Source organism: Oreochromis aureus, linkage group 7 (assembly GCF_013358895.1).
Source record: "Oreochromis aureus strain Israel breed Guangdong linkage group 7, ZZ_aureus, whole genome shotgun sequence".
NCBI lineage: Eukaryota > Metazoa > Chordata > Actinopteri > Cichliformes > Cichlidae > Oreochromis > Oreochromis aureus.
The window spans coordinates 14,770,793-14,842,057 of NC_052948.1; the positions used below are offsets into that span (position 1 = coordinate 14,770,793).

The window sequence follows — 71,265 nt, forward strand, 5'->3', positions numbered from 1 at the left end:
AATAGAAAACACGCATATACAAATTGTTACATGTGAAATTCTCTTTGAAATGAATCAGAAGTGAGATAGTTTGAATCTAAAGCTCAGTGAAAAGATGCATAAATTAAATATGAATATATAGGATGCAATGAAGATGCAGCTTACACTTAATTAAGATGATCACATGGCATATGACACGCAATGAAGAAAGCAGCTTACACTCAATTAACCTGAAATGTAACGAGGAAGAAAACGCTTACATTCATATTCATGACACAAACATGACATAACTGATATTTGTGACAGGAAAGAGACAGAAGGGGGTCGTTTAAGCACTCGTGATAATAATGAAAATCTTTTAGTTTTGTTATTTGCAGGAGCAAGCAGACTTGGACCAGTTCTCCACGGCCGCAGTCGGGAGAAAATTATAGGTTAACATGAATGGATATGTTAAGGCAAGTTTCTGGTTGAATTGTTCACAGAATGATGTGTCCAGGAACCTGAAAAGCAAGCCCTAACTCCTGGCTGAAGACCAGGAGTGCTTTTATTTAAGGTGGGAAATCAAAAGTTTGGGCTAGTAATTCGGGGAAAGAAAAAACTGACTGCTTAACTGGAGAATTGGGAAGGAGTCTGGGAGACTGCGAAGCCATAGATGCAAAATACCACACACAAACAGAAAATGCATTAACCTTACAAAGACAAGCTCATGAAGCTTGTCTAATCAAAGCTTAATGCATAGAGACATTGATTGAAAACCTGGCTAAGAACACAAGCATATGCAATGAAGATCAGCTTGCTGCTTGTATGAGTGAGAGAATGGTGTGAATGTTTAATATAATAGATGGAAAAACAAAAGAAAAGTGATTAAAGTAGTGTTTAAAAGAGTGACTTAGGAGTGCTCTCGTACTGAGTGATTAAGACCAGTGATTAGTATAGAAAGAAAATGAAAATAATTCAATAATGTGATAAGGTTTAAACATGTATTTCTCTTGACAAGTTGGCTGTTGAGCTGTGAGTCACTATGCAAATTAGCTGGAGTGAGTGAGCGACAAAGACACTTCCTGTGTCTGTGTCTCGGAGTTTTTGTGGGCGATTTGATTACGGTGGTCGGGTCTGTTCAGAGGTGCAGATTTGGACAAGAAATTTATGATTTAGTGTTGACACATTGTTATAACGTGTTTGTATTTTAGGCTGAATCTAACTATGGTGAAGTGTCAAAGGGGACATGGTTGTGTGTAAAACGGTGCAGCTTTGACGAGGTGTTCAGGCGTTGAATGGGTGAAATTTAAGATTGTTTAAGATTTTCTGGGGCTGTTGTTTTCATTTTAATAGAGGGAGTTTTGATAAACATGGACATGTCTAAAAGGGCCCATAGTTTTTGTAACAGTGCACTTAAAGAACCTGTCAGGTGATTTTGTTTTGTACTTTGATGAGCTAATAATCAGCTCTCTTTCTTTCTCATTTTTGTTCTAAGCAGGCCTGGAAGAGAGTGAACTGACGGCGCTGACAAATTACCAAGTACGAAATTAGGTGGGCTTTACAGATTATAAATTGGCTCTGTCTACAAGGATTGCAGCAGAGTCAATCCAGTCAAAAGTATAGAGAACTATTTTCCTAAAAAGGAAAACGAAATAAAACAAATGATTGAGCTCATTTTGCTGATGTGGAGCATCTGATGACGTGCGCAGAAGGCTGCAGTATCAGCAAAAAATATCATCATGTGAATGCATGGGAGTGAATGCAGTGATCGGACCAAGAGGGGAAATAAATAAAAGGTTGACAAACAGGAGGAGTGGAAGACTTAATTCTGGGGATGTTGATGTTTGTTTTGAGAAAATTATTTACTGGGGTTGGATTATGTTATTACATTATAGAATGCCAAATGCTAAAAGGAAACATTGTTTGAGGTAACTCAAGTTACCATTAACTGAGGTAACACATGATTAATAACTGTTCTGTTTAAGTTTATTTTGTGTTATAACACAGGTTGGATCATAAGTGGGGAAATTGAGTATGAAATGTGAAGTTCTGGTTAACACACAGGTTTTTGTTTCTAGGACGTTCCAAGGATGCAGGCTGTGGATGGAGCCAAGAAAAGATTTGACATGATGATTAATTTGATTTCATTCCTTAAAAACAGGTTTGAAGGTCCGGAGCATGTAGACTTAATATGATATGACTAACCTTTTCTTTTAATGCCATAACCTGAGTGAAGGATTTTGAGTTTGTAACACATGAGATGTGTCACAAAAAGGGGGGAGTTACAGGATTTAAGGTTTAATTTGAAAGGGGTTTTAGGATTACTTGATGATGTTTGGGTTTTTTGATAATTTAGGTATGGTAAAACTGAGGCAGAAAGTGTTATTTTCAGGTTATTTTTGATTTCTAGAATAAGAGGTTATAATTTAGGCGTGCACATACAGATATGTCAAAGGAAAATTGTATATATGTGATTAGCTACATGAAATGTGCTGTTTTAGGGTTACTAAGCAAATGTCTACGTGACTTTTACCTAATAACTTATGTGATGATAATGTTGACCGACTAGCAGCTTGCTCTCTTCTAGAACATACAGACTTAGAAAAGGGGAACTTCAGCTCTGAGTTCTGAGAATAACGCTGGTATTTTTGTAAGTAGACAGGAAACACGTCGAGACCGCCGTATAGGGCAAATGTGTTAGAGCTTGTAATTAAATGTGGGCTTGAAAAGAGGAAGCAAATTTGGTACAGGATGTGCTTGAGATGATCAGATGAGAGAAGGGGAAGGTCAGGAATAGTTTAAACTAAGATTGAGAAATTAAATTGGGTGAAAGGGGGGTGTAGCAAGTAGATTCAGGGCAGCTCACAGCCTGGCGTAAACGCAAGGTGCCATCACACAGCTTAAGTTATTTGTTTGATTTATTTTTATGACAAAATAATAAGGAAACATTGAAAACATACAACCCGTTGAGGAGACAGATAGGGTTGGGGAATTGAAAGGTTTGGTTTGTTTAGCATAATGCACTACAAAGTATACAAAGTTTATATAACATGATGCAAACACGAATCAGAGACACGTAATGAGAAAACTGATTGGAATGTTCCTTACAACTACATGTTTATTGTATGCAATGATATTAACTATGGCTGTGTTGTTTATTGTCTATATTTTGCAGGGCACTCCGAACCACTTGTCTGAACACGGAGGCCAGTCCAGCCCAGCACTTCCTGAGACTGTAGTTGCTAAAACAGGATCGGTAAAAAAGACAAAAGCGCGAGGTGTCAGGTAAAGGTGATGAGTGTCTCAGCAGGAATAAGGGCATAGGGTTGAATTATGGTAAAGGGTCTACCAGCTCATTCACATTTGATTTGTGTGATGTCATTAAGTGTACAGGAGCTAGTAGTAGTTGGAGAGCGTATGATCTACGGGTCTGCAATCACCCCATGATATGCTTAGGGTAAATTTAGTTGATGCAAAGTCTAAGCCGCTCGCAGAAAGCTTAATTACCACTCTGACTGATCAGATGGTAACTTCGGGAACAGTAGCTCAAAAGGAACAGGAACCAAAAGGGAGAGTACTTCTGACAACAGATTACTTTAGACTGAAGCTTAAAGAGTTGATAAAGCGCGCCACGGGTTTCAAGGGCAGTAACCTCTGGCTTGATTGGGTGGCTCAAAATGCTAGAGAACAACATGTATCTGACTGTGTTGCCTGTGCTTAAGCTAGGTCACGGTTGTTTACGGAGCCCGCACCATTGCATTAGAGGATGAGTGGGGCTATGATTGTATGTTACAGTTAACTAGAAGTGCAGTGAATACTGGCAACTGTATTTTGTTGTCCAGACTTTTCCCTCCCATTTCAAAGCAGACAGCAGTGGGACCATTCATGCTAAAATAAGATAATTATATGTTTCAAGTTTTCTACAGATAATGAAAAGGACAAGGTGGGAGAGATCGACCCAACTTGGTGTGCTGTCACACTCACGGGACGAATCACCAACAATGTAAGCAACCCTAGCACGGTAATTGGAACATGGGCAAGAAGTGGGCTCTATTATTACTGTGGGGAAAATATTCGTGTTCCTATGGGAAGCGTAGGGACATGTGCGATGGTGCGATTGGGAGCTCCCCTCATGCTTATTGGAAATCAGGTAAAGGCTATTTCACAACATAACATGCGAACTTTAGCTGCCATACGTAAGAGATACATTTTGGCCAAAAGAGGGACCCAGGGTACCCATGCATATGATCCTCGTTTGAACTCGCCGACCTGGATAGACTCCATAGGAGTGCACAGGGGAGTTCCTAATGAGTACAAGCTGGTAGCTGTAGGATTGGAGAGTATATTTTTTTGGGTAACGCCTAATAAAAATGTTGGCCGCATTATGTACAACCTGCTGAGACTCTCTAACCAAACCAGGGACGCCATGATGGGGTTCGCAGAACAATTGGGTCCGAGTTCACTGACGGGAGAGCAAAATCGAATTGTCTAAAACTATGCATGAGCACTCAGGTATCGAAAATCTGCTGGCGTCCTGGATGACATCTGTGTTTGGACAATGGAAAGGTGTGGCTATGTCAGTGAGGCTTTCTTTGACTGTATTTTTGGGAATACTGGTCATGGCTAGTTGTTCTATCATTCCTTGTGTCAGAGGATTGTTGGTAAAGATAATGGCAAGGGTTGCGAACCCTGGCTGGGTTGAGGGCATCTATTAGATGAACTTAGAACCCATAGAGTGGGGCAGGGAGTGATACAACATAAGGTGTGGTGACATTCCTTGTTGGAATGTCAGAAGAAATGTGGGGATTCAGAAATTCTTTTATTCTTACTATATAATCTGCATTATTATGATTGCATTAAGAACATGTTTTACAGCATTGTTTATCGGTAATATTGTTTACAGGGTTCATATTGCATTGAATACGTTTGTCATCGCATTCATTCTATTCACAGGTTTAGTTCATTTTATACACATTGCATATCTGTGCTTGTTTAGAGTTGATGTTCTATCCAAGAGGGTTTTAAGCTTCACTGGTGAGAGTGTCCAGGTGATACATGTTGAGGGAAGATGAGAACATAGCAGGTTAATTGCATGCATGCTTACAATACTCATAAATCTAGTAGCAGGCCTGAGCGAGGGCCCAAGTGTCTTGTGCTTCTTATTTGAGACCTGCGCCAATTCAGTTTACTTAGTGATTGATGACGAGGGTCCATTCCACTAGATTTCCACTAGAGAGGGACCCAGGAAAGGAGCAGAGACCACTTAAGCATGAAGTGTTTTCAAGTGGGAGCTGGCGTTTTATTACTGGACCACCTAGATGACGTGAGGTTATTGTCTGGTTTGCTGAGTCAGGGGACGGCTAGAGAGGGTCAGAGCAAAGGCAGTGGACCTGGGAATGGATGGATGCCATTAATGGATCCAGAGCTGACAGAGTGGGTCGAAGAGTGACACAAGAAAATGGTGTAGTGACGTCTCTGGAAGAGACGTCAAGAGAGGGAATTGTGGAATTACAGGGATTATTTTACATAACCATCATCTTTATCATTGCATTAATTATCATTTCATCCAAGCATTTATTGAAGTTGCTGGCATTATGTTATAATTTGTATTACAGGGGTTATCATAATCAAATATTAACATGTTTATTACAGGTGCAGTTATAACCACTTTAAATTGTTGAGTTAAATCTATAATCTTAAAAGCTTATATGCTGAGTATATTGCTACAGTAAAATAGTAGCTGAGCAAAGGCCTGAATGTATTCAGCTTCTTGTTGCATTTGAGTTTGCCTAGCAACAGGTGACGCAAAGAGGAGGACAAGTCCATGGGGACCTCAAAGGCCTGAGATCATCACCATATTTGGATGGATGCCAGAAAGGGGAACTTCTGTGTCTGCATTTATCTCTTAGAATAGATCAGTGTCTGTAGAAGAGGCAAATAATGTTCTTAAGATGCAAATTATGTGCTTGTAAACGCAAGAGGGGGGGTTATAATACCCTGACAATATAAAAACAATCTGAAGTGTATTTTTGGGTGGGGATTTACAACTGATGGTTTCCAGTGTACGTCTCCCCACGCTGCGTGTATTCATTAAAAATCAATTGTTTGATCGACCTCTTTTGGACCATCATTATTTTACTCTCATCCTCAATTTCGGACCCGTAACACTAGTCAGATAGTTTAATCAACGTGTGTTTGGGTGATCAGAAACATTTGACACCAAGTTAATACTGCAAATATACACAATCTAAGTTATTACAATTATCAAGGATAGTTAAGTTGTTTTAATAGGGAGAGAAGGAAACACTAAGCATTTAGGAGGGTAAGCCTGTAGGGGTCAATAACCATAACACTGAACTATGTTCCTGTTCGGCTCTTCCATGAAGATGATGTTACATTTTTAATTTTCGTTCTTTCTTCGTAGATTAAGCTTCTGGATTCATCGCCGGTGGTACTGACACATAGCCAGTGCTCCTGTGTGGCAGGCGCTGTTATGTGCAATCACACAGTGGCATTGCTCTTCCAAACAGCACACTACTCACAACTCAGAGTGCCGGTTGTCCCCCCTGTGCATAGCTGCATGGAATCTGAACAGCAATGGCACAAGCCACGGACAGTGGTAATTTAAATGAGGTTAAAGTTTTTGAATTAGTCCATGTTTACATATGAACAGCAACACCATCCATAGTAAATGTGTCTTCTGTTAGGGTGTGAAGCCAGGACCCATCAACTCCATGATCTTCACTAAGCCAGTACCAAATAGGATGGCCCAGACTGGAGTATGGTAATTAGATTTGTAAAATTTGGTTTCCTGTGTTACAAATGCATGTAAGTAAAATAGTAAGTAAAATTTATTTATATAGCGCTTTTCACAGATAAAAATCACAAAGTGCTTTACAACACAGGAAATGGGAATATAAAAACAATATAACAGTAAATAAAACAATGTAAAACAATAAAACTATAAAAACAGCATAAGAGGAAATTAATCAAATGCTTTTCTAAATAAAAATGTCTTCAGCTGTTTCTTAAAAGAATCAATGGAGTCCGTGCAGCGAAGAGACAGTGGGAGAGAATTCCACAACCGTGGTGCCACAGTCTGAAAGGCCCGATCACCACGAGTTTTAAAACGAGTGCACGGTACCACCAGCAGTCTCTGATCTAATGACCTTAAAGCCCGAGAAGATGTATGTGGTTTCAGCAGGTCAGATAAATATTGGGGAGCCTGACCATGTAGGGCCCTAAAGGTTAGAACTAAAATTTTAAAATGAAACCTAAAATTTACAGGCAACCAGTGAAGGGAGGCCAAGATTGGAGTGATATGCGACCTTCTCTTGGTGCCTGTTAAGAGACGTGCTGCAGCATTCTGCACAGTCTGAAGACGATTTAAGGCTGATTTGTTAAAACAAGTAAAAAGGCCATTACAATAGTCTAAACGAGAAGAAATAAAAGCATGAATAATCATCTCAAGTTCAAGCTTTGATACCATTAGTCTGAGTTTAGAAATATTCCGTAAATGATAAAAACAGTTTCGGACCAGCTGCTTAGAATGTTGCTCAAGCGACATCGAGCTGTCAAATATGACACCGAGGTTTCTAAGGCTTGATTTTACATAAGGGTCTAAGAAGCTGATATGCTGTCTAATTTCTGGGACCATGTGGTCTGGAGCAATAATAAATAGCAATGTTGCTATTTGTTCATACATACATGTGTCAGAATAGGTATTAATTTACATACAACATTACACTTTCTGAAGACGGCTAACTCAGTCATGTACATATACATCCCAGTCTCTAACTTATGCACCACTGTTTTACACCTTTTAGTTTTTAGTTTAGTTGTTGTTCAGTATAATAACCTTCGTCCTTGCATTATTGTCATTGATGTTTTCTTTAGGAGTGGTTTCTACAGAGGCATGGTGGGTCCGTTACCAGATCCCTGCTTGTTCAGAATAACGGAGGCATATGCAAAATTTAATATTGAGGACAGGCCACTTGTGATGAACATGAGACCTGACAAGCCCCTTGTGGAAAGTGCTTTTGGGCTGGTGCAGGAGGGCAGTGTTCTGTCATATCAGCAGCCAGTTTTGACAACCCGGTACATCACACTACACCGTGATGCACCACCAACACCGCACTTGCCTCTGGAGGGGTATGACACCTTGCCATCAGATTGTGTTTTTGTGTGCTCAGAAGAAGAGCTTCTGCATCTGAAAAGCTTGTCTGTAACTCTGGAAATGGCTCACAAAATAGAGGAAGCTACACGTGAGCAAAGCTCTTCATCTGAGTGGCATCAGCTCCGCAGGCCCAGAGTGACTGCCTCTAGGTTTCGGGAGGTGTGTCACGTCAGAGGCCAGAGCTCGGCAGTCACTAGCAGAGCGTATATTGAAGGGAACAAGGCAGACAGCAGACATGAGGAGAGGAACTGAGATGGAGCCTGCAATAGCAGCAGAGTATAGTAGGCTAATGAATGTTAACTACTCACCCTGTGGTCTGGTCATTCACCCCATTGCCCCTGGCTTGCTGCATCTCCTGATGGTGTTGTTTTTGACCCCAATGAATACCCCCAGTTTGGCCTTGTCGAATTCAAATGTCCCAATGTACAAAACTTTATTGACTGCAAATATGTGCAAATGGAATGTGGTACCCCTAAACTAAAACAGAGCCACGCATATTACTGGCAAGTGCAAGGACAACTGCTCATCAGTGGGATGCACTGGTGTGACTTTGTTGTGTGGGCACAAGAGGACTACCTAGTACAAAGAATATACATGGACACAGATGTGCACAATGCAATCAGAGAAAAGGCTGACTACTTCTTTTTCTACATATATATGCCAAAATACCTGTGTTTGGAAAAATGAACAGTGAAAACATAGCAAAAAGGAAAACAGATCCTTCAGGCTGGCTGGAACAAAATAACTGATGTTTTATTTGCAAAGTATTTCATGAATTTTTTTGTTGTTACATGTTACTTTTATGTGAAATCAATAAACTGTTATTTAAGCAATGGCATCAATTACATTTTTTAAAAACACACATTAAAACATTGAATTTGTGCAGAACTTATTTACATGGTAAGTATTTAAAAATCCATGCCTAGCATACTGACATACATTTAGACAATAGCACAACTGAATGAAGAAAATGACAAATGGTATTTTGGATGTTACAAAAGCACAATGTCACTTATGATTTTAAAACGATTTAGTGATTTACTTTATAATTTTGATAAACAATTTTGTTGAATATGAATAGTAATATAGTAGTATAATTAAACAGTATTATTAACATTCAACATTTGCAATGAATTAGAATTATCAATAACTGGAACTCAACTATCAGCACTCAAGTAACAGTTCTGTAATCAAGTTTTGTCAAGGAAGAAATGCAACTGTAGTGGCCTCAGCTGCAGGTCATTTTCCATAAGTTGTACTGGCACTGGTGTCTTGGGAAAAGTCCATCTTGTCTCACTTAACCCATTTTTTAACTAATGCTGTGTTCTGGTAATTTGACAGCATACATGCTACTGCAAACATTTGGTTGATATTGTAAACATGTGACATGGTAATGACGCTATCAAAAAGTTTGTTCTGTTTTATCCTCCTAATGACTCGCTCCACATGTACCCTGAGTCTGGCTATGGCCTGCGTCTCCTTAACCTGGTATGCTGGCATCTGCTTCTGCTTAGATAGAAAAGGTGGGCAGTACACTTTGCATTTACAACAATCGGTGATTAGGAAGCCTTTATCTACCATCACTGCCATGTCTTCAGTCAACTTCTCAGCAATGCCTGATTGTTTGAATAGTTCCTTATCACTAACCGAACCAGCATACAGATTAGAGATGAATGTCACTGGACCATGTGGAGCTATGCCAACCAGGGCTTTCATCGTACAGTGGGATTTGTACGAAGAGTACATTTCACTTTGGAGAAGTGGTGAGGATGGTGTCTGACACCTCAGCTCTGTACAGTCAAGGATCATCTGGGTGTCTGAGAAATCTTTGAATTCCTCAGGGAGGTAAGCTTGCACTTCTTCACGTGTAAGCCAGATGCATTGAGACCCCAGTGCAGTGGCAAGAAAATTTGTCCATGTTGCAATAATGCGGCTCACTGTGGACTGGTGTATGTTAAACCGGTGTGCCAGGTCCCTCTCCTTCAAACCAACTGACAGGAAAACCAGGAAAAGAAAGAACTCGTCAATTGGCTGTAGCAGCTGCCTCTGGAAGGTGAAAACAAAAGGGAAAATGTTACTCCTTAAGCTATGAAATAGTAAAATTATGCTTTTCTTGGCTAAATGTTTTGTAATGGTTATGCATACCATACTGTACCATGGGGTAAACAATGAGGTGCTGTAGTACACAGGTGTATGTATGTAAAGGATGCTGAGTCATTTAGCATATATACACCTGTGTATGTATGCTATTGTACATAATGTAATGTAATTGTACATAAATACATTAACATTACACCTTTAGTTCTAACTACCAACAAACCCATAACCTACCGTTGATGTGCGTGCAGGTGTCAACACTTCTTCGTTCCTATTGGCAGCTGACTTGGCTCTTGAAACCCGGATCATTTTATAGATGCAAGGCTCAATCAAAAACCAAAATGCCATCAAATGATCATAGCTTGGAAATCTATTCACGAGAGAGACATACATCATGTCAATCATTAATTAACATTACACACTGACATAAAAATAATGTAAACTGTGACAAATATGCTAATGGTATGCTGTATAACAGTCTGATTAAGAGTCTATTTGGTGTTGTATTTTACCTGTAGCATATTGTTTAAATACTAAAGCATCTACATGAAACATACAATCAGCAGAGAAAAAGTAAATATCTATTTTGTTTTCATTAAGACTGGAAACACTTTCGAAATTTAACTGATGGTGACTTTGGTATATTTTAAACAGTTAGCTTGAATAGAGCTTAGGTGTACCTGGTATAGAATCGGATGTCAGTGTCGGAGCCAGCAAAACGCTGTAACCCAAATTCTCGCTGGACACGTAACTCCTGTATTTCCTTCCTCAGAGTCTCCACGTCTTTGGACAGGTCTTCTGCAGCTGATGCAGATATGTCTAATGCAGACGGCTCAGGGACTGAGCAGTAGTCATGATCTCTTGTAAGACTGTGCTCTTCTTGATCGTCAGCAGGAACTAGTTCAGGGCGTCGCTCCGTTCCCAAACACTACGCCGCGGTGGTTCACCTTTAAAGCCATTCCACTCAAAAAGTGTTGGTACAGCACCTTTAATAAGCCGCCTTCGACCATCAAGGGTTGTTGGCTCTATGAGTTGATCACTGGCAAAGTGTCTGCTACAGACCCTGGTGTGAGAGGTAATCGTGAAATGATCCCGGCGTATGTTTACCAGCCATTGTCTTCTCAAGTCGGAATGGGTCGGAAAGCCATGAAAACTTAGTATGCCGTTAAATTTGGCTGAAGCCGAACAAAGTGGGACACAGCAATGCTCGGAGTATTTCTTCTCCTGTTTTTGAAAATGTTCTGTTTTAAATACTTTCCTTTTTATACTCATTCTGAAGTGACATTAGCATAGCTACCGATAGATAAACAAACACACCGGAAACGTCCAAGCTGTAGTATTTGGAAACGGAAATACGTCACATGCCCTAGTGCAAATAGTCCATAGGCAGAATGCTACAGGCATAGTTCTAAAGAATGTAGCCTCATGGGCAGTGTAGTCCGTGTTGCAGGGAGAATGGACTGCCATATACGTTATGTGTCTGTGAGCAAGAGGAGGGAGAAAAAGGATAGTGGAAAAGTACGAGCTGTCATCGAGCAAAAACGGGAGCTGGAAGCATGTAAATATAATAATAACCACTGCAGCCAAGAAGAGTGCCTGACGAGCCCAGTTGTAAGTACGCTATTAAGACTCGACTGTACACTGTGTTCGTGTTTTCCTCCGAAACAATAAGTTCCGTTGGAGCAGCCTTTCAATGCCTCTCTCTGTCTCTCGCAAGCAAAGTTGACCCACACAACAAAGTAAAGCTATTTTTCGGCTACGAGCCCGACACAGAACCCGACGTATTAGTCAGAGGTCCCTTTACTAAGGTTTGGAGCCGCGGACCTTCAGTAATAGTAATAAATCACACAGCAATAGTACATTCACGTAGTTGTAAAAAGCATGATAATATATTAAGTAATCCAAAATATTCAGAATACGTTACTCTCACTGAGTAACGTAACGGAATACGTTACAGAATACATTTTTGGGGCATGTATTCTGTAATCTGTAACGGAATACATTTTAAAAGTAACCTTCCCAATACTGCTTATGCTGCTTTTCATTTAAAAGCCAAGCATTAAGACAGCCAGATATATCTGACTTTCAGGGAAGCAAGAGGATATTTGTAAGTTTCTGCTCAAAGAGTAGTAATGTCTTTATTTGAATGGAAGGCATTCCTTTCAATTTGAAAAGAATAAAAAGAAAACTTCATTTGACTTCACATGTGCCAAATTTCTGGACTTGATACTTTGAATGTTTTTAAGGCAATTTAATGTATCAAAGAAAATATACAAATCTATAACTTGCAATGTTGAAACATTACACAAATCAGACACAAATCTGCATTTGTAATACTTTCATATAATACATTTAATTAGATATATATAAACATATGCTGCATGAATATTTTCCATAGAAAAAATTTAGTCTTCAGTTAAACTTTGACTTACACTGTGCTGTGGTTCCAGATGGATGTGAAGATTTGTTTTGTGATCCCATACAAATATCAGACCAATGTTAAATTGGATGAACAGATGGAAACCAAACTTTCTTTTGGTGTACCAGATCTCATTATCATTTTGAAAACTTTCATCCTCTTCATATTTATCCTTTGATAGTGTGATTTCCTTTCTCTATAAAGGAAATGAAAGGGGGGATTTCTTTTAATGAAATTCAAAAATCCTTTACAAAGGACTTACAGTCTTTAAAGAAACCTTTACAAATTACTACTACTATTACCACTACTGACCAATAATTACTAATCCATTCCCTTTTTGATGTGCATGTTTATTCAATTGTTTTTTTAAAATTGAATTCTTCTGGCCTTACCCCCAGCTGGATCTTGATCTTTCGGGAACATATGGTGTTTGAAGATTCACACATCTCATTTTCTATGATAATTCTAAAGTTCTCTTCAGCTGTTTTATTGTCACAGTTATTCTTCAAAGAGACAAAGAGAGATTTCATTAAATAAATATTCAGCTTGGCCTGAGATTCCCTGAATTTTATAATTAAATATTGCTAAATAGCTTGCTTATTTAAAATTGTGAGAAAATATATTTAAAAATATTGTGACAGCTTTTGAATTTTAATGTTAATTATGATTCTTATGATAAGAATGTTTAATATTTTATCCCAGAAAACCTAGGTGAGCAAAACAAAATAAGCATACAAATATTTGGGATAAAGTAGGCATGCATTACCATGACAGCAACATAGGGACACAGTCCTTGAAACTCATATGCTTTCTGATCACATGTAATGTAGTGTCTACTTCCAGTAATAATGCAAGTTCCTGGGACAGAGACAGCCAGATTTACACTCAGTGGCATCCTGGGAGGATAGAAAGATCACAGTGAGAGAAACAACACACACAAAAAAAAAAGAAAACAGACGAGTTGGTAAAACCAACTTAAAACTGATAAGCGTAAAGAACTAAACACACAATATGTATCTACATCTTGAAAGTAGGTAGTAGACCGAACATAATGGGACTTGATCTGCAAAAACAGCTTACACATTCATTGTCAAGATTTAAACAAGTTCGAGCACACTGCAGTCCAACATCTCCTACATCTGCAATGGAGCAGTTGAAGTATTTTTTTGGAGAAGGGCATGCTGTAACAGAAGCAGGAACTACTTTAGTATTCTTTAAATTAACTACAATTAATTTTATAGCAGAAAAAGGATAAAAAACTGACTTAAAGAGCCAGCTGCCCGAGGATCGCAATGAAGAACTCCATCAGTGCACACGCTAGAAAGACAACAAAAAATGTAATGAAATACAAAAGGACTTTAAAATGTAGTTTCTATCAATCTGACATATTGCTTACATTACAGTCATGCTTAATCCTTAGTTTAGGATATTTCATTTGGAGTCCTGAAGTGACTCACCAATGGTCATCTCTGATGCTGATGGTCTTCTCTGGTTCAGTGGTTTCTTCATTATGATAACAGGGACACTTTGGGAACACACATGTTGTTGTCATGTAGGTAATGATCCTCAGCACAGGAACAGCCATCCGCGGGCAAGAAGTTAGAGGTGCAGCTCTGCTCCTTTGAGCTCAGTGATCTGCAAGTCAGCTGGCATCTCTGATGTATGTAAGAGAAGGTCTGAGATGCTGGGCAGTTCTTAGTGTGTTTGTCTGTTTTATGAAAAATATGACAGTGATTACCTCATAGTTTAGCACCAACCAATAAAAAGAGAACATGCTATTCAAACTTCATTACCATTTCACAACATAGTGAAAGATGAACTTACTGCACGCATCCTTTCTCCAGTCTGTCAAGAACACTCCCTTTGATGCACAAGCTCTTGCATAGGAGGAGAAGACAGCACACAGGCAGTCCTCGGTCTTCTCACAGTTACAGCTAGCATGAATACATCGCTGCAAACGACAGCAAACACTTCTATTATATTACAGTCCCACCGAATTAAGGACAAACAGAGAGGTTTATTTATACCTTGTAGTAAATCTCAGGATCCATCACAGAATGGCACCGAGCAAAGGTACTATTTGACTGTCGTAGCAAGGCGCCCCAGTGCTTGGCATACTTTTCTATAAGAAGATGAACAGTTTTGAAGATTTTTGCACTTATTATATTTCTCTTGTGATCAAATACATATATCACAGAAAATCTGTTTTAAGCAAAGAAAAAATGAAAAGACATATTGATTGATGATAATATGCTTGATGATAATAGTTACAGTTTACCATTTTCCATGCTAAGAGAGCAAGGGTCATCAAGTCGTCCTTGTCCATCTTTGCATGTATAGTCAGTTTTCCAAGAATTACTAGAAGTTGCTTCTTTTCCCTCCACCATCCCCTTCATGTCATCAGATAGCATCATGTTGTAATTCCCACATAAACCTAAGAATTGAAAGAAATCCAGTAAGTACAAAGGCTCTAAAAACAATTGACTCAATAACAGTTTTGAGCATTTTTTTTCTTTTTCTTCTGTTTTTGATTAGATTTTTTATTACAGTGTGATGACTTTGTGGGGAAAACAAACAACACAGAAATGATAATAATTACTGTTACCTTCCCGCTGAGATAAACTCCATCCTTCAAGACCCATAGTATATTGATATTTTAATATATACATATTAACTGAAAGTTGTACTTCTGATCATGGTTAATGGCTAATATGAAACCTACCACGTGTCTTTTCTCTGTAGCTCTGCTCCAGACTGACATAGACTTGCATCAGAGGCACATGCTGGATCTGAATTTGTAAACCAAAACTTGTCTGGAGCATGATGTGAAAGGACGAAGCATGGAATATACTGATGTCTCCTGTGAGTCAAGAGAAAAATAACAATCAGAAAATCATATTTAACATAAAACACTGAACTACATCTTAGTTTCTGACATACCTGAGTCATAAGGCAAAATGTCCTCCTGTCCATTCTTCATCTTCACTCTGCCTTCAGAGGTGAAAATGATGGCCTAAATGAAAAAATAAATTGCTATCAGAGTGTGGCTCATTGTAAATTATTACAAGTACTATAGTTTTACACTCACATTGTTTTTGTCACTGTTCAGCTGAATTTTCAAGGTCTTGAGACAAGTGTCGTATTCTTGATTTGCACATTGTGTCAAATGGACCAGAATGGTAAAATTTGGACTCACATAATCCTGAAATATAGATAGAACACTATAAGCATGCCTATATAAAATGCTACCTTAATATCAGAAGACTGTATATCTTTAACAGTTGGAGGCGTTGACTCATTCACCTTGCTTTCCACTTTAGCCAGAGTGTAGAAACAGTCCCCATGGAAGTTGAAGTCTTTCCCATCAAAGGTGGTATGTATGAACCAGGGTTTTAATAGTTTTGCAATTTTCAATAGTTTTTATTTTTATTTAGTTTTGACTTCAGATTTTCAATTTTATTTTAGTTTTAATTAGTTTTTACCAATTGTTTGCTAGTTTAGTTTAGTTTTTATTTTTTTGAAAATCCTTAGTTTCAGTTTAGTTTTGATTAGTTTCAGTTATAGTTTTAGTTGTGTTTGCAATAATTAAGTGTAACAAAATCCCAGTTTCATCATATCAGTCATTCTCTTATGCTTATCCTTGGGTATGTTGCTATTCCAGCTACCATACCCTGCACAGGTCGCCTGTCTGTCGCAGGGTTAACATGCAGAGACAGACAACTCACATTCCCACCTATGGGTTCTTTAAATAAATAAATAAATAAATAAATTAGGGCAGATGAACAACCGTTGATACCAGGCAACTATAAAATGTATATCTTGGCCCCAATGAGACTATTAACTCTTGCAGCACCGGGTGTTAAGGCAGTTGACTCACACAGTTATGTAGATATCCCTGTCCTGTTGTCTCGGGATGCATCACGCTGCCTTGCCTGGGGTTAGCTTCTGTTTCTGGGGATGAGGGTTGGGCGTGCTCCCTTACCTTCTCCAGGTAAGCTAGGTTAGGCTTCTTGTGTGAGCTTTTCAAGTGCACTTTAAGGTTTGTGGGATTTTTTTCCCTTTAGAAATGTCCCTCATAATTTGTGTCGTTCCACTACAAGACACTTGCTTTATCCAAAACACAATCATATTCAAAGTAATCCCAAATTGGAAGCTGAGGCTTTCTCCAGACTTTTCCTGACATGATTCTGCGCGTGGACGGAGCAGCGACACAGACGACTTGACTAACGTACTGCCACCTGCTGGCATAATGAGACACAGCAAGAAAAAAACCTGGAAACTAAACTTCTTTTTTACCCTTGACTATTGTATGACGCACACATCAACGAAAACTAAACACATTTTTGCTATAAATTCCGTTAATTTTAGTTAGTTTTGTGAACACTTATTACAGTTTTAGTTAGTTTTCCTTTTTTCGCTTTTATTTTTATTTCCGTTAACGAAAATGTTTTTTCACTTCTAGTTTTCGTTATTTCGTTAGTTTTAGTTAACGATAATAACCTTGGTATGAACCCTCTTCAACTGAACATGTAGCATGCATTTGAAGACTCTCACAAGACCATTTACCTGCAAAGCATGTACTGAACAAACAGATTTAAGGTAAAAGCACACACTAATGAATCACAAATAATACTTTCTGAGTAACATGAGTAATGTGAAACATACCAGTTTTTTCCCTCCTCTTGGTAAATCTCATTGGACTCATAGATTTTGTCACGTTTGCACGGACATTCAGAAAGAGGAATACACCCCCTCATGGAAACATCATTAAACACAGTTCCTGATGAAGACATGACATGAAAATGTTTTTAGACTGCATATGTTACTGGTAGTTAAACATTCAGGCATGATGAGTACAAAGAAACAGCACCAACCAGGAGGACAGAAGCAGCCGTCTATGTTTTGATCTTCACAAAGTAAACTTGTGTCTGGGAATCTGCAGGTATCGATGCAAGGAGACCCATACTCATCATATACCATGGTGGGCGGACAGTGTTTAGCTGTGAATATATATACTACAATTAAAATATGGTGAATACGTGGATGGGATTTATTATTATCTATTGTACCACTAAATCAATAATCCTTTTCCATCTTTATTCACTTTACATTTAAGGAATTATTTGAAGGAAAAGTGTGTTTTTAAGTTAGGACATCAAACCATATAAACAACACTGGTGAACATTACCAACAATTTTCTCATAAGTTCTATGAACTCATCTTGTCCTGCTAGATATTTGTAGTGCAACTGACACTAATAAAGAGTGCAGTATGTCTGCATTACTAAAGGAATGCCCAATGTTTTATTATCAGCTAGATTCCTGTTTCTTAAGGTTTCAATCACTCTTCTGTGCATAAAATACCCCGTATTGTCACAGAAACTTTCTATCTATATTTTCATTGTTAAATTCAGTAGTAAGAAAACAAATTGCTCTCAAAATGCAAGATCGTGGCGCCTAGAATTTCAAAAGCTGAAAAATAGTTAGCGTCTTTAGTTATCAGGTTGTTAATCTGTTTATCTTCCAGGAAGATTTTGCAGGAGAAAATGTAATTCTTTAAATGCATGTGTCAACGTCTTGAGAAAGGAGTAAAAATGACAACATAAAACCTTACCACACAACTCGGGAGTCCTCCAGTTGGGAGGTTTTCCCCCAGCATGGGAGCACTGTCGAGAGAACTCAGAGTATGTGCTGCAGACACAGGAGTCATTTGTATTGCTACAGCGGCACATATCCTGCATACAGGCTTTAATGTAAGGCTCAGGGTCAATCTGATCGGTGCAGGAGCTCCAGGATTTATCTTCAAAGAAGTCTTTGCAGATGTTTTCCTTAAAGGTACAGAAGAGACAGGTAATAGAGGCATAGTTAATCTGTGCAGAAGGTTTTACGCAAATACATATCACAACATAGCTATTGTTAAAGCTAGCTGGATAATAAAACTCACAAACTCCTCGCACTCCTCTGTCACATTCTCAGTCTCCAGTGATGTATCTGCCTCTTCATTGGGGTCCTCACAGTTATCATTTGGACGAGGGGTTCTCCATTTCTTGCCAAACTTCATGGGGCTGATTTGTTGACCTGTATATGATGACATTAATGGTTACATTCTACCGCCTTCATATTACAGGTAAAACAAATTAATATGAAATTAATATACACCTTCATCACTGAAGTCATTGTAGTTTGAATTGCCATTGAAATTTCCACAAAGTGCACAAGTGCGATTAATGTATTCATCACCAATTTCCACCTGAAAAACAAAGGAAACACGGGAAAAGGTTCATATTATTTATTGTTGTTTATTAAGCAATGAGATGACTGAACCACTGATTAATCAAAGGCAAAAAAGTATTGTCTCTTCTTCTTGTTCTTTTTTATTCTTCTTCAGAAAATGTTGATGTTTAACTGTTTCAATCTCGTGTCTTGATTCTCTGTAAATGTCAACAGTGTAGAAAAAAAAGAAGTCTGAATTATTACCATGACTGCATTGTTGTACCACATGACAGTGATGCCAACCTTTGTGTGGAGCTTGATGTGAAAGTCATTTTTTTCCAGTTGTATTCCAGCCTGGTAGTATGGCATTTTGACACTGTGAAAAAGAAAAAGAAACAAACAAAAAAAGAGAGAAAGTACAGGAAATTTGGCTTCATCTGTTAATTTTGGGGACAGGGCCGTGCAGAGACGTTTATAGGGGCGGGTGCTCAAAGCTAAAAAGGGGCACATTGAACCAGGGTGAATAACAACAACACACATTCATCAAGAATCTAATATGGGATCGCATCATACTATATCACTGTTGTGAGGCAAAGCAAACGTAGCCTATGTTTTACCTGATGGGTACAATGTTGCTGTTGAGGGGTTGCTGCTGCTCCTGCTGCTGATAGTGTTGGAGGGCAGGGCTGTGCTGATCTGAGACTGTAGACATTAAAAAGTCCATAGGAGAGATGGTAGCTGATTAAACAAGTGTCATGAGATAATAACAAAATGCAAAGATTGGTGACAGCGCTTGGAACCATAAGGCAACAAAAAACTGAGAAATAAACTAGACCCTGCCTGTGAATCACTCTTTGCCTCTCTTCCTCCTTCCATCCACTCATTTCATCTATCACTCTCCACTTGCTGTCCATCTGAGAACAAGGCACAACTTGCTATTGCAATAAACTATTATTTAATTTTCCACACTTAATGATAACAGAAAAATGTTATAGAAGCAAAACATTTCAGTTGTGCTTATTATTATTTTTATACTGGAATACCTCTACAACAACTGGTACATGTGTTAATGTTACCTGTGCTCTTTGTAATCCAGCTGCTGAGGGATCCACTGCCTTTAGTAGCCTCACACAGCTCCTACTGTTTCCTCCTCATGTCCTTACCAGCCATGTCTGGACAATGTTATATTATGAGTAATAATTCAAAATCCATATACATAAACACACACATGCATGCACACACAGTGACATTTTAGACCTTCTTCAGAATACTGTATATACTGTGGGCACAAGTTTCCATCATGGTGCTGATCCAGAATCCTTCCCTTATTATTTATTACTAGAGCTACAATAATAAAGCAATGAGGGAAAAAAAATAATAAATTTATAATAATGTATTTATGATGATTCCATTTGTTTCACTATCCACTCTGTGCAGGAAGAAAGCTTATTACATTTTTAAACTGTAGAGATACAATAATTTTGCTGCTGTAAAATCAGCATTTTGTCTTATTTAAAATATAAATCTAATATAATCTGTTTCTTAATGTATGTTCTTTAAAATACAGTGTGTTTTTTAAAATATTATAATTATAATAATCCATAATTATTTGGACATGCATATTAGATCGTTTTAAGTGAAATATAAGCTCTCCAGAAAGGCAGGAAAAGCCCTGTAACTTACTTTAAAACTAAATATGTTCCCTAAAACGGCGGACAGAGCTACAGACCCATGACAGCCTTACCCAGTGAGCCAGCAGCTATGACCAGCACTACTTGTGCAGTTAATAAAAGGACAGGTAAAGTTTGTCGCGCTGTTGCACACACAGCACGCTCATTTGTTTCAGTTCGTCAGTTGCCACAAGACAGCTTACCAACGTGTACGTAACAAGCTAATACTCCTGTGTGCTTTAGACTACAGTGTACGCTGTACACCTACTTACTGGTTTTGTCGCATCAGTCTGTGTCTCTGAGTTAATTTGTGTTTCTCCTACAGCTCCGGACCGCAAAAAATGCGCGTGCTCTTTGTGAGCTCGTTCCCGGCTCGTAACCAGCGCGTTCTGCCGTCAAGGGCGATCATTGGTTAATGGTGATCATGTGACTGATGCAAGCCAGATCCTTTTATTTAGCAAAAATGTGATTAATAGTTAAATATTATTGTTGAGGGGCACAGACAGGACTCCACACGCACACACACATTTAAAAAAAAAATTTAAAATTAAAAAAAAAATTGCCTTAACAAAAGGGCACTTTGGGCACCCAGACGTGCCCAAAGCAGGCGTTGGATGAGGGAAAGTTGGAGGCCTAAATAAAGAGAATTACAGTAGTCCAATCTTGAAGTTATGAAAGCATGAATGAGCTTTTCAAGGTCATTGTGTCGTAGGTAGGGCATTGCTTTAGAAATTTGGCGCAGTTGGTAGAAGCTGGTTTTCACCACTGCAGCCACTTGCTTATCTAATTTGAGGGAACTATCCAACACTACTCCAAGGTTCCTGACAGTAGACGATAGATGACTGGCATAGGATCCTAAGGTCTCCGATAGCTGTTTCAAGGGCATGTGACTGTCAAAGATGATAATTTCTGTTTTGTTTTCATTAAGGGTGAGGGAGTTGTGCAGTAGCCAGTCTCTAACATCACACAAGCAGTTGAGTAACGGCAATAGCGGGGACTGGAGATCCAAATCCAGTGGGAAGTAGATTTGGATATCATCCGCATAACAATGGAAAGAAATATTATGATTTCTGAAAATTTGTCCCAGGGGTAGCAAATATAAAGAGAACAGCGTAGGACTTAACACAGACCCCTGGGGCACACCACAACGGAGGGGTGCGGAGGGGGAGGAATGATTCCCCATAGAGACAGAGAAAGACCTCTCAGTTAAGTATGATTTAAACCATGAAAGTACTTTGCCTTTAAGACCAACTACATGTTCAAGCCTTGAAAGGAGGATGTCGTGATCAACTGTATCGAAGGCAGAGGACAGGTCTAAAAGAACTAAAACCACAGAGCGCCCCGTAGTTTAATTACACACTGGCAGCTTAACACTAAATGCACATTCTAACTTGTGTAAGTTAACCTGGATCATTTATGCTTATGCAAACACCATCACTGGAAAGTACAGGACTGGGACTAAATAAATAAATAGGTCTTCATCTATAGACTACTGGTTAAAAGTTTTAGAAGACCCCAATTTTTTCAGTTATTTATTGCAATTAAATTATTTGAAGTAGTTCACTGCAAAAGCAGTTCGAATCAAATGAATAGCTTGAAATGGTACAAAGGTAATTGGTAAACTGCCAGAGGTTAAAAAAAGGTAGGGTTATCCAAAACTGAAAAATAATGAACATTGCAGAATTATACAAAAGGCCTTTTTCAGGGAACAGAATAGGGTTCCCTGAAAACAACAACAACAACAACAATTTAGAGCTGTTCTGCAGTGATAGAGGTTGATTAAGCCTTGGAAGCTGGTGCTACTAATTTCTACAAGTTTTCCAACTTTTCTGGATTACTTACTGTGTCTTTATGAAAGCGGTGTTGGAACACACTGTGGTACCATTCCCTCGTCAGCATCAGTTGAACAGTATTGTACAGCAGAAAGTAGTGTGTTGGTCCAAAAAAATGGTGAAAAAAAGTAATTAACAATGGAAGAGAGACAGACCACTATAACAGTTAAAAATGTAGGTCTTTCCTATGGAGAAAATACAAAGAAAGTCAAGTTGTCCTTGAATACAATTTCCTTCACCATCAAAATGCACTCAGAAACTGGGGCAAGCTCTGACAGAAAGAGGTCTGGCAGACCCAAAGCCACAACTGAGTCAAAGGACAAGTTTCTGGGCATTAACAGCTTCCGTGATAGGCAGCTCACCGGACAACAGCTTCAAGCACAGCTTAATAGTGGTCGTAGTAAGCAAGTCTCAGATTTGACAGGATAAGTTGCAGTAAGAAAGCCATTGCTAAGATGTCAGAATAAGACAAAGCAAAAGGATGGGTCCACAGTGTGAGGCATCAACTGTCAAACCTGGAGGAGGAAGTATGATGGTCTGGGGCTGTTTTGCTGAATCCAGGGCCGGTGACTGGTACAGAGTGAGAGGCACCCTGAACCAAAACAGCTACCAAAGCATTCTGCAGTGTCATGCAATACCCTCTGCGATGCATCTAGTTGGTCAGGGGTTCAACCTACAACAAGATAATGACCCCAAAACATAAGTCCGAGCTATGCCAGAACTAACTCTGGAAAAAAAGAACATAATGGTAAGCTTAAAAACATGGAGTGGCCAGCACTGTCTCCAGATTTAAACCCCATCGAGCTGGTTTGGAATGAACTGGACAAAAGAGTGAAAGCAAAGCAACCGACAAGTGCAACACATTTACGGGAAAACTTTCTGAAGAATATTTGACTTCTATTGTAGAAAGAATGCCACGGGTGTGTTCAGCTGGTATATCTGCCAAAGGTGGCTACTTTGATAAGTCAAAAGTTTATAATACATTTTGGTCTAAAAAATTAATTTCATGATTCAATTGCTTTCTCTCTTTTTTTCTACTATGCTTTCATTTCAGAGTGAGAGATATTAAACTTCATAATTTTCAACAAAAATATGAAAATTGAGGTGTTCTAAAACTTTTGACTGGTGGTGTATATTTTTCATGCATATACATATTATGTTATAAATTCCTTTAAAAAAAAAAAACTTCATCGGGTTGGTACAGTTGTTGCACTTCAAGTGTATGACAGTCAAAAGCTACACTTTAGGTATTAAGAGTGGCTCATGGTATAATTAGCCGTTGATTTTACCTGAATCCTTGAATCTCTTGCTTCCTAATTATCTCGGCTCTAACCACATTATTTTCACCTTCCTCTCTTTTCCTCACTGTTGTTGAGACTTCTGTCCCTCCTCTTGCACCTTTCCACGGCTGGTGCTAGCAACAACAACCTCCTGTGATTACAAGTGAGTGACTACAAGACTCTTGCATTCATCATTGGTTGAATTACGAGTGAGAATGAAACCTGATAGGCAGGTTATACACAGTAAGGTTTACAGCACAGAGATATTTACTCCGAAATAGGAAAATAATGGCATGCCAAAGCCCGCTTACACCTCCAACACATTGTTTTTAACTTGTAATCCCTGTGGCGTGTTTATGATGCAGATGCCCAAAGTTGTGTTTATAATAGCTAATTCTATCTAGCTCTACAAAATAGGGCGAACATAATCAGACTAACATTTTAATCTTTTCAATCTCAGCAGCTCAGCAGATTTCACCAAACATAAACTTTTAAGATTTAGATAAGTAAATGTAGCTACTGTGCCTCTATTGTGTAGAGAGTGAAAATAACAATAAGGCCTGACACTGGCAGAGTAAGATGTATGAAAGACAGGAAAAGACAGGAAGATGAGTAGGGGTTTTTTTTGTTTGTTTTTTTCAAAGGTAACTGCACTGTACGTGACATTTGATAAACTTACTTAAAGTCCTAATTATTTTTTTAATCAAATATTGGAACTGTATATGATATAGTGCAGAGTTTTGTTTTTGTGAATATATAATAATAATTGTGTAATACAAAGGATGGGGTGTACATGGTTAGTATTAGGATGCATTAAGTGTAGCAGACATGTATTTAATGCTGATAAGGTTTACTCGCCAAATTTGACATTTTATACTAGCTTTATACTGTGTAGGCATGAGATATCTGCTTATGTCATGTTGAATTCAGTTGGCTAAATCCACAAAGAGCAGCGTCACAGGTCAGCTGACCACAATTTGTACACATTTTAATATAAAGTGGAGTTAACAATACATATTAGTATGCGACTTATTTCTAAGGGATATTTTTCCCTCACACTACAGTCACCTTAGAGTTCCCCCACCTGCTAAATCCCACTTTAACCCCTACATGTAACCTTTTCATTTTCGGATTAAGAGTATTTATTTATGACCCTAAACTTCTCATGTGCCTTGGAAAGCGTAAACCAAGACAAATGTCCAGCCCAAGCCTATATCAAAGCACCCTTTTCAGTATTTCATACTAATATAACTTGCCTACATTTTCTGCAGCTGCAGTAATACGAGGTATAATTTCTTTTTAATTAACACTAAGTTTATCTGGATTTTGGTAAAACAGTTTAAATAATAAATATTATATCAAGATTATAGACTCACATTCAAAATAAGTCCTACATGATCACCTGATATCTTTTAGATTAAACAATAATCATAATAAATAATGACTATCTCTTGCCCATGTACCTATTTTTTTTAAGGTCAGAAACAATGAACTGCTTGTTTTACCAGAGCAAATGTTAATTGTGTCAACAAAACCTTTCCCAAAAACATGTCAAAGTAGACAATGTTTGGTTTTCGTGTGTTATAGCAGCACATGCACTGTTGTCTTTGCATGCTTTAATGAAAACAGAAACTCTTGGTCTGACTCAAAGCAAACAGATCAGCTGGCTTTAACTCAGAAAATTTAGTCAAGCAGAAATGTCTACACGGAAGTGCTAGAAACGCAGGTCCTGGAAAGGCTGTTTGACATTGACTCCAAAGTGGAGAAACTAAATCCCACAGACTCCTATGGTGAAATGCCCACATTAACAATTAAAATGCATTTCTACAGCTTTTGAACAGTAACAACTAAACGATGGGTGAATTCACTGATTTGGATACTGTTCAAGCTTAAAGTTAGAGGCAAGGCTGCTTTGATTGCCAGGTGCAGCTGTAGCCAGTCTTGCACACCAGGGCCCGTCTCTACTAATTTCTTTGCTGAACTGGACCAGAGATGTTACGATGCGAAGACATGATACTGTTAGAAATCTGGGTTTAAATACTTGGGAGATTTGTGTAACAGAAAAGACGGTGGAACGCCAAATGAATTAAAAAAAAAAAAAAAAAATAATAATAATTTAAAAAGTTTCTTTTAGTGGTTTTCATTAGATTTGACTGGTGACTCTATACACTTAGTTTTTATGATCCAGTTACAGTTTAAATTAAAGCCGAATAGGTTTTATAAATATATGTGCCTAAAATTACAGAGTGATGAGAGACCGATAAAAAGAGGCGGTTACGTTTTCACATTGGTGATTTAAGAATTACATTTCTTTAAATCACAAAATCATTTAAAACTTGCATTATGCATTATGCATTTAGCCAGGTTGCCTTTTGCTTTAGAGGTTAGGTTTTCTTTAAAGTACTGTAGTCAAAAACAGATGCAGTAAAACATTTAACATTTAAGTGCTAACACATCACAACAGATTATCTGTTATTGATTTATTATTATTTAACATGGACTATGAAACTCTACTCTACATTTCACAGTATCTCGCATAGAGTTTTATCACATTACTGCTATGTCTCTAATTTAAAGCCTGTGTTGCAATCTGACACACTACTGTCTTAGTGACAGTTAAAAGTGCCAGACAGTAGGTTTTACAGGATGATCAAAGGTGTTGGAACTTAAATAGTAATATATCTTTGTGGATTAAGTGTGCAGCTGTCCTAGTGACCAAAACTGCTTCAGTGTAATCATTTGTCCTCCCTGAATAAACACAGTGCATGCTGCTTCTGAGAACTTGATCTTCCTTCCTTGTTCTTACTGCCAGCTCATATTTGCCCTTGGAGGAGCTCTCACCTGAGTATTTGTTTGACAACATTCAAATTACCTTGGTATTTTCAGTTTGTACTCCAGAACCCCAGATGAAGTACTGAGGAAACAGACTTTAGCAAATACAATTCATGGTTAGTGTGCTTGGATGAGAAACAGGTTACATGAGTATCCAAAGCAGCTAGAGCCTCCAAAAATCCCCAAAACATTTACTTAATTGAGTGCTCCATTTAAACACAGGTTTGTGTGTGTGTGTGTGAACACTATTTATTAGCATATTTCAGCACTTAGTTGTGTGTTTATTTTAGTTTTTCACCTAGTTAGTTATACTGCCTTGTGTTTAGTAGCATACTGCATATACTGAGACCCACGTAACTGTTCATCATTTCAAATAGCTGAATGACAATAAAGCTGAGTCTGAAAATTTGCTAACATCACTCTAATTTCCACCCAGAGTACAAAGACATGTGTATGAGATTAACTGGTGATGCTAAACTGACTGTAGTTGTGAGAGTGTGAGTGTGTAGTTGTCTATTTCTGTGTTTTAGACTGGTTATGGACTGGTGTACCCACGGCTTTTACCCAGTTTTGGCTGGGAATGGTTTCCAGCCTGGTTGGACAAGCAGCAAAGAAAACGGATTGATGGAAGGAAAATGAAATCTTATAGCATCAGACAGTTATTTGTGCCATGTTCTTGTATACCCAGCAGAGGGTGTTCATTATTTACAAGTAGCTAAATGCACTGGCCTACTCTGCTGGCTCCTAATATATATGTAAAAAGAAAGGTGTAAAGTCTTTGCAATTGCTTCAGCTTATTCTAAAAAAACAAACAAAAACAAAACAAAACAAAAAGCCCCAAACAACCCTGAAGCTCCCAAACAGACACTAAACATAGGTTGAACTATTCCAGACTTCAGTTTTTCTTAAGTATTCATCATTATTATTTACACAAATTCCTTATGGATTATTAAGGTATTCTGGTTGTTTTAGTAACCTTCTCAAAAGTTATACTAATTTGCATTGCAGAGGTGTGTTGCTATATTTGATTGATTTACAAATTAAAGCACAAATCTTAAAGTTCTTCTTCACTTATTTTTTATGTTTACTACGTACTAAATCATTGTAACTAGTCTACAGTTTATTCACTTATCTGCATGCAGTGAAGCCGTTAAATATAAGAAGCTGAAAATATTGTATCTGGATTCAGATAAAAATTGTATATAAATTTAGAATACTTTCATAATAATAATTTCAAATTGATCTGATTTGATCAATAAAGGACTGAAGTGATAGAATGTTTGTATCCAATATTTTTAAAAATAATTAATTAAATTCTAAAAATAAATAGGATTCATGTTTCCATCTACATAAGTGGACTGGCTGTGGTAAAATAGCAAGGTAAAGCATGTCTTTGGTTTGTTGTCAAAGCAGAATTCAAAGTAATGGAAACTCTGGCTCTCTCATCATTCTAGCGTCTTTTTTCATCCTGTATAACTGCTTTGAAATAAACACCAACTGTATCACTGAAGCTTAACAATCTGTAACTCAATCACATCTATGTGGCCAGCAATCATCACTGACATCCAAGCAGATAAGAAGCATTATTACTGAATTCTTTTTTGTTTCATTCTTATACTTACTAATACTGTAACAGCTTATTGTTTCACCCCTACCACTTTTCAAATACTCCATGTTTTTAGTGATTTTAATGAAAGTGTGTTCATATTATGTATCTATATCTACAGTCCAGAAGCACATCTCCACTCTTTCCTATTTGTACTTATTACTGCTTCACCAAGAACAGTCAAAATGCAGATTCTCCTGGTCTTTTTATTTTGAAATTTCACATTGCCAACTTTATTCTGTTTTTTTTTTTTTTTAAACCCAGCTGGCTATACTTTAATGTTATTGCAGAGAACAAGAAAGTACATTTAGGGTTTTTGTGATGTAAACACAAAATAAAAGTTTAGATTTTGTTTTAGTAGAAAAAAAGAAGATGGAAGAGATGAGACATGAACTGAGGTGCAATTTTTTTTATTTTGATCAGCAGATCAATACTCAAACTACAATAGGAATTACTTTGTAAGATATATAATGATTTTTAAGAAAATATGGGAAGAAACAATTGTATGCCACATCTGTGAAGAGATGGACTGTTTCATCACAGCAGTGTGAAGCTTCTCTTCCTGCGAACATGATGTCCAGCTCTGGTGCAGTCCGTCTTGGTACACCCACACTGCTCCACATACATGTATGTGTAGGGGACCGTGTCTCCATTCAGGCAGATCAGGTCAGCAGTGCGATTGCTGAAGTTTATCTCCTTACAGCATGAGCAGGAATGTTCCATAGCTGCTGCTGCTTCAGAGTACCTAAAGACAGCGGGGGACAGGATTATTAATATACTCAAAGTGTAAAGTAACACTTTTTGTAACTTTCCAGGGAAATATGAGATAATACTAAGGTTATCCTTACATGGTGTAAGTGTTGCAGGATCCTTCACAATATGGCATCTCTACCTCCTGGGCAGACTGACAACCGTTGAATGTAATATGGGTTTTCATGGACATTAACTTGCATCCCTTCTCCTTCTCCACACCTTTTACAAAAAAAAATTGAGTTAGTTTCTTTTATTTCTATTTAATGTAAATCCATCCATCCATACTGTTCCGCTTATCCAGATGTCATAGGCTGAAAGGCAGGTACATCCTGGACAGGTCGACACTCTGTCATAGGGCTAACACCAACAGACAGCCGTTCACAGTTAAATTCACACCTATGGGGAATTTAGAATCAACAGTTAACCTAACTCCACTAACTCCATGTCTTTGGACTATTGGAGGAAGATGGAGTACCCGGAGAGAACACATGCAGGCATTAGGGGAACATGCAAACTCCACACAGAAAGACCCCGGATAGATGGTGGATTCAAAACAAGTCCCTTCCTGCTGTGAGGCAACAATTTTATCCACCACGCCACTGTGCTACCCCTGATTAAAATATTATATATCAAAATGTTATACTCACAAATTTTGCAACAACCATTTGCTGCAGTTTGAATTGTTTCCTAACGAGGAAAATATACAACATTAACAAAATTTGTTTCATTTCATTTCAGACAGATACAGTCAATCAGTGAAGATAAATTTTTAAAAGCATACTTACAGGTTGGCAGTTGCTCTCTTGGAATGGTGGGCAGACAGTCTGTGAATGACTTGCTGTTAAAGTCTCACCATTCTTGACACAGGTGTAATGTTCACACTTATTCCCCGGTGGTGACCAGGTTTCTCCTTGCTAGAAAGCAGTGAGATAGATGTATACAAAAATCCACACAAACTTAGTAGTATTTATTTAATACATAAATCAACACATATTGCTTGTTTGGCTTAGATGAATTAACACATGAAGTTCTAAACAGCTTACAGTCAAAAGTTGTTTGGTTCCATTAATGTTGACAACACAGTGTGTCTGTACACACTTCCCGCAGCATTCATCTGAATCAGTTTCCACATATCCATATCCCTGTGAGACACCGAGAGAGATGGCACGTTTAGCTTGTGAAGCCCAATCTAGCAAGTGACACACTAAAGCCACCAAAGGAAAAAAACTGGGATGTATGGTGGAATTCACTGCTTTATTGTTTCATACCAGTTCGCAGCTTTCTTTACATTGTTGAAACACACAAATTATTTTTAATAGACCAGATTTTGGGTCCATCTCATTGGAACAGGTACAATCCTGACATGCAATCACAGGAACTGAAGATCCAGGCTGGTAAATAAAGATAAAAAAAGCCATACATAATTATGTGCATCCTTAAAGATAAAAAAAGGTGAGAAAATAACATATTTTCTGCTTCTTATTTACCTGGTATTCAGTTTCTCTGTGAACACAAACTCTTTTAGGTTCTAGGAAAGAGGCAGACGAAGATGAGGTGAATTGCATGAAAGTGTTACACACACACACACATATATATATATATATATATATATATGTAAATTCCCCCCTCGCCCCTGCGGGCGGTCAATCCTTCAAGCTCGGGTCCTCTACTAGAGGCCTGGGAGCTTGAGGGTCCTGTGCAGTATCTTAGCTGTTCCTAGGACTGCGCTCATCTGGACAGAGATCTCCAATGCTGTTCCTAGGATCTGCTTGAGCGACTTGCCTAGCTTGGCAGTCACTACACCTAGTGCTCCAATACCATCAGGACAGATAAATAGATAGATGTTCATGAACTTACCACATGTATGTTCTGGACAGCATTTTCCCACAGGGACACTGACAACTGGCTTATATCCAATTGGACAGTTCATATTGGTGACTGGGCAGGTGTTAGCTTGACATTCTGCAGAGATTATGTCACCGTGAGAAATTACCACAATCAAATAACAATCTGGAAAAATGAAATGTACTTTGAAACTACATTTCTTACGGCAAACATAGATAGAACAGCAGGGGTCGGATGGATTGGTCTGGTTGACAAGGACAAACCCAGGAGTAGAGCAGTCTGTAGTGGCTGGTGGTGGGCACACCTTAGGCTTGCAAGTCACAGTCTTGGTGGATTCTTCACAGATGCAGTCCTGGCATTTGTACTCAAATCTTTCATTGAACTGAAAGAATAAATCACAACAATGAATTATTTGTCTCTTGTAAGTAAACAATAGAGATTTAAAGTTTATCACCCCATTAGAGCACTTTGCTCTGGCACTGCAGGCTTACTTGTGGTTCCTAGAGTATTCAATAGTACAATGGGATGGATACCCTTTAGCTTTCAGGCCCCTCTTCTGTGGAACCAGCTTCCAGTTTGGATTCAGAAGACAGACACTATCTGATGCACTGAGTATTTCTTCTTCAGTCACCTTTCTCACTCACTATGTATTGATAGACCTTTCTGCATTGAATCATACTTGTTATTAATCTCTTGCTCTCTTCTGCAGCATGTCTTGTCCTGTCTTCCTTCTCTCACCCCCAACCAGTTGCAAAAGTTGGCCGCCTCTCCCTGAGACTTGTTCTGCTCGGGGTTTCATCTTGTTAAAAAGGAGTTTTTCCTTCCCACTGTTGCCAAATTGCTTGCTCATTGGGGGTCATATGATTGTTGGGTTTTTCTCTGTATGCATTATTGTAGGGTCTATACATATAGCACCTTGAGGTGGCTGTTGTTATGATTTGGCACTGTATAAATAAATTTGAGTTGAATTGAATTAAAGTTTAAAATAAAAACATGCTCACCTCACGAGGAATGCCCTCAGGATCAAGACATCCTATTAGAAAATTAAAAAATAGAAAACAAAAACTCAACAAATCTATATCATGTAGTTAAGTCAGTAGTAGTTTGTCTTGATGCATGGTCACTCATCAAATTTGATTCTGTTCATCTGGATGTAGCCTTTTTAATGGGAGAAACGTTTCGTCACTTTGATCAATAGTCTTTGATCAATGGGCTTTCATCAGTGCTTGTTGATCAATGGTCATGACATATTGCATATTAATGATCAAGGAACTGACCACACAGCCCGTTGTTCATTTAGTTGGCTGTGAGGCCAGTCATTGTGCAAATGTACTGTTTATAAGGTTTGGGAAACCTGCAGTCAGGCGAGACTGAAGAAGTCACTTCGATGACGAAATGTTTCTCCCACTGAAAACGATACATCTAGATGGACAGAATCAACTTTTGGGGGTCAGTAGTAGTAAATTAAATATTAAATATATTAAAAATATTAAAAAAAAAATACTCACCACATTTTTCAACACATATTCTAGACTCCTGGTTAAAAAGTTTCATTCCATCAGGACAAAAGCAGCCCTCAGTAGTGTAGTTCATAGTTGGTTCACTGGGACTATAAAACAAGTTACATTGAAACAATTCACGTAAGTTAATACACAGTCTCCCTTTCACTTGTTGCCACTATAAACATATTTATTGCCACATTCTGTTATGGTCATAGGACCTGCTTTTGCATAGTTTTGCAAAAACGTACTTGTCTTCACAGGTTGGCTGTTCTACAGGACCACAAGGCTTGTAAACTTTGCCTGATGGGCATTCACCAGCTGATGATGAAGAAAAGAACTTCATTGTTTTGTGTTTTGGCTTTAACATACATGCTGACAAATTGTCACTTGGATTCCAAACAATCCAAAACATTGACAAAATGATGAGGGGTTGCTTACCACACAGTTTGGTGTGGTTCCTCCAGTAAATGCAAACTCCAGCCTGAGCACAGGCTGCAGCATAAGTCTGTAAACTTGTGCACTCCACTGTTGGGTTGGAAACATGACAGCTATCAAATACACAACCTCTGTAGAAATTTTCTGGAGAGACAAACGGATGGCACTCTGCAAAGAGACTGTTTAAAAAAAGAAACAAAAAAATATATATTCAGTTTTGAATTGTGAACTGTTAATGGTACAGGAATACAGTGTTGGGATAGATCAGATAATGTTTACCTGCTTTTAAGCAGGTCACACATGGAGTCTGGTTTGCATGGAGCTAAGGTAGGTGGTGGTTCAGGTGCACTGGTAGGTAATGCTGGTGGTGTTGAGCAGTTAGGTTTGTAAGGGTCTTCAACAGGCCAAAAGTCAGCCATCACTGCACAGCTTTCCACCAGCTTACCTCCAGGCAACATGCAGTCATCAGCCTGGTTATTGTTGCATGTTCCTGACAGTAGTAATAAAAAAAAAAATATTATTGCAGTGTAACCTCAAACTAAGGGTTGAAAAATATGACCACTTTAGGTAACGTTCTTACCACAATGGCCCTGTGTGTTTTTGCCAAAGTACTGGAATGGAAGGGTTACGCTGAAGCCAGTTATTCCAAATGTAATAACTACTTTTAGTCGAGGAATCTCTAAAATCAGGTTCAGACCTGAATTCACAATCTTAACACCTTGTTGAGAATAAGGTAGGTTTAAACTTTCTCCATTTTTCAGTGCCTACAAAAGAATAATTGCACCATATGTAAAAATATACTATAAAAATAATCCATCTTCTCTTATTTTGAAGAAAAATACAATAAAATAATATATCCAACTTCACCTCCAATTGTGCAGCTCCAATAAGATTATGATTAATGAGTGTAATGACTTGTGATACATATGCCACTGTTATTGATCGTGGACAAGAAACGTCTTCAGTTGGATCACAAAAGATATTGTCAATATAAATCTCCAAGTTATGTATTGGTAAAATCTCTTTCATCAAAACATAAGTGCAGTTTCCTTGATAACTGTAGAAAAGTCCATCAAATGTGATGTAATGTGGATCTCCCCACCCTTCACATACACCTAAAAGAGAGAAAAAATATTTAAGGTAGGAAAAAATAACATGAATGGAATAAATCTTTTTAACTACAGAATAACTTACAGTCACAAGTATAATATTGACAGCAGTAGTACTCATCATACACAAGGACTGGTTCCTTTCCATTGGTGCAAGTTATGTTTTGCAGAGGGGGACATTCATATGGAATAATTTCTATTGTGTTGTTCTCTATGCATCTGGCCATGGTGCAGTTGCAAAAATAGAAGGTCTCATTTTGCTTCAAGAAAACAGCACAAAAAGCAAGAATGAAGTTAGTTACTAAATAAGTCAAAATAGATATCCATCCATCCATCCATCCATTCGCTTCCGCTTATCCTTTTCAGGGTCGCGGGGGGCGCTGGAGCCTATCCCAGCTGTCATAGGGCGCGGGAGGCGGGCACGCCTGGACAGGTCGCCAGTCTGTCACAGGGCTAACACACAGGGACGAACAACCATTCGCACTCACATTCACTCACACATTTACACCTAGTGGCAATTTGGATTATCCAATTAACCTATCCCCACAAGCTGCATGTCTTTGGACGGTGGGAGGAAGCCGGAGTACCGGAGAGAACCCACGCAAACACGGGGAGAACATGCAAACTCCACACAGAAAGACCCCGGCCTGATGGTGGAATTGAACTCAGGACCTTCTTGCTGTGCGGCAACAGTGCTAACCACCGTGCCACCGTGTCAAAATAGATATGTCTCTTTAAATACAAAGTTATTGAAAACATTTTTATGTGATAAATAAAGGGTCTTACTGAAACACCCCAGTCTGGGCAGTCCACTTTCTTTGTTGTTGTTGGTGTTGCTACTGTCAAAGAAGTCAGGGTTGGGGTTGCAGTTGGCACGGTTATTGTAGTTGGAGATGTGGTGGTAGTTGTGGTTGGATATGTGGTGGTAGTTGGAGTCGTGGCAGTAGTTGAGGATGTGGTGGTAGTTGGCTCTGTAGTAGTAGTTGGAGATGTGGTGGTAGTTGGAGTTGGGGATGTGGTGGTAGTTGGCTCAGTAGTAGTAGATGGAGATGTGGTGGTAGATGTGGTTGGATATGTGGTGGTAGTTGGAGTCGTACTGGTAGTTGTAGTTGGGGATGTGGTAGCAGTTGGCCCTGTAGTAGTAGTTGGAGATGTGGTGGTAGTTGTGGTTGGATATGTGGTGGTAGTTGGAGATGTGGTGGTAGGTGGCTCTGTAGTAGTAGTTGGAGATGTGGTGGTAGATGTGGTTGGATATGTGGTGGTAGGTGGAGTCGTGGTGGTAGTTGTAGTTGTAGTTGGGGATGTGTTGGTAGTTGGAGTCGTGGTGGTAGTTGTAGTTGTAGTTGGGGATGTGCTGGTAGTTGGAGTCGTGGTAGTAGTTGGGGATGTGGTGGTAGTTGGCTCTGTAGTAGTAGTTGGAGATGTGGTGGTAGTTGTGGTTGGAGATGTGGTGGTAGTTGTAGTTGGGGATGTGGTGGTAGTTGGCTCTGTAGTAGTAGTTGGATATGTGGTGGTAGTTGGCTCTGTAGTAGTAGTTGAATATGTGGTGGTAGTTGGCTCTGTAGTAGTAGTTGGAGATGTGGTGGTAGTTGTGGTTGGATATGTGGTGGTAGTTGTAGTCGTAGTGGTAGTTGTAGATGGGGATGTGGTGGTAGTTGGCCCTGTTGTAGTAGTTGGAGATGTGGTGGTAGTTGTGGTTGGATATGTGGTGGTAGTTGGAGTGGTAGTGGTAGTTGTAGTTGGGGATGTGGTGGTAGTTGGCCCTGTAGTAGTAGTTGGAGATGTGGTGGTAGTTGTGGTTGCATATGTGGTGGTAGTTGGAGATGTGGTGGTAGTTGGCTCTGTAGTAGTAGTTGGAGAAGTGGTGGTAGATGTGGTTGGATATGTGGTGGTAGTTGGAGTCGTGGTGGTAGTTGTAGTTGTAGTTGGGGATGTGCTGGTAGTTGAAGTCGTGGTAGTAGTTGGGGATGTGGTGGTAGTTGGCTTTGTAGTAGTAGTTGGAGATGTGGTGGTAGTTGTGGTTGGAGTCGTAGTGATAGTTGTAGTTGGGGATGTGGTGGTAGTTGGCCCTGTTGTAGTAGTTGGAGATGTGGTGGTAGTTGTAGTTGGGGATGTGGTGGTAGTTGGCCCTGTAGTAGTAGTTGGAGATGTGGTGGTAGTTGTGGTTGAAAATGTGGTGGTAGTTGGAGATGTGGTGGTAGTTGGTTCTGTAGTAGTAGTTGGAGATGTGGTGGTAGATGTGGTTGGATATGTGGTGGTAGTTGGAGTCGTAGTTGTAGTTGGGGATGTGGTGGTAGTTCGCTTTGTAGTAGTAGTTGGAGATGTGGTGGTAGTTGTGGTTGGAGTCGTAGTGGTAGTTGTAGTTGGGGATGTGGTGGTAGTTGGCCCTGTTGTAGTAGTTGGAGATGTGGTGGTAGTTGTGGTTAGATATGTGGTGGTAGTTTTAGTCGTAGTGGTAGTTGTAGTTGGGGATGTGGTGGTAGTTGGCCCTGTAGTAGCAGTTGGAGATGTGGTGGTAGTTGTGGTTGAATATGTGGTGGTAGTTGGAGATGTGGTGGTAGTTGGTTCTGTAGTAGTAGTTGGAGAAGTGGTGGTAGATGTGGTTGGATATGTGGTGGTAGTTGGAGTCATAGTGGAAGTTGTAGTTGTAGTTGGGGATGTGCTGGTAGTTGGAGTCGTGGTAGTAGTTGGGGATGTGGTGGTAGTTGGCTCTGTAGTAGTAGTTGGAGATTTGGTGGTAGTTGTGGTTGGAGATGTGGTGGTAGTTGTAGTTGGGGATGTGGTGGTAGTTGTAGTTGGAGATGTTGCAGTAGTTGTGGTTGGAGATGTGGTGGTAGTTGGCTCTATAGTAGTAGTTGGAGATGTGGTGGTAGAAGTAGTTGGAGTCGTAGAGGTAGTTGTAGTTGGGGATGTGGTGGTAGTTGGCTCTATAGTAGTAGTTGGCTCTGTAGTAGAAGTTGGAGATGTCGTGGTAGTTGTGGTTGGATATGTGGTGGTAGTTGGAGTCGTAGTGGTAGTTGTAGTTGGGGATGTGGTGGTAGTTGGCTCTGTAGTAGTAGTTGGAGATGTGGTGGTAGTTGTGGTTGGAGACGTGGTGGTAGTTGTAGTTGGGGATGTGGTGGTAGTTGTAGTTGGAGATGTTGTGGTAGTTGTGGTTGGAGATGTGGTGGTAGTTGGCTCTGTAGTAGTAGTTGGAGATGTGGTGGTAGAAGTAGTTGGAGTTGTAGAGGTAGTTGTAGTTGGGGATGTGGTGGTAGTTGGCTCTATAGTAGTAGTTGACTCTGTATTAGTAGTTGGAGATGTCGTGGTAGTTGTGGTTGGATATGTGGTGGTAGTTGGAGTCGTAGTGGTAGTTGTAGTTGGGGATGTGGTGGTAGTTGGCTCTGTAGTAGTAGTTGGAGATGTGGTGTTAGTTGTGGTTGGAGACGTGGTGGTAGTTGTAGTTGGAGATGTTGTGGTAGTTGTAGTTGGAGATGTGGTGGTAGTTGGCTCTGTAGTAGTAGTTGGAGATGTGGTGGTAGAAGTAGTTGGAGTCGTAGAGGTAGTTGTAGTTGGGGATGTGGTGGTAGTTGGCTCTATAGTAGTAGTTGGCTCTGTTGTAGTAGTTGGAGATGTCGTGGTAGTTGTGGTTGGATATGTGGTGGTAGTTGGAGTCGTAGTGGTAGTTGTAGTTGAGGATGTGGTCGTAGTTGGCTCTGTAGTAGTAGTTGGAGATGTGGTGTTAGTTGTGGTTGGAGACGTGGTGGTAGTTGTAGTTGGAGATGTTGTGGTAGTTGTGGTTGGAGATGTGGTGGTAGTTGGCTCTGTAGTAGTAGTTGGAGATGTAGTGGTAGTTGTAGTTGGGGATGTGGTGGTAGTTGTAGTTGGAGATGTTGTGGTAGTTGTGGTTGGAGATGTGGTGGTAGTTGGCCCTGTAGTAGTAGTTGGAGATGTGGTGGTAGAAGTAGTTGGAGTCGTAGAGGTAGTTGTAGTTGGGGATGTGGTGGTAGTTGGCTCTATAGTAGTAGTTGGCTCTGTAGGAGTAGTTGGAGATGTCGTGGTAGTTGTGGTTGGATATATGGTGGTAGTTGGAGTCGTAGTGGTAGTTGTAGTTGGGGATGTGGTGGTAGTTGGCTCTGTAGTAGTAGTTGGAGATGTGGTGGTAGTTGTGGTTGGATATATGGTGGTAGTTGGAGTCGTAGTGGTAGTTGTAGTTGGGGATGTGGTGGTAGTTGGCTCTGTAGAAGTTGTTGGAGATGTGGTGGTAGTTGTGGTAGGATATGTGGTGGTAGTTGGAGTCATAGTGGTAGTTGTAGTTGGAGATGTGGTGGTAGTTGGAGTCGTGGTAGTAGTTGGCTCAGTAGTAGTAGTTGGAGTTGTGGTGGTAGTTGGAGTCGTAGTGGTAGTTGTAGTTGGAGATGTGGTGGTAGTTGGAGTCGTGGTAGTAGTTGGGGATGTGGTGGCAGTTGTGGTTGGATATGTGGTGGTAGTTGGCTCTGTAGTAGTAGTTGGAGATATGGTGGTAGAAGTAGTTGGAGTCGTAATGGTAGTTGTAGTTGTAGTTGGGGATGTGGTGGTAGTTGGCTCCGTAGTTGTAGTTGGAGATGTGATGGTAGTTGTGGTTGGATATGTGGTGGTAGTTGGAGATGTGGTGGTAGTTGGCTCTGGAGTAGTAGATGGAGATGTGGTGGTAGTTGTAGTTGTAGATGGGGTGGTAGAAGTAGTTGGAGTCGTAGTGGTAGTTGTAGTTGGGGATGTGGTGGTAGTTGGCCCTGTCGTAGTAGTTGGAGATGTGGTGGTAGTTGTAGTAGTTGGAGATGTGGTGGTAGTTGGCTCTGTAGTAGTAGTTGGAGATGTGGTGGTAGTTGTGGTTGGAGATGTGGTGGTAGTTGGCTCTGTAGTAGTATTTGGAGATGTGGTGGTAGATGGAGTTGGAGTCGTAGTGGTAGTTGGAGATGTAGTGGTAGTTGTAGTAGGAGACGTGGTTGTGGTTGAACATATCACATCACAACATTTTAATTTGATCTTGTAGTCAAAACACTTTTTTGGTGGTCTGATCTGGTCCTCTACTTTACATATTAAACCAATGTCCTTTTGACAAGTAACAACTTGGCCAGTTTCAGCCACAAAGTCATTAAATGTTTTGTCAGGATAATTTACTGCTCTACAGTCAATACCTTCAATATTGTTACATATTTGAAGACCAGTATCTGTGATGTTTTTGTATGTTTCCCAGTCACTTTTATCTGTAGGATCATGCACATCATACCAGTCTGACCACTCACATTTGAATTCTGGAATGCAAGTAGATGGCGACATTGTGGTTGTACTTGTGGTAGTTGGAGTGGTGGTGGTGGTGGTAGTTGGAGTTGTGGTGGTACTTGTAGTTGGGGTCACGGTAGTAGTTGTAGTTGGAGATGTGGTGCTAGTGGTAGTTGGGGTCGTTGCAGTAGTTGGAGATGTGGTGGTAGTTGGAGTCGTGGTAGTAGTTGGCTCAGTAGTAGTAGTTGGATATGTGGTGGTAGTTGGAGTCGCAGTGGTAGTAGTTGAGGATGTGGTGGCAGTTGTGGTTGGATATGTGGTGGTAGTTGGAGATGTGGTGGTAGTTGGCTCTGTAGTAGTAGTTGTAAATGTAGTGGTAGAAGTAGTTGGAGTCGTAGTGGTAGTTGTAGTTGTAGTTGGGGATGTGGTGGTAGTGGTAGTTGGGGTCGTTGCAGTAGTTGGAGATGTGGTGGTAGTTGGAGTCGTGGTAGTAGTTGGCTCAGTAGTAGTAGTTGGATATGTGGTGGTAGTTGGAGTCGCAGTGGTAGTTGTAGTTGGAGATGTGGTGGTAGTTGGAGTCGTGGTAGTAGTTGAGGATGTGGTGGCAGTTGTGGTTGGATATGTGGTGGTAGTTGGAGATGTGGTGGTAGTTGGCTCTGTAGTAGTAGTTGTAAATGTAGTGGTAGAAGTAGTTGGAGTCGTAGTGGTAGTTGTAGTTGTAGTTGGGGATGTGGTGGTAGTTGTAGTTGGGGATGTGATGGTAGTTGGCTCTGTAGTAGTAGTTGGAGATGTGGTGGTAGTTGTGGTTGGATATGTGGTGGTAGTTGGCTCAGTAGTAGTAGTTGGATATGTGGTGGTAGTTGGAGTCGTAGTGGTAGTTGTAGTTGTAGTTGGAGATGTGGTGGTAGTTGGAGTCGTGGTAGTAGTTGGCTCAGTAGTAGTAGTTTGATATGTGGTGGTAGTTGGAGATGTGGTGGTAGTTGGCTCTGTAGTAGTAGTTGTAAATGTAGTGGTAGAAGTAGTTGGAGTCGTAGTGGTAGTTGTAGTTGGGGATTTGGTGGTAGTTGGCCCTGTAATAGTAGTTGGAGATGTGGTGGTAGTTGTGGTTGGAGATGTGGTCGTAGTTGGCTCTGTAGTAGTAGTTGGAGATGTGGTGGTAGTTGTGGTTGGATATGTGGTGGTAGTTGGAGTCATAGTGGTAGTTGGGGATGTGGTGGTCGTTGTAAATGTAGTGGTAGAAGTGGTTGGAGTCGTAGTGGTAGTTGTGGTTGGGGATGTGGTGGTAGTTGGCCCTGTAGTAGTAGTTGTGGTTGGAGATGTGGTGGTAGTTGGCTCTGTAGTAGTAGTTGGAGATGTGGTGGTAGTTGGATATGTGGTGGTAGTTGGGGATGTGGTGGTAGTTGGGGATGTGGTTGTAGTTGGCTCTGTAGTAGTAGTTGGAGATGTGGTCGTAGTTGTGGTTGGATATGTGGTGGTAGTTGGAGATGTGGTGGTAGTTGGCTCTGGAGTAGTAGTTGGAGATGTGGTGGTAGTTGCAGTTGTAGATGGCGTGGTAGAAGTAGTTGGAGTCGTAGTGGTAGTTGTAGTTGGATATGTGGTGGTAGTTGGCCCTGTAGTAGCAGTTGGAGATGTGGTGGTAGTTGTGGTTGAATATGTGGTGGTAGTTGGAGATGTGGTGGTAGTTGGTTCTGTAGTAGTAGTTGGAGAAGTGGTGGTAGATGTGGTTGGATATGTGGTGGTAGTTGGAGTCATAGTGGAAGTTGTAGTTGTAGTTGGGGATGTGCTGGTAGTTGGAGTCGTGGTAGTAGTTGGGGATGTGGTGGTAGTTGGCTCTGTAGTAGTAGTTGGAGATTTGGTGGTAGTTGTGGTTGGAGATGTGGTGGTAGTTGTAGTTGGGGATGTGGTGGTAGTTGTAGTTGGAGATGTTGCAGTAGTTGTGGTTGGAGATGTGGTGGTAGTTGGCTCTATAGTAGTAGTTGGAGATGTGGTGGTAGAAGTAGTTGGAGTCGAGAGGTAGTTGTAGTTGGGGATGTGGTGGTAGTTGGCTCTATAGTAGTAGTTGGCTCTGTAGTAGAAGTTGGAGATGTCGTGGTAGTTGTGGTTGGATATGTGGTGGTAGTTGGAGTCGTAGTGGTAGTTGTAGTTGGGGATGTGGTGGTAGTTGGCTCTGTAGTAGTAGTTGGACATGTGGTGGTAGTTGTGGTTGGAGAGCGTGGTGGTAGTTGTAGTTGGGGATGTGGTGGTAGTTGTAGTTGGAGATGTTGTGGTAGTTGTGGTTGGAGATGTGGTGGTAGTTGGCTCTGTAGTAGTAGTTGGAGATGTGGTGGTAGAAGTAGTTGGAGTTGTAGAGGTAGTTGTAGTTGGGGATGTGGTGGTAGTTGGCTCTATAGTAGTAGTTGACTCTGTATTAGTAGTTGGAGATGTCGTGGTAGTTGTGGTTGGATATGTGGTGGTAGTTGGAGTCGTAGTGGTAGTTGTAGTTGGGGATGTGGTGGTAGTTGGCTCTGTAGTAGTAGTTGGAGATGTGGTGTTAGTTGTGGTTGGAGACGTGGTGGTAGTTGTAGTTGGAGATGTTGTGGTAGTTGTAGTTGGAGATGTGGTGGTAGTTGGCTCTGTAGTAGTAGTTGGAGATGTGGTGGTAGAAGTAGTTGGAGTCGAGAGGTAGTTGTAGTTGGGGATGTGGTGGTAGTTGGCTCTATAGTAGTAGTTGGCTCTGTTGTAGTAGTTGGAGATGTCGTGGTAGTTGTGGTTGGATATGTGGTGGTAGTTGGAGTCGTAGTGGTAGTTGTAGTTGAGGATGTGGTCGTAGTTGGCTCTGTAGTAGTAGTTGGAGATGTGGTGTTAGTTGTGGTTGGAGACGTGGTGGTAGTTGTAGTTGGAGATGTTGTGGTAGTTGTGGTTGGAGATGTGGTGGTAGTTGGCTCTGTAGTAGTAGTTGGAGATGTAGTGGTAGTTGTAGTTGGGGATGTGGTGGTAGTTGTAGTTGGAGATGTTGTGGTAGTTGTGGTTGGAGATGTGGTGGTAGTTGGCCCTGTAGTAGTAGTTGGAGATGTGGTGGTAGAAGTAGTTGGAGTCGTAGAGGTAGTTGTAGTTGGGGATGTGGTGGTAGTTGGCTCTATAGTAGTAGTTGGCTCTGTAGGAGTAGTTGGAGATGTCGTGGTAGTTGTGGTTGGATATATGGTGGTAGTTGGAGTCGTAGTGGTAGTTGTAGTTGGGGATGTGGTGGTAGTTGGCTCTGTAGTAGTAGTTGGAGATGTGGTGGTAGTTGTGGTTGGATATATGGTGGTAGTTGGAGTCGTAGTGGTAGTTGTAGTTGGGGATGTGGTGGTAGTTGGCTCTGTAGAAGTTGTTGGAGATGTGGTGGTAGTTGTGGTAGGATATGTGGTGGTAGTTGGAGTCATAGTGGTAGTTGTAGTTGGAGATGTGGTGGTAGTTGGAGTCGTGGTAGTAGTTGGCTCAGTAGTAGTAGTTGGAGTTGTGGTGGTAGTTGGAGTCGTAGTGGTAGTTGTAGTTGGAGATGTGGTGGTAGTTGGAGTCGTGGTAGTAGTTGGGGATGTGGTGGCAGTTGTGGTTGGATATGTGGTGGTAGTTGGCTCTGTAGTAGTAGTTGGAGATATGGTGGTAGAAGTAGTTGGAGTCGTAATGGTAGTTGTAGTTGTAGTTGGGGATGTGGTGGTAGTTGGCTCCGTAGTTGTAGTTGGAGATGTGATGGTAGTTGTGGTTGGATATGTGGTGGTAGTTGGAGATGTGGTGGTAGTTGGCTCTGGAGTAGTAGATGGAGATGTGGTGGTAGTTGTAGTTGTAGATGGGGTGGTAGAAGTAGTTGGAGTCGTAGTGGTAGTTGTAGTTGGGGATGTGGTGGTAGTTGGCCCTGTCGTAGTAGTTGGAGATGTGGTGGTAGTTGTAGTAGTTGGAGATGTGGTGGTAGTTGGCTCTGTAGTAGTAGTTGGAGATGTGGTGGTAGTTGTGGTTGGAGATGTGGTGGTAGTTGGCTCTGTAGTAGTATTTGGAGATGTGGTGGTAGATGGAGTTGGAGTCGTAGTGGTAGTTGGAGATGTAGTGGTAGTTGTAGTAGGAGACGTGGTTGTGGTTGAACATATCACATCACAACATTTTAATTTGATCTTGTAGTCAAAACACTTTTTGGTGGTCTGATCTGGTCCTCTACTTTACATATTAAACCAATGTCCTTTTGACAAGTAACAACTTGGCCAGTTTCAGCCACAAAGTCATTAAATGTTTTGTCAGGATAATTTACTGCTCTACAGTCAATACCTTCAATATTGTTACATATTTGAAGACCAGTATCTGTGATGTTTTTGTATGTTTCCCAGTCACTTTTATCTGTAGGATCATGCACATCATACCAGTCTGACCACTCACATTTGAATTCTGGAATGCAAGTAGATGGCGACATTGTGGTTGTACTTGTGGTAGTTGGAGTGGTGGTGGTGGTGGTAGTTGGAGTTGTGGTGGTACTTGTAGTTGGGGTCACGGTAGTAGTTGTAGTTGGAGATGTGGTGCTAGTGGTAGTTGGGGTCGTTGCAGTAGTTGGAGATGTGGTGGTAGTTGGAGTCGTGGTAGTAGTTGGCTCAGTAGTAGTAGTTGGATATGTGGTGGTAGTTGGAGTCGCAGTGGTAGTAGTTGAGGATGTGGTGGCAGTTGTGGTTGGATATGTGGTGGTAGTTGGAGATGTGGTGGTAGTTGGCTCTGTAGTAGTAGTTGTAAATGTAGTGGTAGAAGTAGTTGGAGTCGTAGTGGTAGTTGTAGTTGTAGTTGGGGATGTGGTGGTAGTGGTAGTTGGGGTCGTTGCAGTAGTTGGAGATGTGGTGGTAGTTGGAGTCGTGGTAGTAGTTGGCTCAGTAGTAGTAGTTGGATATGTGGTGGTAGTTGGAGTCGCAGTGGTAGTTGTAGTTGGAGATGTGGTGGTAGTTGGAGTCGTGGTAGTAGTTGAGGATGTGGTGGCAGTTGTGGTTGGATATGTGGTGGTAGTTGGAGATGTGGTGGTAGTTGGCTCTGTAGTAGTAGTTGTAAATGTAGTGGTAGAAGTAGTTGGAGTCGTAGTGGTAGTTGTAGTTGTAGTTGGGGATGTGGTGGTAGTTGTAGTTGGGGATGTGATGGTAGTTGGCTCTGTAGTAGTAGTTGGAGATGTGGTGGTAGTTGTGGTTGGATATGTGGTGGTAGTTGGCTCAGTAGTAGTAGTTGGATATGTGGTGGTAGTTGGAGTCGTAGTGGTAGTTGTAGTTGTAGTTGGAGATGTGGTGGTAGTTGGAGTCGTGGTAGTAGTTGGCTCAGTAGTAGTAGTTTGATATGTGGTGGTAGTTGGAGATGTGGTGGTAGTTGGCTCTGTAGTAGTAGTTGTAAATGTAGTGGTAGAAGTAGTTGGAGTCGTAGTGGTAGTTGTAGTTGGGGATTTGGTGGTAGTTGGCCCTGTAATAGTAGTTGGAGATGTGGTGGTAGTTGTGGTTGGAGATGTGGTCGTAGTTGGCTCTGTAGTAGTAGTTGGAGATGTGGTGGTAGTTGTGGTTGGATATGTGGTGGTAGTTGGAGTCATAGTGGTAGTTGGGGATGTGGTGGTCGTTGTAAATGTAGTGGTAGAAGTGGTTGGAGTCGTAGTGGTAGTTGTGGTTGGGGATGTGGTGGTAGTTGGCCCTGTAGTAGTAGTTGTGGTTGGAGATGTGGTGGTAGTTGGCTCTGTAGTAGTAGTTGGAGATGTGGTGGTAGTTGGATATGTGGTGGTAGTTGGGGATGTGGTGGTAGTTGGGGATGTGGTTGTAGTTGGCTCTGTAGTAGTAGTTGGAGATGTGGTCGTAGTTGTGGTTGGATATGTGGTGGTAGTTGGAGATGTGGTGGTAGTTGGCTCTGGAGTAGTAGTTGGAGATGTGGTGGTAGTTGCAGTTGTAGATGGGGTGGTAGAAGTAGTTGGAGTCGTAGTGGTAGTTGTAGTTGGATATGTGGTGGTAGTTGGCCCTGTAGTAGTAGTTGGAGATGTGGTGGTAGTTGTGGTTGGATATGTGGTGGTAGTTGGAGTCGTAGTGGTAGTTGGGGATGTGGTGGTAGTTGGAGATGTGGTGGTAGTTGTAGTTGTAAATGTAGTGGTAGAAGTCGTTGGAGTCATAGTGGTAGTTGTAGTTGGGGATGTGGTGGTAGTTGGCCCTGTAATAGTAGTTGGAGATGTGGTGGTAGTTGTGGTTGGAGATGTGGTGGTAGTTGGCTCTGTAGTAGTAGTTGGAGACATGGTGGTAGTTGTGGTTGGATATGTGGTGGTAGTTGGAGTCGTAGTGGTAGTTGGGGATGTGGTGGTAGTTGGAGATGTGGTGGTAGTTGTAGTTGTAAATGTAGTGGTAGAAGTCATTGGAGTCATAGTGGTAGTTGTAGTTGGGGATGTGGTGATAGTTGGCCCTGTAATAGTAGTTGGAGATGTGGTGGTAGTTGTGGTTGGAGATGTGGTGGTAGTTGGCTCTGTAGTAGTAGTTGGAGATGTGGTGGTAGTTGTGGTTGGATATGTGGTGGTAGTTGGAGTCGTAGTGGTAGTTTGGGATGTGGTGGTAGTTGGCTCTGTAGTAGTAGTTGGAGATGTGGTGGTAGTTGTAGTTGGAGATGTGGTGGTAGTTAGAGATGTGGTGGTAGTTGTCTCTGGAGTAGTAGTTGGAGATGTGGTGGTAGTTGTAGTTGTAGATGGGGTGGTAGAAGTAGTTGGAGTCGTAGTGGTAGTTGTAGTTGGGGATGTGGTGGTAGTTGGCCCTGTAGTAGTAGTTGGAGATGTGGTGGTAGTTGTGGTTGGAGATGTGGTGGTAGTTGGCTCTGTAGTAGTAGTTGGAGATGTGGTGGTGGAAGTAGTTGGAGTCGTAGTAGTAGCTGTAGTTGGGGATGTGGTGGTAGAAGTAGTTGGAGTCGTAGTGGTAGTTGTAGTTGGGGATGTGGTGGTAGAAGTAGTTGGAGTCGTAGTGGTAGTTGTAGTTGGGGATGTGGTGGTAGTTGGCCCTGTAGTAGTAGTTGGAGATGTGGTGATAGTTGTGGTTGGAGATGTGGTGGTAGTTGGCTCTGTAGTAGTAGTTGGAGATGTGGTGGTAGATGTAGTTGGAGTAGTAGTGGTAGTTGGAGATGTAGTGGTAGTTGTAGTAGGAGACGTGGTTGTGGTTGAACATATCACATCACAACATTTTAATTTGATCTTGTAGTCAAAACACTTTTTTGGTGGTCTGATCTGGTCCTCTACTTTACATATTAAACCAATGTCCTTTTGACAAGTAACAACTTGGCCAGTTTCAGCCACAAAGTCATTAAATGTTTTGTCAGGATAATTTACTGCTCTACAGTCAATACCTTCAATATTGTTACATATTTGAAGACCAGTATCTGTGATGTTTTTGTATGTTTCCCAGTCACTTTTGTCCGTAGGATCATGCACATCATACCAGTCTGACCACTCACATTTGAATTCTGGAATGCAAGAAGTCAATGACATTGTGGTTGTACTTATCGTAGTTGTGGTGGTAGTTGTAGGAGTTGTAGTTGTTGTAGTAGGAGGTGTAGTTGTGGAAGTTGGCTGTGTCATTGTAGTTGTGGTAGTGGGAGGAGTGGTTGTATTTGGCTCTGGACATACATCCACACATGTTTGGTTTTCCTCATCAAATATGGGCTTATCTTCTGGGCATACAGGGTAACAGCCTGTAAAAAAATCACATAATAAAGCCTTATTCAACATTTCTGAATGGGACATTTATCTGATGTAATGTCATACAAACTAACATGACTTAACCCCCTACCTTCCAGGGTTGGTATCGGATTGAAACATACGCCTTCTGGATTCAAGCAGGTCTTGTAGCATGGACGGTGGCAAGGGTAATAGTGCCATATGCATTCCGTTGGGCTGTTGTAGTAATCACAATAGACAGCTAGGAAGAGAGGATAGAAATGATGTTATTTATTTAGATAATTAAAATGTTAATTGAAATATATGAAATTTCTATGTGCAATGTGAATGTAAACTCCACTTTATACCATCTCACATTACAATTTATAAGTTGATTCTTTCAGACTTTTCATGATGGAGCACATTAAGTGATAAAAAAAAAAAAGGTGGGATTGAGATTAATTATAACTGACCCTCAGTACATTATAGATTGAGTTTATATTGAACTAATGGTGTTCCATATGCAAATCTAACACATTGATTAAAATATTGTCTGCAATATATTGGATCTGAGTTTACATCTACAGTGTCTTTACTTATTCTGAATGCAAATATGTGGGATGCATTTTACTTTTTCCACATATTTTGTTACAATTATCATTAATCAGAAAATGATAATACCTACAACCAATATTCTACTATGAAAATGTGTTTTTAGAAAGAAATGTTGCTTTTAACAATGAAAAACTAAAATATCATGATTAGAAAAAAACTATAGTGAGGTGAATCCTGTTGTTTTCATAATCCTTTTTTAAACAAGCTCTTCCTTTATTGTTTGCCAAGTGCTTGTTCATTGTGAATGTATCAAGACTGACTCATTTAGACAGGACCAAATGGAAAATGAAAGGCCATTTTGGACATGAGAGTGGCCTCCTCACACTTTTCTCCTACAAAAATAATTGCTAATAATGGGTAATTCTTATGTTGCATGAGACAGACGAGAAAATCTGCTTTATAGTTAAAAAGTACAACAAATGAAAGCATGGGTTATATACAGTATGCTCTGTAAGACTATAAGCCATGCTATGATAAAATCTTTAACTTTATTTTTACATACAAAAAACTTTTTGTTATCTAAGAATGATCCCTCTATAACTGTATATCCTTTTCCATAGAGTACAACTCTGGAACAATCATTTTGCTACATCCATTGTCTTTTGCAATTAAACACATAATCAGCTTTTTTAATGATCCCAAAAACCATATATTACATGCATTTATTTATAAAGATCAACACAGTATAATTCCAAATTAGTGATTCGGCTGCAACTCTGCAGTCTCATTGATATATGTCACTAAATACCATACACTAATTAATTAATGGTCTGAATATGTTTTTAAAATGAGAGATTTCAGTTTCAGATTTTTCATAAACTTACAAAAACATGTGTCCAGTTTGGATGTTATTGGTTATTGAGCATAGCTTGACACAGAAAAAGTTAAGCTTACTAATTAATAACAATATACAAAGTATAAAAAATGAAGGGGGTTTATTTCCTGAGCAAACTGATGCATAAAACAGACATTTCTGTCGTTGTTAACACTATGCTCACAAGAATTTAAGGCCTCAAAGAGAAAGTCATGTTTCAGAAAAAGTTTGAAAATCAAATTAAAAAAAAATGTTACTTACGACAGATCTCTGGAGTTCTCCATGCAATGCAAACATCATGCTCATTGCAAGCCTGAGCATAAACTGCAACTGCTGTGCATAAACATTCACAGTCTCCCCCAGTGTCGCAGGCACATGAGTCTTTCACACAGTTTTCATAAAATGGAATGGGGCTAACCTGTCCAGTGCAAATTTGATGATAATTTTTTAGCAAAGTGTTTCATAATTACATGAAATGGAATCCTACAAATTGGCATTACCTTTCTGTGGCATTCTTTAAATGTTTCTCCAATTATGATGCTACACATCATTTTTGCCCACTTATGTCGACTGGGGGTTACTGCACAAGGATCAATGTTCTCCTCCGCATCTGGACAGGAGCTAGAAACTTTCCAGCTGTTTGCAAATTCGAGTAGATTGCTCACCACCAGCTGACCCTGGGTGGTGTAGTCATTCTGTCCATCACCATCAAAATTTCCACACAGGCCACACACCTCTCCCTGTATAGTCATACAAAAAGAGTCAATCAAACAATGTGTGATGTTGATAAATATAATATAGTGATTTACAGTTACCATACATTTCATTAATACATTAGGCTCTTTTAAGAAGTTTTTTTTTTATTTTAAAAGTGATTCTTTGTATTTTTTCAATATTTGGTATTGCAAACAAGAAGTTTGCGGTGAGACAAAAGGGGTATACTGCATTGAATATATCAAATATTAAACACTTTAGTGTAAGGATTTAATGTAACAGTCACTGTGACTCACAAAGTGTGTTGGTTCCAGCAGAATCCGAACAGCTGTTTTGCGATCCCACATCACTGCCACACCAATGACAGATTCTACAACCACATACAAGCCAACCTTCCTTATTCTGTACTTGATCAGAGGCCCATGTCCCAGATCATCCTCTTCAAATCTTCCCCTTGATAGTTTGATTTCTATTCTCTGTAATGAAGGAAATTAAATTCATCTTGGTTCAGTTAAAATGCTAAAAATATATTTATTTAGATTTACTATTGTTGGCATGAGAAAAGTGTTTGTATCTGGTCTTACCCCCAGTTGAATTCTGACTTTTTTAGAGCAGGTAGTGCCCGTAGAGCCACAAGGTACATTTTCAATGATAACTCCAAAGCTGTCATGCACTGTTTTATTGCCACAGTTGTTCTGTAAAAAACAAAAAAACAAAAACAAAACAACAACAACAAATTGTTAAATTTTGTGTTTTTTGTAGTTAAGGTAGATGATAACCAGATCAATATTATGCACTTATGCATTATATATTGACTAACAGCCTTTGAATCTTTATGTAATGAATTTTGGAGTCACAGTGTAGGTAATTCTTAATCGCGTCTGAAATCTTTACAAAAGACTTTCCTGATTCCTCATCCTGATATTATTTAAAATATATGGCATATTCTTGCAATTTCACCAAAGACTTCTAAGCAAGTAATTGTATTTGGTGAACAAAAGATACAGTGTGAATGGCATGTATCTTTATTTTACTATGGAATTTAGAGTTACATGACAGACTTTACTCTTAATTGTTCAATGTTCATTTTTATGAGAAACATTGGACATGGGCATGAGGAGGTGAATTCAGGTGACAGTTGTTCTTCAGATGATTTTGGCATACATTATTTACCTTTACAGCAATATAGCCACACTGTCCTTGAAATGCATATTTTTTCTGATCAAATGTAGTGTAGTGACCACTTCCATAAATAATGCAAGTTCCTGGACATTTTTTCTCTGTGCATGTCCATTTTCCACTTTGGCAGGTACTAAATGTATCAAGAAAAGTAAATACAATACAATTTTAATACTGTGAAAAAAACATGCCATATATGTCAAACACTGTTTATTAATCTACAGTAATTCATTAGAAAATACAACAAGATCCTACCAGGTGTTGCACTGGTTTGGTATTCGTGTTCCAGAGGCATAGAGATGGCCTTCATGTTTGCATGGACAGTCACTTTCTTTCACACAGAAACCTTTACCATCATCAAGGAGGCCACTGGGACACCGACAACCAGATTCACATTCGGTGGCATCCTGGGAGGATACAAAGACCACATTGATAAAAAATAAAATAAAAAATATCAGACACAGTTAAAAATTGTCATACAAAACTGTCTACTACTGAGTGTATGCGTATAAGATTAAATAATATATAATAGATTCAGTTTTTTGAGACTGAGAGATCAGCTAAAGCACAGCATCAAAAACAACTCACACAATCATCATTTTCCAGATTTAAACAAGTTCGAACACACTGCACTCCAACAACTCCTGTGCTTGCAGTGGAGCAGTTGAAGTATTCTTTAGGAGAAGGGCAAGCTGTAGAAACTGTAGGGGGAAAAGAAAAATTGCTTTAATATGCTGTATATTGTCTTAACAAAATGCTTGCATTGAAGAAGAAGAAAAAACTGACTTGACATGCGGGTTCTCCCAGAATGGCAATGAAGAACTCCGTTAGTGCATACGCTAAAAAAGACACCAAAATATGAAAATGCAACACAAAAATCCTAAATGTGTTACAGTCCTGCTTAATCCTTAGTTTAGGGTTTTTTCATTTGAAGTCCTGAAATGACTCACCAGTGCTCGTTGTTGATGCTGATGGACTTGCCTGACTTAACGTAGACTTCATTATGGTAACAGGGACACTTTGCCACTGGGACACAGATGCCATTGTCATCTAGGTAGTGATCCTCAGCACAGGAACAGCCATCCACAGGTAAGAAATCAGAGGTGCAGCTCTGCTGCTTTAAGCTCAAAGATCTGCAAGTCAGCTGGCATCTTTGATTTTTGTAAGAGAAGGTCTGAGATTCTGGGCAGTTCTTGGTGTATTTGTCTGTTTTACAGAAAATATGACAGTGATTACTTCATAGTTTTGGACTGACTAATAAAAGAGAACATGCTTATCAAACTTCATTACTGAGCTGTTTCAGATACCCTTACCGCACACATTCTCTCTCCAGTCTGTCAAGAACACTCCCTTTGATGCACAAGCTCTGGCATAGGAGGAGAAAACAGCACACAGGCAGTCCTCACTCTTCTCACAGTTACAGCTAGCATAAATACATCGCTGTAGAAAACATTGAACACATTTTTATTGTATTACAGTCCCACCGTATTTAGTTAAAGACACACAGAGAGGTTTTGTTGTACCTTGTAGTAAATCTCAGGATCCACCACAGAATGGCACTCTGCAAAGGTACTATTTGGCTGTCGTAGCAAGGCGCACCAGTGATTGGCATACTTTTCTACAAGTAGATGAGTACAAATTTAATTTCTTGTTTATACTTCTTGCTTGTTGAAATATGTTGCATTTAGAACCTGGAAAATCTGTTTCAAGCAGATGATAGCAATTAAAGAAATAAACTTCCATCCATCCATTCTCTTCCACTTATCCTAGGTGGGGGGGGGGCATCTTATGGTAAGAAGCAGGGTGCACCCTGGACACAGGGTACACCCTGGACACGTTGCCAGTCTGTCACAAGGCTAACACATAGAGACAAACAACCATTCGCTCTCACATTGACACCTATGGGCAATTTAGAATGACTAATTATCCTACCATTTTCCACGCTGAAAGAACAAGGGTCATCGAGTCTTTCTTCTCTGTCTTGGCATACATGGCTAGCCTTCCAGGAGTTACTAAACGCTGCTGCACTTCCCTCCACAATTCCCTGACGAGTGTTCATGTCATCAGACAGGACCATGTTGTAGTTCCCACATAAACCTAAAAATACAGATTTTTAATGAAGAAATGATCATGAAATGCAAATTAAACTAGAAACATTTGCATTTCCTGCGAAAATGCTGTGTGGATGCCTTAACGCTGAAGCTGTCTGCTGAAAAGCTGAAAAAGATGAAAAGTTGCAAAAAGTTCTATGGTGGTGAAAAAAAAATGTCACCCTGAGCAGGATTCGAACCTGGCCCTGCCAGACTCAAGGCAGTTACTCATCTTATTGACCCAAACTCATTCTCGCAAAGAAGAGGTGGACAGACTGACAATTCCGCTGAAATTAGCACAAGCTGCTGAGAATTGTGCTGATAAGGGGTGAAAAGGCTAAAAATTTTGCAGAAAAGAGGTGAATCAGCAGAATTTCTGCAGAAAAGAGGCAAAGAAGCAGAACGTTGCGCTGAAAAGAGGTGAATGAGCAGAATTTCTGCTGAAAAGAGGCAGAACAACCTGGTTCTGCTCAAATTCACCAATCAGAGGTACTGCCTCTGTGTGCTTCATCAGGCTGTGTACTTCAGGCTGTACCTCTGTCAGTGCGCCCCAGGGCAGCTGTGGCTACAATGTAGCTTGCCGTCACCAGTGTAGTTAAGTTTGAAAAACAAGCAAGTTTTAGCAGAATTGTGGAAGTTTTCCATTCATTTCAATGGGACACAAAAAGTGTAATATTTTAAAAAGTATAATAGTAATAAACACCAAAAGATATAGCTGGAATTAGCAGAAATAGCAGAACAGTTTAGAGTTTGAACGGAGAAAATCGGCTGAAAACTGAGGGAGTAGTTAAGTGCCGAAAAACGGGTGAGCAACTTGAAGAATAAAGTTTAAAGAGAAACAGGAACTCAATAGTGTGGATGCCTGAGGCATCCACACAATAAATGTATGAAACCAAATAGTTTTTAATGGCTTGCTTGTTGGGTGGTATTCAGAGTGGAACAATCCTGAGATCATCCTAGGTCACATAACACAAAATTTCTTTGTTATGTTCTGTGGCTACCTCAGTGACTACTTTCAAGGTTCAAGATTCTTTATTCGTCACATGCATACTTATACAAGTATAACACACCGTGAAATATAACCGCAGACTATAAAACTAGAGGATTTTGGAATGTAAACCAGAGCAAAAATAAGTAAAAAAACTACAAAGGTGCATAGTCGGAGCGGAGCGGTCAGGAAGGCATCTGGATGTGGCCGCGCTGAACCTTCCAGATAAGCTTTTCATTTTGGCATACCAGTTAGCTGCCCACACCATCTTAGCTGGTTCCTTTTCATCTGAAGAAGCTAACACTCTACTACGAGTGCCCTCATTATTTCTAAATTTCTCGCCGTAACTCTAAGAGTGAGGTCATTTATTTCAACCTTTTAGCCAAAACTAGTTTTAAAGCACATCGCTGATCATACAGCATAAAAAAAAAGCATTTAAAGTGTTTAATTTTTAAAGAAAAACATATCAATCATTGTTTTGAAATACACAGATACATCAAAATTACTATAATCATCTTCAACAGACAACATTCTTCAAGTCTTGCAGTAAATGGTTATTTAATAAATGCATATTAGTCCTCATGATATAATGCTTTAAGGCTAATGTAAAACTTACCACGTGTCTTTTCTCTGTAGCTCTGCTCCAGGCTGACATAGACTTGCATGAGGGGCACATGTTGGATCTGAATTTGCAAACCAAAACTGGTCTGGAGGATGATGTGAAAGGACGAAGCATGGAATACACTGATATCCCCTGTGAATAAAGAGAAAGACAAAAATCAGTTTGGCTAACTTCTTACGTCTCAGCATAAATGAAAGTAACACCTTAAATCGAAAATTCCTTATTTTCTGACCAACCTGAGAAGTACGGCAAACTGATACTCTGCATATTCTGCTTTACTGTGCCATCAGCAGTGAATGTTAACACCTGAATAAAAACAGAATTGCTCATTAGAATGTTGCAGCTGTCAGTATCTATTTAAAGCATGAGCCCAGTATTGAACTCACATTGTTTCTGTCATTGTTCAGCAGGATTTTGAGGGTCTTCAGACAGGTGTCATACTCTTGGTGTGCACATGGTACCAGTTGGACCAGGATGGTAAACTTAGGGCTTGCATCATCCTGGAATATACATAATGTGAGAAAAAGTACACAAATTAGCCTAATCCATTATTTTTACCTTGCATGTGCCCAACACAGTATTGTCTAAAATTTGACTGTACAAAGCTAAGGCTCATTTACCTTTCTTTTCACCTTGGCCAGGGTGTAGTAGCAGTCTCCGTGGAAGGTGAAGTCTTTCCCATCAAAGGTGGTTACATGTGAACCTTCTTCAACCGCACATGTAGAAGGTGTTGAAAGACTTTCACAAGCCCATCTACCCTCAAAACATGTGCTGAAAAACAAACAAATTCATTAAGATTAAAAAATGTATGAACACATTGTAAAAAATTACATTCTGGTAGCATTATGAACATTACCATTCCTCTCGCTCCTGTCTGTAAACTTCACCAGATTCATAGATTTTTTCATGCTTGCACTGGCATTCAGACTGAGCAATACACCCCCTCATGGAAATGTCATCGAACACGGTTCCTGAAACGGAAGGTTGGCATTTGATGATAAAGTCCCATGAAAAGAGAAGCTTTAACAGGTGTGTAGAAAGAAACTTATTTGTTATGAGCACTAACCAGGAGGACAGAAGCAGCCGTCCATTTTGTGGTCCTCACAGAATGAGCTTGTGTTTTGATGTGTGCAGGTATCCACACAAGGGGATCCACTCTCTTCATAAACCATGTTGAATGGGCACTGTTTGGCTGTGAAGGAAGTGGGGATTTACGCAAAGTGTTTAAACATCAACTTGTTGAAGTTTTTCACTTGCGTGTTAGAACACCAGATTTTTTGTGCACTTATTTTACTTCAGACGTTTCCCAAATTTTGATATATATTTCAGTGTTTTGATACTCTCTCTACCCCTTAATATATAAAAGACAAAAATAAAAGCCAGACAGAAAGAGAAAACAAAATTTTACCACAGAACTCAGAAGTCCTCCAGTTGGGAGGCTCCCCTCCTGCATGGGAACACTGTCGAGAGAACTCAGAGAGTGTGCTGCAGACACAAAAGTCATTCGAATGGTTGGTACAGCCACACATGTCCTGCACACAGGCCTGAATGTAAGGCTCAGGGTCAATCAGTTTGGTGCAGGAGCTCCAGGTTTCTGCATGCAGCATCTCTTCACAGGTGTTTTGCTAAAAGAGAGTAAACACATGCACAATTAGTTAATGCAAATAAAAACCATCAGATCTCTTTCGTTAAACCTGGCTGAAGTAGGTAACAAAACTCACAAACTCTTTGCATGACTCTGGCACATTCATAGCTTCCTGTGACACATCTTCCTCTTCATATGGGTCCTCACAATCATCATTTGGACGATGGACTTTATGTATGTTGCCAAACTCAATGGGGCTGATTTTGCGACCTTTTGCATACAGTTACATTAGTAGGGACACACAATAGCCAGCATATTATAGATTTAAAAAATAATAAATGATAAACAGCTTTTACCATCAAGGATGAACTCATTGTAGACTGGAACACCGTTAAAATCTCCACAAAGTCCACAAGTGCGGTTAGTGTAATCATTATCAATTTCCACCTTAAACACGGAGTAAAGAAAGAAAAAGTTTTAGAAACCAGACATGACATGTTTAAGATATAAAAATATATAACATGACAAAATAAAATGAAATGAATGCATCAAAATTGCCACATGCAAGGACTTTACATGTATACAGGTACAATAGTAACCACTGTAACTATTGTTGTAGTGAATCAGGTAGTCGGCAATTCTACTCAAAGGCAATGTTTTTATTTAAATGTCACACACACAAAAATATAAAAGTATGGCTCAGTATTTCTGGAGGTTGGGCTGTTAGTCATTAATAAAAGAAATGTGTTAAAAAAAAATGTCCTATTGGATCTGTCTGTTTTAAGGATTTACCATGACTGCATCATCAAGGTTCCACATGACAATGATGCCAACTTTGGACTGGAGCTTGATGTAGACTGCATTTCTTTCCATTTGTACTCCGGCCTGGTAGTGTGGAAGTTTGACACTGAGAAGAAAAATAATATCTTTTTAACAATTATAATTCATTTATATCTATAATTAACATTATATAAGAAGCATCTCTGTACTGAATAAAGTCTTTTGCATTATAAATCACTCTGTGTACTTCAAATGTTCACTTATATTGCCATACTTAAGAGTACTGTCTGAAAGTCTGGGTTAATGTATAAAAGTGAAGCCAGATTCAACGACCACACTAACATTTTATTTTTGGAGTCAACAAATCTTTATATTCATGGACCTCATAAAATATAAATCTGCACAGAAAATATAAATAAAGCCAGATATGTTATCAGGAAAATGACAGACGATGTTTTTGGAGTGAGAAGGGGATTATAACTTGAGGGGAAAGTTAAATTTGAAGACTCAAACGAACAACAGTGCATTTCCATTTGTGGAGTAAAATTGTGGGAACAGTTTTACAGTGGACCTACAGCAATGTTCAAGCATTATTCGGTTCAAACAAATTTTTCGAAACCTGCTTTGGAAGAATGTGAAATTAATGAAATTGATGACTGATAATATATATAATTATGCTATTTTAGTGTTGTTTTTTTTTTAGTGTATACAAGTGCTGAGGGGAAGTGTGGGTAATGATGAACATGGTGAATCAATCAATGAATCAGTGAATCAGAGATTAATAAGCATGTGGATATTTCTTCCTACTCTATTTCAGACTTGATGACTGAGTGGTTAATTCATGTCATTAGGAATATGTGTATATATTGGTTTTATATATCTGAGATAAAAGATTATCATTGTCATCATAATTATATCAGAGTTGCTTTTTTTCTAACTTACGGCAGGTCGTTTACAGTGACCACATCCTTGCTGAGGTGAAATGCAAAATCGCTGATGGTGACCACCACATAACTGACTGTTGGGTTTCCATCGTTTTCCTTCCTCTTCATGTGCACAGAGAACTCCGGGAAGGTGTCATGGCAGTCAGAGACCAGGTTGTATTCACACATGCCAGGAAACTGGTACACATCACCATCGAACGTCTTGAAGTGTTCCCTGCCCCATGTGCTACAGATGCTGCTCACATGGTTGCGGACTGGAAAAACATTCACATAAATAAAAGCTGAATACTGGTAGAAGTATTATAAATGTTGTGTTCATATATGCATTATTGAAGCAGAAAAATTCTATTTAAATCATCGAGGTTTAAAAGCAGACCATAATTATTTGAGCCTTACCCCATCTGGCTTGGATCTCAGTGACATGGGCTATAGTCAAAGCAAGGACACACAACCCCACCAAACTCCCCCTCATTTTTGCCACTGTGGACTTGCTGTTTCCAGAGCAGATAATGTAGAAAGTTGTTCTTGACAGCCCTTTATATTGAGAGCTGACCTTTTTTTTCACACCTTATTTCTGAGTAAGACATGAAGATTTATTGCCATTCGTGGAAAACATGTGCTGGATGGCTGTCCAACGCCCTTCACAATTCCCATATAACTAATTATTACATCCTTCCTCTTGATTGAACAAGTATGTTTGCACTTCAGTTAAATATCTTCATTTCAAGACGACAGAGGCAGCAATGAAACAGCTTTACTGACAGCATGCTCCTCTGTTCTAAATCTATTGTTTCATAAGAACCCAGTAATTATAATTTATTAGAAATCGAAATGAATGGTTAAAAATGAGACACTGGGATGTAAGATTTCTTACAAATCTGCCAAGAAAGTAAAGATCTCATGAGTGACTATGACCATGCAGGTATCACCTAACATAATCTGAAACCTACGTGAGCTGCTTTAAACAAAGCCTATGCCAACTTGTCTACCATCTGCTTTACATTTGATAAGATCACTGACAAACATCCTGCAATACTCAGGAGCTTATTCATGTCAAGGCTTTCAAAGTCAAAGTCAAAGTCAAAGTCAACTTTATTTGTCAATTCTACCACATGTACAGGACATACAGAGAATAGAAATTTTGTTACTCTCAAACCCTCAATGAATAGCAAACTTTCATGTTCTACTCAAAAGCCATTAAGCAGCAGGGTTTGATTCCTTCAGCTTTATCTCTAGTAGCTCATTCTTGGGAATGTTGCAAATTCACAAGCAGGAAGGAGCTTCAAATCGAGAAAAGAAAAGTCTCAATTTGATCGGGTGTGTTTTACACATTACATATACAATTGGCCAATGCACATCTTTAACTAATTTTCACCAGTGTACTCATATATCCCTGTAGGGCTGCATTCTCAGCCCCCTACTGTATGCCCTATACATCTATGACTGAACACCAACTCAACCAATGTCACTGCTGAGTATACCAATGTCACCACCGCTATTGGGCTCATCTCTGATGAAGATGAGACAGCGTACAGGGTGGAGGTGCAGCGATCACATCTCTACAGCAAAAAAACAAAAAACAACAAAAGGTTCCAAACTCCTAATCCTAATTTCATCGTCATGTTTGCTTGTTGTCTCTGTTCCATGAGTAGTTTTATTCCAGGAGCTCAACCTCCCACCCAGAACTTCAAGAGCATCCATGGTAAATAAATGGTGATTGTAAATTGGCCTTGGAAACTTTCCAAATGTACAATAGCACAGAGTCCAGCCTTGTATAACCATGAATTCAACACTTGTTTAAAAAAATACCTGGATGGCCTTCACACACAACTCCCTCTTTGAGAGTTTAATCTTTAATTTCCCTGTTTATAAGGTATTTTCTAATAATATGAATGCTGATAAAAAACTACTACTTTAGTTAATTCAACATGGAAAATAAAAAAAAATAAAATGAATATAACAAAATTAAAATAGCATCTCTGCAAAGCAAATTGTGGGACAGTGATCGTATCTTGATATCAAGAATTGTGAATGAAATTATAATATGAATAAATACACACAGCTCCGTTGAAGATTTTTTTGTTTCCGCAATATTGGATGTATTAAATCCTACTAAAATCCCACAAAACAATAAATGCTACCGTAAAATCAAGACATTCCCATTTAACAATAAAATATATTTTAAAACATATCATAAAATTATATTACTTACATAAAGTTAATATTTGGTAGTGCAGTAAGAGTGTGTAAGGCAATATCTAAATTGCTTCTGACTCATGAATTGCACAGGATGTGCAAATAAACTGACTGGTCTACATCCTTAGTGACCATCACTACAGACCTGCAGTGTCGTGTTTACATGCACAGGTCTGGTGGCATGTTAAGCTGTAAACTTTTCAACTCTCACATATAGTCTGGACAGTAGGTTTCTTTTTTACTTTTAGAACACATTAAGCTACTTTCATCACCTTCTACCAAATTCTGCCAAACATCTGTATTTTGGTAACAGCTTACTAAATATTTGTATGGGATAAATCTTCAACAGCTTAGTGAGAGGAAAACTAAACATCAAATGCAGCTTTAAAGATGTTTCTTCAAAACAAAATTTACGAAATGTACATTTTTCAAACTGCTTTAAATGTAAAAATTTGGCAGCATGTTCAGTGAATTTGAAAGTCAAAGAGTTTCGATTTTGTGCATTTGTGCGTCACAAGTACAAGTATAAGCAGTTATATAATACAGTATATTATGGGTTTTCTAAAAGCAGTTACACAACCTCTAGTCATGAATTACTTTTTTTCCCCTTTTTGCCTGTCCTGTCTGGTACTGTAGTATTCAGAATTATTGCCTGAAGGCCAAGAAAAATGCCCAACAGATTTACTTTCCCAAGTGGGTCAATACAGCTTTTGTCATACTGGTCCACTTGATTGTCATGATTTGTTCGATCTTTATTACTTTTAAATTATTACAATCAAAACAAACAGGACCATGCATAAGCCACAAGGGGCTGTGGCGACGGGACCACAGGCTCTGCGACCAACACTGTGCCAGAGTGGACTAATCCCCGGGCCTAGATACCTGAGGGCGCCCGACCGAGCCATGGGGGCCAGGTCCCACCAAGCAGACAGCGAGCCAGTACATGCCTGAGCACCGAGAACCACCAATGCACTGACGGGTGGTGTGGTGGCCTATCTCCCCCCCAGTCCTGCAGCAGCAGGGACGCCCAACTGTGGCAAGCCATCTAGGCCAAAATTTGCCACTATTCTAACAAATGACATAAAAATCATAGTTTAATAAGTCAGAACTAGGGCTGCCACGATTAGTCAACTAGTCATGATTATGTTGACCATCAAAAACGACGATTTTGATGGTCGTAGCTGTGGGTAGCTGTGGCTACATTGTAGCCACAGCCACCCTGGGGCGCACTGACAGAGGCAAGGCTGCCGAACACTGGCGCCACCGGGCCCTCTGACCACCACCAGTAGGCAACGGGTGAAGTGTCTTGCCCAAGGGCACAACGACCGAGACTGTCCAAGCCATATATATATATATATATATATATATATATATATATATATATATATATATATATATATATATATGTGTGTACTAATCCCACTATGCATTTTGATGTCTTTAAAGCATAATCAAACATAAAAGCATAAAGCAAGCAAATGACAGAATGCTTTTTCTGAAACAAGTGGAGACCTTAACTTTAGTCAAAATACAGTTTTGCTCTATTTAAAGTAATGCCAATATATAATAGCCTTCAATTTTAATAATATTATTCACAGCATGTCAAGAATATTTTTGCACTTTCAACATGTGTAATGTGCAGTGTTGGGACTAACGCGTTATTAAGTAACGCGTTACAGTAACTACGTTATTATTGTGGTAACGAGCACGGTAACTAGTTATTATGCCAAAACCAGGAACGCGTTACTCGTTACTGGGATTTAGATAGGCTCGTTACCAGTGTTGGGACTAACGCGTTATTAAGTAACGCGTTACAGTAACTACGTTATTATTGTGGTAACGAGCACGGTAACTAGTTATTATGCCAAAACCAGGAACAGCGTTACTCGTTACTGGGATTTAGATAGGCTCGTTACTCGTTTGCGCGTGTGGTGGATATCGCGGAGCTTCCACAGATTCAATAACATTAGCAAGTGGTGGAGGCCAGCAGGTGGATGAAGGAAAAGGGAGGCAAGAGGAGAGACCCAAGCGGCCGCCCGTCCGAAAGTGTCAGGTGAACTGAACTTCAGGTAAGAAGTTATGACCTGCAGTCTATCAGAGTCAGATATAAACCAAGTTTAGGTGGAGTTTATTTTCGGTATGCTGACATTTTCGTACTGCGTGCTAGCTAGCATGACGGAATTTCTATACAGCTGTGTGGGTGCTATGTTACTGATGTTGAACTTTATTTTGTTCATACGGTTAATTATTAGAGTTGCCAACCGTCCCTAAAAACAGAATCGTCTGGTATTCAGAGAGAGAAAATATTACGCGTTTCGTATTGAGGTGAAAAGGAACACAGTTTGTCCCGGACTTCAGCTACAATGAAAAAAAGACACAAAGCTGAAGCTGCACAGCTGCCTCTTCTTCTCTCATCTCTCCTCTCCTGTTTCTACTTCAATCACGAAACTGATCAATGATCAGCTGATCGGCTTTTCTCTCTTGTTTATTTATCGCCCACTTTGCGCCAGAAAGAGGAAACCAGCGGATGTCGCGTTAAACAACAGCAGCACGTTTAAGCTTGATCAGCTGTTGTTAGAATTTATTTAATATTAATTTCTAGTATCAGCTGATGTTTGCTGGAGCCACAGCTGTAAAGCTGCTGGTCATGATATCGGTTTGGTTATCTGGTGAGAGGGAAACATGAAGATGAAACCAGGAGATGTCCTTACTGAATCATCAGAGCTGAACAGGTGATGTAGAAACAGATTTACCTTTTAGGTGACATGAATGAGTTGAAGGGAAGTTATGAACTGTTTCTGAGAGACAAATAACACCAGGATCCTTTTCTATGTAGCTGACAGCTGGTAACTGTGCAGGGGCGGGTCTAGCAAAGTTTAACCAGGGGGCCAGGTAGGGCATTAACAGGGAAAGGGGGGGACAAGGAAATACTTTTCTTTCTTATTCTCATTTAAAATGTCTCGCTTTTAAAAAAATAATTATCTGAGTCTTACAACAAACAATTGATAGATTGATACATATATACCATCAGAACAGTGTACATCACTGTCACAACAGTGTTTGTTTTCATTCAAAGGCTTTATGATTTTTCCTATAATGGTGGGCGGTCTCTAGTCAAAATGCCGGGACGATTTTTTTTTGTCCCAGTCCAGCTCTGTATGCAGCTCATCTGCAGTCTGGTGTTACCTACATCTTCCTATTCAGAAGGCAGAATTTCCAAGTTCTGAGTACAATCAAAAGCACCACGACTGCAGTTTTTGTGTTGGATGTAAAAGCAGGCTAGAATCATGGCAGCGCCAACGACGGTCCAGGCGTGATTTCTCTCGTGGAAATGTGCACATTATTTTTCCTTTCTATTGGTAGGTGGCACAGTGCACTTGTGGCAAGTAAGCAAACTAGAAGACTGGCAGTCTGGCTGGGTATCCAGTTACGGAAGCAACACATTAACAAGAGAATTCTGAGTAAAACCAAAGTTACTTTCCCTAGTAACTAGTTACTTTGAAAGTAACGAGTAACTTGAAGTAACTGAGTTACTTTTTTAGAGAAGTAACTAGTAATGTAACTAAGTTACTAATTTAAAGTAACTTACCCAACACTGCTCGTTACTCGTTACTTCGTGTGGTGGATATCGCGGAGCTTCCACAGATTCAATAACATTAGCAAGTGGTGGAGGCCAGCAGGTGGATGAAGGAAAAGGGAGGCAAGAGGAGAGACCAAGCGGCCGCCCGTCCGAAAGTGTCAGGTGAACTGAACTTCAGGTAAGAAGTTATGACCTGCAGTCTATCAGAGTCAGATATAAACCAAGTTTAGGTGGAGTTTATTTTCGGTATGCTGACATTTTCGTACTGCGTGCTAGCTAGCATGACGGAATTTCTATACAGCTGTGTGGGTGCTATGTTACTGATGTTGAACTTTATTTTGTTCATACGGTTAATTATTAGAGTTGCCAACCGTCCCCTAAAAACAGAATCGTCTGGTATTCAGAGAAAATATTACGCGTTTCAGTATTGAGGTGAAAAGGAACACAGTTTGTCCCGGACTTCAGCTACAATGAAAAAGACACAAAGCTGAAGCTGCACAGCTGCCTCTTCTTCTCTCATTCTCTCCTCTCCTGTTTCTACTTCAATCACGAAACTGATCAATGATCAGCTGATCGGCTTTTTTCTCTTGTTTATTTATCGCCCACTTTGCGCCAGAAAGAGGAAACCAGCGGATGTCGCGTTAAACAACAGCAGCACGTTTAAGCTTGATCAGCTGTTGTTAGAATTTATTTAATATTAATTTCTAGTATCAGCTGATGTTTGCTGGAGCCACAGCTGTAAAGCTGCTGGTCATGATATCGGTTTGGTTATCTGGTGAGAGGAAACATGAAGATGAAACCAGGAGATGTCCTTACTGAATCATCAGAGCTGAACAGGTGATGTAGAAACAGATTTACCTTTTAGGTGACATGAATGAGTTGAAGGAAGTTATGAACTGTTTCTGAGAGACAAATAACACCAGGATCCTTTTCTATGTAGCTGACAGCTGGTAACTGTGCAGGGGCGGGTCTAGTAAAGTTTAACCAGGGGCCAGGTAGGGCATTAACAGGAAAGGGGGGACAAGGAAATACTTTTCTTTCTTATTCTCATTTAAAATGTCTCGCTTTTAAAAAAATAATTATCTGAGTCTTACAACAAACAATTGATAGATTGATACATATATACCATCAGAACAGTGTACATCACTGTCACAACAGTGTTTGTTTTCATTCAAAGGCTTTATGATTTTTCCTATAATGGTGGGCGGTCTCTAGTCAAAATGCCCGGACGATTTTTTTGTCCCAGTCCAGCTCTGTATGCAGCTCATCTGCAGTCTGGTGTTACCTACATCTTCCTATTCAGAAGGCAGAATTTCCAAGTTCTGAGTACAATCAAAAGCACCACGACTGCAGTTTTTGTGTTGGATGTAAAAAGCAGGCTAGAATCATGGCAGCGGCCAAATCAAATCAAATCAAATCAAATCAAATCACCTTTATTGTCACATCACATGTGCAGGTACACTGGTACAGTACATGCGAGTGAAATTCTTGTGTGCAAGCTTCACAAGCAACAGAGTTGTGCAAAATACAATAACGTGCAACAAGCAAAATATAAAAATGGTTAATCTAAAAAGTAATAAATATATGTACCATATATAAAGGTATATACATTACTGAATGTGTGTACTAAATATGTTTTTCTACGTGTGTGTGTGTGTGTGTGTGTGTGTGAGTGTGTATATACATGTTTTACAAATGAAATAGAGTAAACAATAAAATAAGATATATAAAATATAAAATATACAGAGGTAGGTATGTGCAAAACAGTGGCATTAATGTACAGTATGGAGTGCATAATGTTGAAGTTCCAGTAGTGAGGGTGAGGTGTCTATGGCGTGTTCAGCAGTCTGATGGCCTGGTGGAAAAAGCTGTCTCTCAGTCTGCTGGTACGGGACAGGATGCTGCAGAACCTCCTTCCTGATGGAAGTAGTCTGAAGAGTTTATGGCTGGGGTGACTGGAGTCCTTGATGATCCTCCCGCTTTCCTCAGGCACCGCTTCCTGTAGATGTCTTGGAGGAGGGAAGCTCACCTCAATTATCCGTTCAGCACACCGCACTACTCTCTGGAGAGCTTTGCGGTTGTAAGCGGTGGTGTTGCCATACCAGGTGGTGATGCATCCAGTGAGGATGCTCTCAATGGCACAGCGATAGAAGGTCCTGAGGATGCGGGGCTCATGCCGAATCTTTTCAGTCTCCTGAGAAAGAAGAGGCGCTGCTGCGCCTTCTTCACTGTCTTGTTTATGTGTACTGACCACGTAAGATCCTCAGCCAGATGTACACCAAGGAAGCGGAAGCTGCTCACTCTCTCCACAGCGGCGCCGTTGATGGTGATGGGGTGTGTACTCCTCTGCACCTCCGGAAGTCCACTATCAGCTCCTTTGTCTTTGCGACGTTGAGGGTGAGATGGTTGTCTTGACACCAGTGGGTCAGGCGCTGACCTCCTCCCTGTAGGCTGTCTCATCACCGTTGGTGATAAGACCCACCACTGTAGTGTCGTCCGCAAACTTCACAATGATGTTGGAGTTGTTAGTGGCGTGCAGTCGAGGTGTAGAGTGAGTACAGGAGAGGGCTCAGTACACACCCTGTGGAGCACCAGTGTTCAGTGTGATGGGGGATGAGGTGGTGCTGCCCAGTCTGACCACTTGGCGTCTGTCAGACAGGAAGTTAAGGATCCAGCTGCAGAGGGAGCTGCTCAGTCCTAGATCCTGCAGTTTCCTGTCCAGCTTCGAGGAACGATGGTGTTGAATGCTGAGCTGTAATCTACAAACAGCATTCTCACATACGTGTCTCTCTTCTCCAGGTGTGACAGGGCAGCATGGAGTGTCAGGGCTATGGCATCATCAGTGGACCTGTTGTGGCGGTATGCGAACTGTAGAGGGTCCAGTGAGTCGGGTAGTGCGGAGCAGATGAAGTCCCTGACCAGCTTCTCGAAGCATTTGCTCACGATGGGGGTCAGGGCTACAGGTCGCCAGTCGTTCAATGATGAGATGGTGGAGGATTTGGGTACAGGGACGATGGTGGCCATTTTGAAGCAGGCTGGGACTACAGACAGAGAGAGGAAAGGTTGAAGATATGTGTAAACACTCCAGCCAGCTGAGCCGCGCATGACTTGAGGACGCGGCCGGGAATCCCGTCCGGACCAGTAGCTTTGCGTGGGTTCACTCTCCTGAAGTACCTCCGCACATCCTCCTCAGACACAGTGTGCGCACTGACGTCATCCGCGGTGCGCACACTGTCCGGTCTCCTGGTGTTCGCTGTGTCGAATCTAGCGTAGAATACGTTTAGATCCTCACACAGAGAGGCCGTGGTCTGCGGTGTGCTGGTTTTCCTCTAAAGTCTGTGATCGTGTTTAGTCCTGCCACATACTCCGAGGGTTGTCAAACTGTTGCTCCACCCTGTCCCTGTACTCACGTTTGGCTGCTTTGATCGTCTTCCGGAGTTGGTAATGTGCGTGTTTGTAGTCCGATGTGTTCGCGGAGGCAAAAGCGGTGCTCCGTGCCGCTAGCGCCGTGCGAACATCTCCGTTAATCCAGGGTTTTTGATTTGGGAAGGATTTAACTGTTCCGGATGGGACGACATCTTCCACGCATTTTCTGATAAATCCACAGACTGAGTCTGTGTATTCATCGATGTCTTTAGCAGCCACGTGAAACATTTCCCAGTCCGCGTGATCAAAACAGTCCCGCAGCGTAGACTCCGATTGGTCCGACCAACGATGCACCGCCCTCAGGGTTGGAGCTTCCTGTTTCAGCTTCTGCCTGTAGGCGGGTAGAAGCAGGATGGAGCGGTGATCTGATTGGCCGAATGGGGCGCGGGGAGGGCTTTGTACGCATCCCGGAAAGAGGTGTAGCAGTGGTCAAGAAGCCGGTCTCCACGAGTGTTGAAATGGATGTGTTGGTGGAGTTTTGGTGAGACTTTCTTCAGGTTACCCTTATTAAAGTCCCCGGTCGTGATAAACGCCGCCTCTGGGTGTGAGGTTTCCTCACTGCTGATCGCGCTGTACAGTTCCCTGAGTGCTCGGTCAGTGTCGGCTTGTGGGGAATGTAAACAGCCGTAATAATCACTGCTGTAAATTCCCTCGGTAGCCAGAATGGCCGGCACTTAACCATCAGGTACTCCAGGTCCGGTGAGCAGAAGGATTTGACCGGGTGCACGTTCGCATAATCACACCAGCTGTTGTTGATCATGAAACACACACCACCGCCTCTGCTTTTCCCAGTAAGCTCCTGTGACCTGTCCGCGCGGTGCACAGAGAACCCCGGTAGTTGTACTGCGGAGTCCGGTACCTTGTCCGATAGCCAGGTTTCTGTGAGGCAGATCACGCAGCAGTCCCGCATCTCTCGCTGGAATGAGATCCGTGCCCGAAGCTCGCACAGCTTGTTCTCCAGAGACTGCACATTAGCCAGTAATAAGCTGGGTAACGGTGGTCTGTTAGTGCGCCGTCTCAGTCGAACCAGAACGCCAGATCTTCTCCCTCTGCGTCGGCGTTTGCGGCCTCCACGGGCCCAGAACAAAGGCGTCTCAGGTGAGATGAATGGGGGGTCTGCAAACGGAGGGTCCGTGTTGCAAAACTTGAACTCCGGAAAGTGATGAGAAAGTCCGTCTTTTATGTCCAGTAAGGTTTGTCGGTCGTACACAAGGAGACATGTGCTACTCGTGAAAAAATAAAGAAAAAGTAAAATTAAACACAAAAAACACAAAAAACAGCTGTTGCTTGGGGGAGCTCGCGACGAGGCTGCCATACTCGGCGCCATCTTGATCTCCATCTCCATCTCTCCAACGACGGTCCAGGCGTGGGATTTCTCTCGTGGAAATGTGCACATTATTTTTTCCTTTCTATTGGTAGGTGGCACAGTGCACTTGTGGCAAGTAAGCAAACTAGAAGACTGGCAGTCTGGCTGGGTATCCAGTTACGGAAGCAACACATTAACAAGAGAATTCTGAGTAAAACCAAAGTTACTTTCCCTAGTAACTAGTTACTTTGAAAGTAACGAGTAACTTGAAGTAACTGAGTTACTTTTTTAGAGAAGTAACTAGTAATGTAACTAAGTTACTAATTTAAAGTAACTTACCCAACACTGGTAATGTGTAATGTGTAAAAACCAGATAGTAATATATGTATTGGCCTCTGGAGGGCACCCACATGTCAACTAAAGTACTCAACTGAAATGTAATACTCAATGAACGTATCTTGACGTTAGTCACTTAAAAGTTAAAAATTTTCCCTTCTTTTTGCAGAGATTACGAGTCCATGTGTGACTTTTGTTCAGTTAAACTACTCTTCATCCAGTAGTAAAAACGCACACTGCAGAAGCACTGGTGACTGTGTCCTTTGTGCACACACGTTAATGAAAATGAAACATGTAGCTCATTTGTAGAGTGATGTTTTTATAAACATATGCCATCTATGTAATCCTGTCATGATATCTGCAAAAGCTGAGGCTTATAAATGTAGGCCAGACAGTGATCTATTATTTCAGCATTTTTGTGATTTCTGTTCCTCATTGGCAGAGTCAGACGGAATGAATATGAGGAGGTTTGATGATGAGAGTAGGCAGGCAGACGAGTTTCCTGAAGTCAGGCTGAATGAACAAAGAACATAGGGAGAAACAAAAGCAAGCAGAAGGTACAGAAAGCAAAGAACATGAGTGTGTCAGGGTGGATGAGGCAAGTATTATTAGATATTAAACAGGCAGTGTTGGGAAGTAACAGAATACATGTACCGGCATTACGTATTTAAAATATAAAATATGAGTAACTAAATTCCATTACAGTTACCATTTCATAGGTGATAATCAGAATATAGTTACTTTGTTGCAATAAATAGAATACACGGCGGTCCCAAACATAACACACAATAAGAGGCTGTAATGTAAGCATCCTGTTAATGTTGTTGGTGTCAATTACACAATGGACCCAGAGCCAGCACAACAGAGCCTGCAGTCCACAGGCAGGAATGCGTGTCTCACTTGGAAATTTCCACACCACCATAAGAAGAATGAGATGGGCGAAACTTCAGTATCTTCAGTGTACTATTGCTGTGTGAGTTTTATTACTAATAATGACTAACTATTACATTACTGTCATTGAGTAGCTTAACAGAATACATTACAAAATACATTTTGAGGCATGTATTCTGTAATTTGTAGTGGAATACATCTTAAAAGTAACCTTCCCAACACTGCAAACAGGTGTGGCAGCCTATGATCCACAGGGAACAGGCTAAATGTCAGACCTTGTTACAGGCATGTCTAACACAGACTTTAGCTACAAATTGACAAAAAAAAAAAAAAAGAACAGAAAAAGGAAAAATGGGTAAATAATACAGAAGGTAAGCAGGGGCCATAGAAAAAGCAAAGCAATCACTGGATTAAGATTGAGCCAGTTGCTACCCAGAATAGTGGGGTTCACCTAACAAACTTAGTGTAAGATGCCATTTTCTTCACTTTGGTAATTAAGAAATTTGTTCCTTATCTATATAAAATGCCATTTAAATGTTGTTAGTGCTATTTATTTTGTTTAAATTGGTTTTTGTTTTTTGTTTGCAAAATTCTGCTAATTTTAAAAATGTTTTGCAGGTCCAAAAAAACCCAAAAAATAAAACACAATTCAATATATTCAATATATCTCAGTAATCACTAAACGGGAAAAAAACCCAACTGTATGAATGTAAAATTAGGTAGGATTACAGCTTTGTCTAGTAAGAAAGTCTTAATTAATACGACCCCCCACCACCACCATTCACCACACACACACACACACACACACTGGATGACACTGATTAAAATGACTGAGCTCATTTAAAAAAAATAATATCGTAGTCAGCATTGACACGCGTTCACATTCCTTAGTCCACTGGATTCAAATTATTTATACTTAAAGTTCCATAACAGGTGATAGTCAAAGGTCAGCTGCCAACCTTAGAGTTAACCAACTTGGACTTGAAAGTTAGGCTAAGAGTTAAACCTGCAATCTGTTCCTGAATGTGAAACACATTCAGAGCTTAGCTTTTGTTAAAATACCCCGATTCGTTGATCTTTGGGCTGAAGGAAGAACAACACTCAGTGTTAAATGCTCATTCAACAATTACTTTAGTCCATGCAATTCTCTTTATTCCAAACAACACTTTGAGCATTACAAACGTCCGGATGGGTGATTTGCACAGGAGGGTGTCCAGCAAAATCTCAAAGTGTCTGACCGTTTCTCACATTCTTATAGCTTCGGCCCCCCTCCCAACAAGCATTCACATTCTTTCTCTCTCTCAGTGAGCCTAAACCATCTATTAATTTTATTACATCTACTTGGGGATTTTCATAGCTCAGCATCCAACATCAAAATCCACTGGGGCAGTTCTAGTATGGAAGAAATATAGTATCATCAGAATCCAACTTTTTTTAGACATTGAATTTATAACACTGAATTTTTATCCTCCAAATTTCCCTGCAAAAATATTCACCTGCAAAAATTCACCTGAAAAAATTCACCTGCAAAAATTCACCTGCAAAAAATTCACCTGCAAAAATTCACCATCAAATATTCACCTGCAAAAAATTCACCTGCAAAAAATTCACCATCAAATATTCACCTGCAAAAAATTCACCTGCAAAAATTCGCTTGCAAAAATTCAACTGCAAAAGTGTTGAACTTAAATGACCCAAGCCAGAGCAATCAGCACTAGATCGAGTCGAGCGGCTCTCAGCCAATTAAATTACGCTGTTTGATCACATGACACCGTTAGCCAGCAGTGTGTCTCCTGAAAAGAGAGCTGATTAGAGGTGAGGGATTAAGTTTTTCTCCTAAATAGAGATCATTACAGAACGCCTAGTCCTACTTAAAATCCCATTCATTTTCTTTTATTTTATCATCTACGAACTGAGGAAAACATTTGACTAACTCAACGAACATTTCCGCGCCTCCCTGCCTGTCTGCAGAGGCAGTTTTGAATTTAGGAGTGGCAAGATGGCAGCGGCAAACCCTGGCGGTTCTCCGGTAAGTATATTGTGTTTTATCTTCAAGTTTGTCTTTTGAAACGTTAATTTTATTTAAATCCGTTGGTCACGTATAAAGTACACAGACGGGGTCTTTGCTCAACTCGTCTGAGGCGTGTCTCACTAAGCGCTACATGCTAGCATCCTGCTAACCGAGCTAACCTTTACATGCTGTGCTCTACAAAATAGGATACTCGGTACAAAACCATACTCCGCAGATATTGAATAGATAGACGAACACTGCAAATATAATGTGGAAAACGAGAACGGCATTTGGTGAAGGGGTAAAATACACCATGAATAAAGCCATAGAGTGAATGGCTGCCATGGTTGCAGAACGGCTTGATTTAATGACAAGAATGGGGAAGAGTGAGGTGAAGTGAACCAAAGCCACAAAACACGGTCAGACAAGGCGGGAATAGGGCAGTGATATGTCCGTCAGTATGAAGTTGGTGTGTGCTTTGGTGAACAAAAACTGGAGACCGGTAGCAGGAAGATGGGTGACTCGTGTTTCACTGAAATAGTGGTGAATTAAAACATCCTTTGTTGGGGAAATTTAGGTGTAAAT

The 71,265-nt window shown here is 40.2% G+C and overlaps 3 protein-coding genes and 1 long non-coding RNA gene across 4 annotated transcripts in view; 1 reads left to right on the forward strand and 3 right to left on the reverse strand.

The window, feature by feature from the left end:
• Positions 1-8,855: 8,855 nt before the first annotated feature.
• Positions 8,856-15,630, reverse strand: LOC120440833. The gene is made up of 6 exons (XM_039614177.1): positions 15,591-15,630; positions 15,373-15,510; positions 14,678-14,772; positions 10,912-11,159; positions 10,466-10,601; positions 8,856-10,180 (listed from the first exon to the last, which is right to left on the reverse strand). Exons 1-6 carry the CDS (start codon positions 15,628-15,630, stop codon positions 9,428-9,430), a joined length of 1,410 nt encoding a protein of 469 aa, XP_039470111.1. The 3' UTR covers positions 8,856-9,427.
• Positions 15,631-15,775: 145 nt separating this feature from the next.
• On the reverse strand, positions 15,776-19,501 carry LOC116316760 (mucin-2-like). Its single transcript, XM_039615652.1, has 8 exons — positions 19,480-19,501; positions 19,127-19,238; positions 18,809-18,899; positions 18,594-18,727; positions 18,264-18,477; positions 17,525-17,650; positions 17,316-17,430; positions 15,776-15,852 (listed from the first exon to the last, which is right to left on the reverse strand). Exons 2-8 carry the CDS (start codon positions 19,229-19,231, stop codon positions 15,843-15,845), a joined length of 795 nt encoding a protein of 264 aa, XP_039471586.1. The 5' UTR covers positions 19,232-19,238; positions 19,480-19,501; the 3' UTR covers positions 15,776-15,842.
• An 8,975-nt stretch (positions 19,502-28,476) lies between these two features.
• LOC116318367 (mucin-2-like) lies at positions 28,477-57,421 on the reverse strand. Its single transcript, XM_039614178.1, is given in 51 exon segments — positions 28,477-28,827; positions 28,931-29,054; positions 29,483-29,522; positions 29,621-29,749; positions 29,879-29,977; positions 30,104-30,226; positions 30,323-30,363; positions 30,693-30,797; positions 30,885-31,062; positions 31,682-31,713; positions 32,189-32,289; positions 32,431-32,500; positions 32,621-32,796; positions 32,897-33,107; positions 33,198-33,381; positions 33,485-33,732; positions 33,812-33,986; positions 34,513-35,199; positions 35,524-37,175; positions 37,794-40,326; positions 41,662-41,782; positions 42,388-43,114; positions 43,117-44,713; positions 44,715-44,804; positions 45,204-45,369; positions 46,029-46,638; positions 46,737-46,865; positions 48,294-48,450; positions 48,533-48,772; positions 49,043-49,222; positions 49,331-49,441; positions 49,920-50,058; positions 50,181-50,332; positions 50,514-50,626; positions 50,712-50,764; positions 50,876-51,131; positions 51,239-51,365; positions 51,449-51,543; positions 51,858-52,022; positions 53,620-53,757; positions 53,862-53,931; positions 54,012-54,125; positions 54,246-54,396; positions 54,482-54,596; positions 54,692-54,817; positions 55,034-55,250; positions 55,347-55,480; positions 55,567-55,657; positions 56,003-56,117; positions 56,933-57,188; positions 57,331-57,421. Coding segments are annotated over 51 exon segments (13,947 nt in total). The 5' UTR covers positions 57,407-57,421; the 3' UTR covers positions 28,477-28,619.
• Positions 57,422-70,434: 13,013 nt separating this feature from the next.
• LOC120441263 overlaps positions 70,435-71,265 on the forward strand; it is a 2,884-nt gene continuing 2,053 nt past the window's right edge. Inside the window, exons 1-2 of the long non-coding RNA XR_005613938.1 lie at positions 70,435-70,484; positions 70,641-70,698. This is a non-coding gene — a long non-coding RNA (uncharacterized LOC120441263). The remainder of the gene's footprint in view (positions 70,485-70,640; positions 70,699-71,265) is intronic.

Bases quoted from the DNA above. Each gene is read 5' to 3' on its own strand.
- LOC120440833 (XM_039614177.1), bottom strand. From the start codon at position 15,630: ATGAAGAATGGACAGGAGGACATTTTGCCTTATGACTCAG. The intron at 11,160-14,677 runs GTATAAATAAAC...ACCGCGGCGTAG, and splicing joins ATCCTGAGATTTACTACAAG to TGTTTGGGAACGGAGCGACG. The intron at 10,602-10,911 runs GTACACCTAAGC...TCTCGTGAATAG, and splicing joins GACATCCGATTCTATACCAG to ATTTCCAAGCTATGATCATT.
- LOC116316760 (XM_039615652.1), bottom strand. From the start codon at position 19,231: ATGCCATACTACCAGGCTGGAATACAACTGGAAAAAAATGACTTTCAC. The intron at 18,900-19,126 runs GTAATAATTCAG...TTTGTTTTTCAG, and splicing joins GGTACAACAATGCAGTCATG to GTGGAAATTGGTGATGAATA. The intron at 18,728-18,808 runs GTGTATATTAAT...CATCATATACAG, and splicing joins CAATGACTTCAGTGATGAAG to GTCAACAAATCAGCCCCATG.